General features: G+C 33.5%; 7 protein-coding genes and 1 long non-coding RNA gene across 11 annotated transcripts in view; 2 read left to right on the plus strand and 6 right to left on the minus strand.

The window, feature by feature from the left end:
* LOC107960988 (heparan-alpha-glucosaminide N-acetyltransferase) overlaps nt 1–3,550 on the plus strand; it is a 5,579-nt gene extending 2,029 nt beyond the window's left edge. Inside the window, exons 2-14 of the mRNA XM_041076218.1 lie at nt 1–61; nt 155–292; nt 412–493; nt 586–671; nt 1,725–1,840; nt 1,926–2,028; nt 2,108–2,225; nt 2,290–2,380; nt 2,476–2,542; nt 2,627–2,708; nt 2,813–2,904; nt 3,016–3,159; nt 3,239–3,550. The exon at nt 1–61 is cut by the window's left edge and continues 146 nt beyond it. Coding sequence (XP_040932152.1) covers nt 1–61; nt 155–292; nt 412–493; nt 586–671; nt 1,725–1,840; nt 1,926–2,028; nt 2,108–2,225; nt 2,290–2,380; nt 2,476–2,542; nt 2,627–2,708; nt 2,813–2,904; nt 3,016–3,159; nt 3,239–3,385 — 1,327 coding nt within the window. The 3' untranslated portion in view covers nt 3,386–3,550. The remainder of the gene's footprint in view (nt 62–154; nt 293–411; nt 494–585; nt 672–1,724; nt 1,841–1,925; nt 2,029–2,107; nt 2,226–2,289; nt 2,381–2,475; nt 2,543–2,626; nt 2,709–2,812; nt 2,905–3,015; nt 3,160–3,238) is intronic.
* A 750-nt stretch (nt 3,551–4,300) lies between these two features.
* LOC107959917 (ACT domain-containing protein ACR10) lies at nt 4,301–8,171 on the minus strand. Of its 2 annotated transcripts, XM_016896093.2 has the most exons (6): nt 7,710–8,171; nt 7,212–7,430; nt 6,816–6,921; nt 5,958–6,294; nt 5,199–5,483; nt 4,301–4,751 (listed from the first exon to the last, which is right to left on the minus strand). In XM_016896093.2, the coding sequence occupies exons 1-6, from the start codon at nt 8,137–8,139 to the stop codon at nt 4,614–4,616; spliced, it is 1,515 nt and encodes a 504-aa protein (XP_016751582.2). In that variant the 5' UTR covers nt 8,140–8,171; the 3' UTR covers nt 4,301–4,613. The 2 variants fall into 2 exon arrangements, with proteins under 2 accessions (XP_016751582.2, XP_016751583.2); XM_016896094.2 differs by lacking the exon at nt 7,212–7,430.
* Nucleotides 8,172–13,006: 4,835 nt separating this feature from the next.
* LOC107959916 (uncharacterized) lies at nt 13,007–16,020 on the minus strand. Of its 2 annotated transcripts, XR_001701002.2 has the most exons (4): nt 15,740–16,020; nt 14,491–15,600; nt 14,013–14,401; nt 13,007–13,902 (listed from the first exon to the last, which is right to left on the minus strand). It is a non-coding gene; the product is annotated as an uncharacterized lncRNA (long non-coding RNA). The 2 variants fall into 2 exon arrangements; XR_005901220.1 differs by lacking the exon at nt 15,740–16,020 and having other exon boundaries at nt 14,491–15,715.
* A 7,348-nt stretch (nt 16,021–23,368) lies between these two features.
* On the minus strand, nt 23,369–23,857 carry LOC121206046 (uncharacterized). Its single transcript, XM_041076219.1, has one exon. The coding sequence runs from the start codon at nt 23,855–23,857 to the stop codon at nt 23,369–23,371; it is 489 nt and encodes a 162-aa protein (XP_040932153.1).
* Nucleotides 23,858–38,018: 14,161 nt separating this feature from the next.
* On the minus strand, nt 38,019–40,325 carry LOC107959915 (uncharacterized). The gene is made up of 4 exons (XM_016896092.2): nt 40,117–40,325; nt 39,952–40,029; nt 39,753–39,854; nt 38,019–38,251 (listed from the first exon to the last, which is right to left on the minus strand). The coding sequence occupies exons 1-4, from the start codon at nt 40,117–40,119 to the stop codon at nt 38,174–38,176; spliced, it is 261 nt and encodes an 86-aa protein (XP_016751581.2). The 5' UTR covers nt 40,120–40,325; the 3' UTR covers nt 38,019–38,173.
* A 1,086-nt stretch (nt 40,326–41,411) lies between these two features.
* On the minus strand, nt 41,412–43,426 carry LOC107959914 (dual specificity phosphatase Cdc25). The gene is made up of 3 exons (XM_016896091.2): nt 43,165–43,426; nt 42,890–43,028; nt 41,412–41,842 (listed from the first exon to the last, which is right to left on the minus strand). The coding sequence occupies exons 1-3, from the start codon at nt 43,245–43,247 to the stop codon at nt 41,672–41,674; spliced, it is 393 nt and encodes a 130-aa protein (XP_016751580.1). The 5' UTR covers nt 43,248–43,426; the 3' UTR covers nt 41,412–41,671.
* A 1,905-nt stretch (nt 43,427–45,331) lies between these two features.
* LOC107959913 (E3 ubiquitin-protein ligase RFWD3) lies at nt 45,332–50,026 on the plus strand. Of its 2 annotated transcripts, none has more exons than XM_016896090.2 (13): nt 45,332–45,764; nt 46,055–46,130; nt 46,229–46,318; nt 46,407–46,451; nt 46,568–46,648; nt 47,231–47,321; nt 47,558–47,595; nt 48,061–48,171; nt 48,270–48,409; nt 48,493–48,532; nt 48,649–48,711; nt 48,786–48,976; nt 49,124–50,026. In XM_016896090.2, the coding sequence occupies exons 1-13, from the start codon at nt 45,460–45,462 to the stop codon at nt 49,233–49,235; spliced, it is 1,383 nt and encodes a 460-aa protein (XP_016751579.2). In that variant the 5' UTR covers nt 45,332–45,459; the 3' UTR covers nt 49,236–50,026. The 2 variants fall into 2 exon arrangements, with proteins under 2 accessions (XP_016751579.2, XP_016751578.2); XM_016896089.2 differs by having other exon boundaries at nt 49,159–50,026.
* Nucleotides 50,027–53,928: 3,902 nt separating this feature from the next.
* LOC107959912 (probable xyloglucan endotransglucosylase/hydrolase protein 32) lies at nt 53,929–55,866 on the minus strand. The gene is made up of 4 exons (XM_016896088.2): nt 55,450–55,866; nt 55,263–55,363; nt 54,946–55,163; nt 53,929–54,629 (listed from the first exon to the last, which is right to left on the minus strand). Exons 1-4 carry the CDS (start codon nt 55,643–55,645, stop codon nt 54,260–54,262), a joined length of 885 nt encoding a protein of 294 aa, XP_016751577.1. The 5' UTR covers nt 55,646–55,866; the 3' UTR covers nt 53,929–54,259.
* Nucleotides 55,867–70,988: the final 15,122 nt, after the last annotated feature.

The following is a 70,988-nucleotide window of genomic DNA, read 5'->3' on the forward strand; positions in this document are numbered from 1 at the left end:
AGAGAAGACAAAGAGCAAGAGAGTTGCTACCTTGGATGCTTTTAGAGGGCTAACCATTGTTGTAAGTCATGAAATGATTTTGAGCTAAGTAATAATCAACACTTTAAGCCTTAAAAACTAGAAAATGACTCATTGGTTCTCTTTGAGGTTATAGATGATGATATTGGTTGATCATGCTGGCATAGCATATCCAGCACTTGATCATGCAGCATGGGAGGGATGCATGTTAGCTGACTTTGTAATGCCTTTTTTCCTCTTCATTGTTGGTGTTGCAATAGCCTTGGCTCTCAAGGTATACATGCATACAATATTTTTTTCTTTAAAAACCATATATGTGTGTGTATATATATATATATATTTCAAGCATGCAATACAATTGTGATAAATATCATGATGGTGTCAATATTGCAGAAAGTTCGCAAGATCAAGGATGCGATTTATAAGATAACGTTGCGGACATTAAAGCTTCTATTTTGGGGAATTGTGTTGCAAGGTTTGCCATATTATAAATTGTGATTTTATATTAACAAAAATGTAGTTCTGTATGGTACATGAGCTACCACTGTCTCCATTGACACACTGCAGGAGGTTATTCTCATGCATTAGCTGATAATATCAATCTCGCTTATGGGGTTGACATGAAGCTTATTAGATGGTGTGGCATTCTCCAGGTCTTCTTTCTTATACCCCTATCATTTTTTTAATTAAGTTAGTAGTCACTTCTGTTTTTCTTTTTGGTCATCCAATTATTTTAAAGTTTTTGGTGTTTCCATTTTTAAGTTAACCAATTTGTAACAAAAAAAATAAAACTAAATAATTGGTCGATTATTTTATAACTTTTTATGCTTTGGTGAAAAAGAAAAAGGAAAAAAGAAAATCATAATTAGTAACCTCTATTATATTTTTTTCATATTCTCACACTGTGGAAACTCAACTGATAATATATTTGAAAGAATTTTTTTATAAAATAGAGTTGTTTTATGAATCAAGCTCATATTTTATCATTCAAAAATAAAAAAATCGGTGTCAATTTAGTCTTAACTCAACTAGCATAGGCATTGTTGTCAATAAAGAAGAGCACGAGTTCAAGTATACTGAAACGCATTATCTTTTTATATAAAATTTTACATATATATTAAATAAAAGTAATATAATTTTTTAAAGAATTAAAAAAAATTATATAGGTAAACATAAACGGATTCAAGTTAGTTATTTACAAATATGAATAGATGTAAGCATAATGTGAGTTTATATTTTAAGTTAAACATCGAATTTTGACAATTATATATGATATACATAAATTTAACTCGACCTATAAACCTTCTAATCTTAATATTAAATTAAAATTAAAAATTATAGTTAAAATATATAAAAATAATTATAAAATTAAAAAGAATGGTATTATGGTAAATTTATAGATTTTACCTAAACCAGATCCAGCCTAATTCCAAAAAATTTAATGAAACCCAGCATGACTCACCCCTAAGCTCAATTTCCAAAGAGAAAAAGTCAGAGGGGTCAAAAACCAACAGTTTCCATTCTTAATTATTCGAACTCTTCATTTTCCTGAACTTTCTGAGTTGGAAAATATCTGAAACTCGTTCCAAGTGTATGCAACATCTGTGTAAAAGCCATTGTCAGAAAAAAAAAAAGAGCATGTGATAAAGAAAGAAAAAATAGAATAGAGAGATAGCTAAAGCAATACTACATTTTACTGACCGCAGAGAATAGCGCTGGTCTACTTTGTTGTAGCTTTGATAGAAACTCTGACAACAAAAAGGAGACCTCTTGTTTTATCTCCTGGACATTTATCCATTTTCACTGCTTATCGATGGCAATGGTAAACTCCATCTTCACCTTAACTCTTACTTTCATCATTTGCTAACATAATTGAGAGATTGTAATTTGATCTACTTCCCATCCAGGATTGGAGGGTTCATCGCCTTTTCCTTTTACATGATCACAACCTATTCCTTATATGTACCAGATTGGAGTTTCATTAATCATAAGGAAGGGAAGGCATATACAGTATGTTCTGATATAAGAAGATCGTTGCAATTATTTTATGTACTTGAAGCTGCAAATTTCTGGAATTTGGTTATTGCAGGTGAAATGTGGGATGAGAGGCCACTTGGGGCCTGCTTGCAACGCTGTTGGGTATGTGGATAGGGAGATTTTGGGCATAAATCATCTGTATAAGAGCCCTGCCTGGCAACATCTTAAGGTTGGTTCAATCTATTTAATTTTCCCTTACAAGTTCCCCACAAATCTATTTATGAATCCCTTGAACTTGTACCCTCAGTTCTCCACGTTCCGGCCCTTTTCGAGAGGATGCTCCAGGGTGGTGCCATGCAAATTTTGAACCTGAAGGCTTGTTAAGGTTTGAAACCTGTCGATCAACTCTTAAACAAACTAAATGAAAGAATGATTCCTTTGGGCTGAACATTAGATTAATAATCGTTTCTCTTCTTATAGTTCAATCCCAGCTATTCTTTCGGGTACCATCGGCATCCATTACGGGCATGTTTTGATGCATTTCAAGGTTAGAAAGCACTCCATTATAGTTGTTGAAGTATCATAAATTTCCTGAAGAAAACAGTTAAAAAAACCCAGAAACTTTTTGCAGGGTCACTCCCAAAGACTCAAGCAATGGGTATCAATGGCAATTGGCTTACTTGTCCTAGCATTCCTTCTTCATTTTTCACATGGTTAGTGTCTTAGGCTGGTCATGGTCTGGGGAGCTTAAAATACTTAATGTGTCAAACTGATGAATCAAGTAATTAACCAAGGTTGTTTCTCCTCTTTTTTTCAGCTATTCCTATCAACAAACAACTCTACACCATTAGCTATGTCTGCCTCACGGCTGGTGCTGCAGGAGTTGTATTTTCTGGATTCTACATTCTGGTATTAAAAAAATGGATCCTGCCATTAATTCTTCACATTAGGATGCAAATTTATAGTTTATTGTCGATTTTTGTTTCCCTTTTTGCTTATTGTTTTCGGAAAAACAAACAGATTGATGTTTGGGGATTGAGGACTCCATTCTTGTTCTTGGAATGGATAGGGATGAACTCCATGCTGATCTTTGTATTGGGTGCACAAGGTATACTTGCAGCATTCATCAACGGCTGGTACTATAACAAACCTGATAAAACACTTGTAAGTCCTATGCTTTTCTGCAAGTTTTACCATATCAGTTTGGAAAGTTTTCAGTTCCTGAACGATAAAATATGCTCAGGTTACTTGGATACAAACACATATATTCATTGATGCATGGCACTCGAGGAACCTAGGCACTCTCTTGTACGTGATTTTTGCTGAGATCACATTCTATGGAGTTCTTGCTGGGATATTACACAAGTTGGGGATGTATTGGAAGCTGTAATGAAGCAATTTCGGTTCAATAAATTGCAGGTTCCACTACTTCAGACATTAAACTAATGTGCTTTTCTTTTTTGTATGTGCTAACTCTGGGGAATGCTTGTATTGCTAAATGTTGATGAACACTGGAAAAGACGTCGTTGAACCATGAAACTTTTTAATGTTGGAATCTGAGGAACCGTTGGTTATACCTTGATGAAATAAAACAAATCGTGCAACACGACAATATCTAAAATATGGAAGTGATGGAAATAGACATTTTAAAGATTAAACACAGCTATTTCGTATGTGACGTTATATTTTGTAGACAGTGACAGACACCAAAGAGACATCCATGATTTTTCAGAAAAGTTGCAAAACAAGAATAAACAAGTCCCTAAAAGAATATGTTGTTGAATGAAATATCCTTGAACATAATCTGAACAATATATATGCTTGGTTATAACTAGTTTTCGGCATCTCTTGATCTGGACATCAAGAGATAAAGAATAAGGGATATTAAATAGATAAAGTTCGAGGCCTCTTTTGGAAGAAAACCATAGTTTCCATTAGACAATACTTTATTCAGCAGAGAGACCTTCAATAAGCAAATTCAAGAAAAAAAATTCCAGTATCTTTGCTAGGAAGAACGTTCTTCTTGGAAGCAAATTCCGGGATCTGTTGATTCGGATCATGTGTCAGTGGCAACCTTTCTCAAACTGTAAAAACATGTTAACACTTTCAAGCAACCATATCAGACAGTTTTTTGTCCATCAATATCAGGTGAAGCTATTCAGTTTTAAAGACAAAAGAGGTACAAAGACTATCTCTGGCAACATCTTGGGGCAGAAATGACAATAAGCTGAAACTGGAAATCACTGTTCTTTTCAACATGTTTTGCATTTTTTAATGTACGGGAAAAGTAAAATAGATTTAGAAATTTCATCGAACTGCTTTCGAATTTACCCAATAGATCCTCTGAAGATTCTTTACATAATGAGATATACATGATATCTACCTCTATGACACAACTTCCAAACATATATACTGCTATAAGAGCGTTACTCTCTATCTCTTGTTGTGAACTCATCCCTATAGCACAAGCTTAGCCTCATAACAAGCTGAAACTAGTAAGATGTGAAATTTTAATCACATATGACCCGTAATATACCCGGACTGCACAGTGCGACGGGGCAAAGTATACTTTACAAGCTGGTCATGCCCATTGGTGATGAAGAATGCTGTGATCATAGCTATTCCCAACCCATCAACAGCTTCCAAACTCCTTCCTCGACCTTTTCTCTTGGAATAGATAAGCTAGCTCCTTCATCTAGTAGAACTCTATAAACTTCCCACTCTCGATCTCCAATCATATGTCTCCCAACCTCCGCCTGAAATACATGCATGCACAAAAGAGTTATACATGCAACTTGTAAAAGAAAAACAGAGGAACGTTAATTGACTCCACATAAGTTAGTTCTTATTCTGATCAAGCACTATATACATTTAATATGTTTGGAAAAGCAGGTAGCCTATCAGTAAAAATGTAGTATATCCACCACCATATAAGAAACAGCAATGATGAGTAGGAGAGAAGCAAATAAGCATACTATTGCATTCTCACAATCCCCTTATCAGAGTAGGAATTGAACCCATCATCAAATTTCAAATCAGTGCATACAATATACCGCAGACAAGATGGGAAAAACATGCAACCAGATGATATCGACTCTAAATCCCTATGCTGCAAGCTAGTTTTAAGTAACAAAAATATGCATTTATTGACATGGGCAAACAAAATGCAGGAAAGCATTGCCAAAACTGAGCTGAGGAGGTACCGAGAAGATGCAAGTGTTAAGCATCTTGAGAGCACGGGTAATGTCATAAAAAACAAGAGGCCGGCCCTTGCTTGATAACTCTACCGGATTTGCTACAAGAAGCTCTGTATCAGGACCCCGGCTCACTACAGCTACTCTGAGGGGTTGGAGCAGTTCCATCTTTAGATGCGAGGACAATGTACTTTGCTTGCTAGGATCAACTATCTTCTTCCCATCAGCTTGCATTATAAACAAATCAATCTCACACTTTCTTCCTTGTCTTATATAGACGCGTCCATATGAAATCTAGTTACATTGTGAAATTGACGCATTAAAATGGTGAAACTAGTGCCTACTTGCATGAGCAAAAGCATGCTTCTCTTTGCAACTGACAGTAAAACAAGTAAAAAGGAGCTTCCACAATTCAAAAGGAATAATGTCAATTGTGTTAAGCTATACACACCATGATCTTGAACATTTGTTTATAGGAGCATAGCAAGAGCAGTTTTATCAATTCATGGGGCACTTGGCAACACATATAACTAAAGCCACGTGAAAATGATGGAAGAATAAAACCCATTGAATATCAAAATGTTCAAACAAGTATAGATATATTCATACGAGCATGACACAAATATTGTAAATAATTCAAGCTTGAATGGTTCTAAAACCAACCCTTGCAGACATAAAAGTTCAGACAACTGTCCATGATCATTGGCAGCCTATAACTTAAAAGTTCAGTAGAACATCAATTTATTATATAGTAATTATTCTACATACCTGAATGCGGTAATCCTTAAGAGTTCTCATGATGTCATATAGAAGACCTTTATGGTCTTGGCAAACAATCTGAACAAGCGTGTGAGCAGGACTGAGCGAGTTGTCCATCACGACAGAAACATTGCTGGAAGTAAGTGATACACTTGGGAGTTCATTGGAGACCTCTAAGTGGAAAATATCTTCTGTTATTCCAGATGGGAGAAACGGCGATGCCTGAGAACATGCAGCAATTTCAGGTCCAACCTTTTCAATATTAAAGTTAATCACAATGCGCTGCATAATATCTTCCAATGCTTTATAAGTCTCCTCCTGCCTTATTTTCGTATGTAATAGCTCCCTAGATTAAAAAAAAAAAAAACCATATAGATAATCTGACAGAAGTGCATTACATTTCGAAAATTAAGACAAACTAAAAAAGGGTTGTCAAAACTCCAGGTGAAAATGCAATATGCCTCTGCTCATAAAGTTATAATTACTATAACCTATAATATCATTCTAAAATCATTTCCAATTTGCAAGTATTGTCCTATCAGAGAATATATTCTTGTCCATTTCATTAAGATCTGAATCCCTTAACCCTCTCTACAAAATGGATGTTAAGAATATTCTTATAGACGTAGACATATCACATATGTATGTAGTTTGAATCCAAGACAAGAAACGTCCTACCTAGATGTGCATATGATTATGATTCCAGATACATTTATAGTCATTTCAAAGAAGCGTAACTCATGCTGGCTATCAAACATATTACATAAACTGAATGGACTTTAAACTTCTATGACATGACGCACAAAAGTAGTTTTCACATAGTAGTCTGATTCGGAGAGATCATATCAATTATCAAAGAAACAAAACCTGGTATCAGTGACAAAGAAGAGGTCTATCACTGTGCCATCTGGAATGGTTGATACTTTCACTTTCTTAATATTGAGTTCCAGATTACACAGAACTTCTGTCACATCTGCCAAAAAAGAAGAAAAAACAATCTAAACTTCATTCACTGATTTTAGTTTCAGTCACATTTGACTGCTTAAGTTCTTCAGAAAAATGACCCTATTATGAAGAAACTATTTCTTCATGCCCTTTATGATAAATATTTAAGTTGGATTTTTATAATTCAATATTTAAGTTAATTTTCCATTAAAGGAGAACCCCAGAAAGAATCTAAGAAAAGGATAAATCTCTCAAGACAAAAAAGCCTTGGTAGGAATTGAAACTAGAGAAGATGTTGAGAAAAGAAAAAAGTTTTACCATGTAAAAGGCCTTTCCTATCATAACAACAAAGTTTAAGCAGAAAGACATCAGGAGGCTTAGGTGGCTGCAATTCAGAACGGTAATAAAAAATCTCAGAAGCTGAAGAACAACAAGGGCAAGCCTCAACTAGTCTTTTCTTCAACAATTCCCATCTTGTCGTGGGTTTACAAACCACCCAAAACACTATGTAGCACCATTTCCCATCCGTAGATACATCTTCACACCACAAAATATAAAATGAAATTTAATACTCATCCATTAAAACTCTAAAAAGGTAAATTTAATTTATTTTTTTATTTTTTTATTTTTTTTGCTCCAAACAACCCAAAAACCAAAACTTTAAAAATCAAAGTTCCCTAATAAGTTAAATCAATACCTCAAGTTCTTCATAGCTAGTTTCCCGCTAAAAGGGGTGAAAAAAAGTTGATACTTTCTAGGTAGCTATAAGTGAAGACATACAATCATTTGTAAAAAAGAAGGAAAGATTGCGATTACCTCCTCTAACAATGCTGAGACCAAAAAAGAGCAAGATGCGGCATAAATCACAGCCTAAACCAGTTTTATCAGGGCAGTTAACTGTAATAACACTTGGCTCTCCTTCTTTATCTGATTGACTTATCAAAACTACGTCGTCATGTAGAATACCCATATCTTTTATTACTTTCTTCTTCTTCTTCTTCTTCTTCTTCAAAGCTTGAAAAGAACAGTGAAAGATTTTTGCTTTTCTATAAGAAAAAAAAAACTCTAGTAGAGTAGAAATGTTGCAGAGAGTGGAGACAGATAAAAGACAAAGCGGGGAGTGGAAGGAGAGCGTGTGTATTTGGCTGCTTTGATGATGAAGGTTTTCTTCTTGTAAGCCAACCGAAGTTGATTTTGGCTTCTGAATTTCCATTGATGGATTGGGGACCTCTCCAATAACACCCATTGAACAAGTGGAAGCACCTATATGAAACTTAAGTAAGTTTACATTTCTTTTCTCTTAATATTTTAACAATTCATTAAATTTATTAAAATATTTATATTTTTTAATATAATATTTTTTTATTATTTTAAAATATTATATATATTTCGATTAAAAATTTATTTACATAAAATGAATATTTAAAATTTTTAATCTGTGTTAAAATATGAGAATCAAATTATTAAAATATTAAATGTACAATGGAGGAAGAAATGAAAGGAATTTGTGACCAAAGATTTGGTTGAAAACAATATGGATATCATCCACTTGCTTATAATGCACCTCTTCTTTACAATAAATCGAAAATGAAAGGAAAAGATAGATTTTGTTTGTTTGACTGAAAATGGTTTCTGAGAAATTATTTCTAAAAAAGAGCTTGTTTTTCTAAAAAATTTGATATTTTCTGATGTTTAGATGAATCTGTGTAAAATATTTTCTGTTGTTTAGCAAATTTTTTGAAAATGTTTTACAAAGTTGTTTAAAATTAAACAAACATACATTCGAGAATTTATTATTTTTTTATTATTTAATTGAGCTCATTTATATCTATTAAATTTATATTTTATATTATTTTTACATATATTGCAATGATTTATATAAATATTCATTTTCATATAACAATACTCAAAATCTTGGAATCACAGTATAATATTTGTAACATTTGGAGTAACTAAACTCTACAAATAAAAACTGATAATAACATATTCCTACTAACACAACAAGCTGATAATAACAAAGCTAATTCATAAAAGACTATATTATCCATTATTTTCCTTCATTCACTCTACAGTTTTCTTGCTTGGCAAAGGCACAATGAAAAGTTGCATTTTTATTTCAATTTTCATAGGCCAATCCATACAAAAACACAAAGAGTAGAACATAAATAAACATTAGTAGAGTGACAAAGGATTTGATATCGAGTCTTCAATTGTCATTAGTGTCAAGTTTGATCTCTGAATTAATCTCTTACCCCTTTCCCTTTATAAACCTTCAACAGTTAACTCTGTCACTTGAGTGACCCATTTAAAAGGAAAGGATAGATATGGCCAGAATTACATTTTGAGAATAATAGGAGATTTCTTAGTGGCCTTTGTTTTTGGAACCTATCAAAAGAAATAAAGACAGGATGGAAGAAAAATGTTTGAATAATGGAATCAAATCATAGCAATGATTAGCAAATTTGATCAAGTATCAGTATTATCATCATCCTTCGAGGAACAAATATAAGTGAGTGATAGGCAGTAGTTTTGGTAGTTAGATGCAATCCTTTAGAATTACATCTTTTCCCTCCTTACCAATCTATGCCCATGAGCTGAAATTAATTATCTTTTTGCAAAATTATGAGGCTCCATTCGATGTCCAAAATTCAGAGTAAGGCAAATGCTTTTGAAAATTAATAAAAATATATATAGCATAATAAGGAATACTGTGGAACTAAAATATGAACAGATAAGTTTTAAATAAGCAAATCCAACGTTCCAACACAAATCCTCTAAGTATCCGAGCGAATGCTTAGAAATATCATGACGGCAAGAAATGAAAGTGCATGAAGTAAAGTAGGATAGCAAATGCTAATAAAAATACAACCCTCACTCTCTATTTGTCTACTCAAAGATTTTAAGGACACTAATTATAAATGTCACTGCATTTTTAAGTGCATTGCCCATGAACTCACAATCAAATAAGCCTGATATGGCCATTAACTTTTTCATCTAAAAGGAGTAGTAGAATTGGCATTGACAATAAATAGACAACAAATATGAAAACAAAAATTTTTTTGGGGATAAAGGAGTTGCAGCTAAAAGCCTAAAAGATATCCTATAATCAATTTTTGAATATGAAAATTAGCAAAGATGATATGAATACACTCTAAGGGCTAGTTTGACAATACTTTTAAAAAGTGCTTTTGGAAAGTGTTGTGGAAAAGTGCTTTGGAAAAGTGCTTTTGAGAAATGCTTTTGAAAAGTTTAATTTAAAATTTGAGTGTTTGGTATTGCTGTCAAAAAGTGCTTTTGAGAAATAAAATATTCATTTTAGACATGATATTATAAAGTAACAAATATGCATTTAAATAATGTTCAAATTAGTTGATATTATGATATTTTAGTAGTAATATAAAAAAATAATTTATTATAACTTATTGTTAATATTTTAATATATAATATTAATTTTAAATAATTCTAAGTAATTAATATTAATTATTTATTAAATTTAATTAGAATATATAAACTATATTTAAATATTTAAATATAATCATTAATTATTTGTAATTAGATATTGACACAATTGTATTATTTTAAAAATGATTTTTTATTTTTAATTAATAATTTTAACACATTTGTATTATTTTATTTTAAAATGTAATTTGAATATACAACTCATATTAGATATTAACATGACATAGAAAACATAAACCTAACAATTTAAAATATTACATATATTTAGATTAAAGTTTCAAAAAGGGATAATATTTATATACCTAATATAAATACTAAAAATTTTACAATAGCATTTACAATTTAAAGTGAATTCATTAAACTAGAAGTTATAGCATCTCTTGTTAATTCCATTTCAAAACCACTTGAATTGTTTGATTCACCGTCATCATCACCATCATCGTCGTCGTCGTCATCATCATCACTTTCTCGACCATGCGCATTTTCTGAATCAACAATATTCTCATATGCCCTGTTAATATCTTCGTATTCCATAAAACCTGCATCATTTCAACCGACATGTTTTCGGATAAAATTGTGTATCGTCATTGTAGCAACAACGATCATCGTTTGCTTCTCAAAACTATAACTTGGCATATCCCTTAAAATAGCCCATTTTTTTTCAAAACACCAAAAGTTCGTTCAATCACACTACGTAATGATGAATGTGAATGATTGAATATCTCTTCTTTACCAGATACTGGTCTACCTCTACGAAAGTCAAGTAAATGATATCGTTGACCTCTATATGGTCCAAGATAACCTTTCATTTGAGGATATCCAGAATCAACAAGATAATATTTTCCTACATGTCATAATATAACAAACAATTAATTCAAGAATTTTTTTTATAAAAATTATCAATTAAAGAAATTATACTTTATTATTTAAAAAATAAATAAATAAATGAAATATCTAACCATTTGGTGGGTGCGAAAATTTGTATTTTGGATCTCGAATTGCATCAAGAAATATTCTAGTGTCATGTGCCGATCCTTCCCATCTAGCCATGACCAAAGTGAAACACATATTAAAATCACACACTGCTATAACATTTTGAGTCGGGATACCTTTTCTTCCAATATAGGGAATTTGTTTATTTGGTGGAAGAATAGCAGCAATATGAGTACCATCAATTGCACCTATGCAATCCTGAACAAATAATCATATTAGTCTCGTGCATATTTTTAGTCGAACAAAAATATTAAAATATAATAATATAAAATTAAATTTTAACTTTAAAATGCTGCATATATCTAGAATCATTACGTATTTTTTCGGGTATTGAACTAAAAAAAGGATCTTCGGGTGCAATTAGATCAATGGCCATCCTTGAAACTTTCTCAAGCACAATTGCAAAGTATTGACTTATTGTTGATCCAGACCTTTGAAATCTTTCTCGACATTGGGAAACTTTTGCGCCGGTGCCCAAGATGTATAAAAAAATTCCCAACATTTCACTAGCAGATATGCTTCTTGAAGTTTGCAAGTTGTATCTTGTCTCCAAAACTCTCAACAAACTTGTGAATACAATTTTAGACATCCTAAAATTAATTATATAACGTGATTCTTGACCGTCAAGAATCTCTCGAATCTATGTCTCACCTGACTGTTTTGAATCCATGCATGGTTGCTTCAATATATACTTCTCGTAATATAATTACACGTAAGAAGATGCAACAACAAATAATCGGTTAAAACATTTCATGCATTGTAAAATCTCTTTCTTTTCCTTTTCATCATCACTTTCATCACCGCTGAAATTCTCAACTATACTCATCACCTGTGAATAAATTTTATATCCAAAATCATATATAAACAACTATTGATAAAACTAATTTAGTATAAATAAGTAGAACATAAATTTAATATCCAAAAATCAAACATAAACAACTATTGATAAAACTAGATTACACATAAATAAGTAAAATATAAATTCAATATCCAAAAACCAAACATAAACAACCATTGATAAAACTAGATTACACATAAATAAGTAGAACATAAATTCAATATCCAAAAACCAAACATAAATAACTATTGATAAAACTAGTTTAGCATTGTTGTTTAGTCACATAGTAGATATCTTTGAACCCTAGAAGATCGGAAAATTTTCAACTATCCTTCATTTTCGTCTTAAACCACAAAGCTCTAATCTTGGGATTAATTGATAAAAACATAATTCACTTGTCCTTATTAAGAAATAAATTAAGTGAGAGAAAGTATAGCAAACTAGCTTCTAGAACTTCTTCTGCCATGCTATCAAGCACTTTGACTACTTGTGGAATACCATATGGATCCATAACAGGAGTCAAACTAGATGTGGCTTGACTCATATTGTCAGCTACTGATTGCGTGATTTTGTGATAGGTTTTAAATATTTATAATTAATCGTTCTTGAAACTAACTATTATCGCTATGTAGGCAAGTGTACCTATCGAACAATAGTATAGTTTTAGCAAGACCGAATTGTCGAACCCAAAGGAACTAAAAGTACTAGTAACGACTGTCTTTTTATTACCTAGCCTAAGAGTAAAGAGGTTTTTGTTTTATCTAAACTAATTATCTAAACTAAGAATTCACAGAGAATAGAATTGGGGAATTGCTTTTGGGAAAATCGATTGAATTAAGACAATACCTAAGGAAAAATCCACCTAGACTGTACTTGTTATTCTGGCTTCGAATCGGACAATTTATTTATTTAACTTGTTCCGTAGAGATCCCTAAGTTATGTTATTATCCCTATTCAAGACTAATAACATCTAATCCCTAGATTGAATAATTGAGACGTTTCTCTAATTAACACCCTAGGGTTGCATTAACTCGATCTATGGATCCCCTTATTAGGTTTCACCCTAATCCGGCAAAATCTTGCCACCCTATGTCTATGCGCGCAATCAACTTCGCTTAATTATGACAAATGTACTCTTAGACAGGATCTATTCCTCCTCTGAATAAGAGCTTATCTTCAATCAGTATCCTGGATATCAAAACAAGAATTAAGAATACATAATTAAGAACAAGTTAAATATTCATCATACAATTTAGAAAATAATAACAAGATTCGTCTTAGGTTTCATTCCCCTTAGGTATTTAAAGGTTTTAGTTCATAACTAAATAAGAAAACATCTCAGAATAATAAAGAATACAAAACATAAAGAAAACCCAAAACTCCTAAAGGGGAATTGAGGAGAGATCTTCAGTATTGATGATGAATTCAGCTTCTGAGATGAATCAATCGGCTTCCTTGGAGTAATTCCTTACTCCCTATTTTGTGTGTCCTCTTTTCTTCCTCCTCTAGGGTGTATTTATAAGCTTTGGAATGCCTAAGAGCCCTTAAAATTAGCCTTTTTCAAATTGGACTCAACTTGGGCTCAGCAGGGACACGCCCGTGCGACACGGCCATGTGGACTACCCGTGTAAAGAAGTCCAGGCCGTGTTAATTTCGTATTTTGGCCCATTTTCTTCGTTTTTGGCCCGTTTCTCGTTCTTTTCGCTCTTCTATGCTCTCCTAAGTATAAAAAATGAATTTATAGCATTAGGAGCATCGAATTCACCAATCGTAATAGGAAATCATCCATAAAATGCGTTAAACATTAGGTAAAAATATGTATAAATTACGGTTTATCTGCTGCATTGCATAATTTTTCTATTTGAGTGGACAATCTTGCAGCCCCTCCAATTTGCTTTGAGGATTTCTTTCTTCTGGTTTTAAAATGTGAACTTGATATCTCAGGTGTTTTTCTTTTTTGACTGTTTCCATCAATGTGAACATCATTTGAAACCTGAACATCATTTAAAATGTGAACATCATTTCTCACATTTTCTTCCTCGTTCTCTTCAGGTATTTCATTGTTAACATCCTCAAAAAGATCACTACGGAGTGTACTAGAAAAAGGGGCCTATGCTTTATCATCTTTTGCAACTATCCCCATGAACATTTGGTCTAACTTCCCTTCGAATTCAGGATCAATGCCCGATGTTCTAAATTTTTGAGCTTCAGGCACAACCTACATATAAAATAATAGTTTAATAATAGTAATTATCAATAACCTCATAAATAAGAAAAAAACAAAAATATTCAAAATTATTAATGTACCTTTAGCCTACTCTCCTACCAATCATCCGATGCATCAACGGTTCTTTTTATAGGATTCCACCCTAGACCAGTATATTCGCCTTTAAGTTTCTTTCAAGCCTTCCATTCTTTTTTTAGGGCATCCCACCTATTTTTAAGTTGTCTTTGTGAATAAGGCTTACCCGTTTCTTTCTCAAAGTTGGTCATTATTTTCAACCATCCATCTTTTGTGAAATGAGTACTAGGCCTATTGCCTTTCAATATCTCTTTAATACAAATATCACAAAATATTTCTGTCAATCTCTTATCCCATATTGCTTTGACTTTTTCACCACTAACTTCAACTGCCGAAGTACTTATCTATTGTGCTTACGAATATATTCGTTTCAGCCAGTAAAGCAATCAAGAAAATCAAATGTCACATAAGTATATTTTTTTACATGTGTATCAAAATCAATATAGGATCCTAAGATTTTTTTTCTCAATCAAAATCAACTTTCCAAAACCGGAATAATAACCAAGAAAGAGAACACAACTAATAATAGCATTAAACACAATTAAAAAGTCACTATGAACAATATTTTATCAATTGTTATTTTTAAAAAATAATATAAGGTAAAGAAATTTGAGAGATGATATGCATACTCTTTAGTACCTCAGCTTTTAAGGTATAAAATTATGCAGAAAATGATGACTGTTTAATAAATCAAAATGATGACTAAGTATACAACACCATCTTTCTAGGTATTCCTCTCATGTGCTTCTCCCTGCCTGCCCATTCCATTTTCCTTCCCATTTATTTCCTTTTCGAGCAAACAGCAAGCAGAGGGAAGTCTATTTATTTCCCATTTATTTCCCATTTATTTTAAATTTCACGAAATTGCTACATTAATTATCAAGTCACTATTATTAAACATTTGATCAAGTATACAACACCAATTTACTCAAAAAAGCTTGAAAAAAGAAAAAGTAAGAACAAATTATGCAGAAAGTGGACAGGCTTGCAATAACACTTAAAAGGAAGTCTATCAAACGTGAAAGAATGAAATGAAGAGAACCGTAATAAGCTCACAAACCTGGGATTTTTACTTTGTCAAGTCCAAGAACCAAAGGTCAAGCAAAAGAGAAAAGCTGAAAATAATGTGAAAGAACTTTTTTTTATTTCATAATTATTTCCTAAAATTAAACAATCAGAAAATAACTAAAGAGAAGAAGAAGTATTTCACAAAAAAAAAAAGAAAAAAGAGAAGAAGAAGAAAAAGAGACTCACCTGTCCGAAGAGAAACAACTAGAGGAAAAGTAAACAAAAGAGAAATAGAGAAGAAAAAGAGGTCTGTCGTCTGTTGGAAAGAAGAAAAAAGAAGGCTAAAAAAGTAATATAATGCCAAAAGTACTTTTGGCTTAGAAAAGGTGGCAGATTTGCTACTTTTTCATCTGTGAAAAAGTGATTTTTTTAAGTTGAAAAATGGGGGTTGTTCTTTAGTGCTTTTAACAAAAAAGTGTTTTTTGGGCAAAAGCCCATCACACAAGCAGAGCCGAACGGGGCCTAAATTGCAATGCAATACCACAGTTGGTTGCCTTGTCTTTCAGGGAATTTAACTTTGTTTCAGAATTCGTAGCACGATTTAAAGATTGCATTGAATGGTATCATTATTAGATAAATTCACCATTAGGAGTTGTAAAAGGCAAACGTTTGAAATTAACAGTAATGTCGTACAATTAGAGACTCGTTCAAATCATCGCCATTACAAACAGAGAAGACAATAAAAATAATTGGCATTATATTCTATCGAAAAACAATTAACATAATTTTAGCAAAAATATAAAATAAAGGTTTGACATTTTGCCTTGTACTTGAGAATAGCATGAAAATTTTCATTTCCACAATCCTAATCCCAGAAAACAGAATTGAATACAAATCAGAAATATCCTAAATAGAATTAAAAAAAAAAAACCCAAATGTTACTTCTTTGGTGGCCAATTCAGAAGCATAAGGAAGGACGAAATTGACAGTGAGTTTGGAAGGAATGGAGGAAGGAGTGGGAGGATGAGGTTGCATGAAAGAGAGAGAAGTTTTAGGAGGGTCCATATTGAGGATCATTTAGTCCACACCTCCGTGAACGTGACATCCGTAGAGGGAGCCGCTGGCAGATCAGTGAAGGGTTGAGCCCTTGCTACCAAAATGGGTTGACGGGCCAATAGCATTTATGCTCGACGCAACATTCTGGGAGAGGGTTGGTGGTGATCGCTCGGCTATCGTAAGGTCAGAGACAACGTCTGAGAAGAGGGGTCGTTCAGTCTCTTTATTCACTCTGTTTTTTTGTTTTGGTACTTTGTATTTGTGAAACCGTTGTTGGCTGACGACAAGCAGTAGATCAGGGTGGCAAGGATGAAGGAGAAGGAAGAGGCTTCAGGTTAAGTTACTGGTGAAGGGAAAAACTTTGGAAAACATCTTACCAAAATAAAATCTGTAAGGCATTTTACTAAAATAAACGCTTCTTTTCCCATGTTTTGTAAAAGGTTTTACAGTGGGAAATTATTTTCAGCCAAACAAACATTGGAAAAGGCTAAAAAAGCTTTTCTGTAAAGCTTTTACAAGTAAACAAACACATCCATTGTTTGTGTTATACAATATGACATATCTTCGAAACATATTTACAATAATTAATTATGTTATATGAATTATGACGCATTCCATTAATTTTATTACCATTTTTTTTCTTTTACAAAATAGATAATGCTGAGAGGCATGGCATATTAACTGAATGAGTTAGTATAATTTGTTAATGAATTTTTAATTTAATTGAAAAATAACTAAAAAAATTATTTTTTACAAAATAAGTTGTATTATTATAAAAATATTTTTATGTTTAATATAAAATCAAGGTGACTTTCTACCACATCTTGTATGTGCTTTGCTTTTACTAGCTTTCCTTATTAATATGTATTAGCTTTTATGATGACCTATAATTACCACTTTTTTACGAGACTGGTGTTATATTTTGAGTCTAAACTTGGATATAATTACCATAACTCTCTCAAAAGAAAACTCTCTCCTAGGAATAAGAAGTGAAACTGCATAGGAGTGTTAGGAAAATTGGTGATTTAATGGGTGGTGATGAGTGTAATCAGGTTGAGAACTCGAAAAAAATCTTACAGGGACTCCCTTCTAGGTAGTAACATGGAAAATCTACGCCAAGTGATCTTGTAATAGGAGGTTAACTCCATGGAAATTAAAGTTCTTAGTGATGATGGTGAGGATTCTTTGGAGGAAACACTAGCGACTCAAGTGGCTCATATCTCGCTTACACAAGGTGAAAAAGGAAGAACCAGGTAGAAACGGGAAAAAGCGTTAATTGTGAAGGTCTTTGGGAAACCTCTAGGTTATCATTTTCTTAATCAAAAGCTGGCTTAGTTATGGAATCCTTTAGGGATTATAAAAATGATTGATCTTGGGTGCAACTTCTTCTTAATAAATTCCAGCAACAGAAGTGGATTATGATAATGAGTTCTGAGGAGGCCTTTGGTTTATTGGAGGAAAGTTTGTTACTGTTAGAAAATGGACTCCTAAGTTTAGAGCTTCTGAAGCTAAGGTTGACAAATTGCTATTTGGGTTCAATTGATTGAACTTCCAATCGAGTACTATGATAGTGGTATTCTCTATAAAATTGGTACAAGTATAGGTAAGTTGGTGAAAGTTGATAATTATACTCTGGTAATGGAGAAGGGTAAATTTGCACGCATTTGTGTGGAGATTAATTTAGATAAACCACTGGTGAAAGAAATATTTATGGAAGCAAGAAAACAGAGATTATGCTATGAAGGAGTGAAGAAATTATGGGTTTTTTACTAAAAAAGTATAAAAAAAATTAAAAAATTCGAAAATAATACAGCAAAAAAAGTAATTATGAAAATGGTATGTCAGGGTGGTCACGCCAATCTAACAGGCGGCACCACCCTGACAAACAGTAACCGCACAGTAAAAAAAATTGAAAAAGAAAAAAAAAGGGGACATGTTGGTGCCAGAGGCGGCACCAGTGTTGCCACTGGCAGAGGCGGCACCGGTGTCAGCTCCTTTTGGTGCCGATTTGACCCCTCATGCAGAGGGGTTTTGGTTTTTTGTTTGGGGGACCATAATATATGGTCCCCAAGCTTCATTTTCGGCAAAGAAGAAGAAGAAAAAGAGAGAAGAAGGAAAGAAGAGAAGAAAGAAAGAAGAGAAGAAGAAGAAAGAAAAAGAAGGAGAGGCGGAGAAGGAGGCCGGCGGCTGAGAGAAGAAAAAAGAAAAAGAAAAAGAGAAGGAGAAGAAGAAGAGGGAAGGAAAAAGAAGGAAAGAAAAAGGTAATTTTTTTTTATAAATTTGAGTAATTAATGTTAGTTTAATAACGTTTTAGATTTAAATCAGATATAATTTTTATTTTTATTTCTTTGTAAGGTGTTATTTGGTTAAGAAGAGATATTAAGGTATGTTCGTATTTATTTTATATTTTCATTGAAGTATTAAGCATTTATGTGTAAAGAATATTTTTTGTTATTATTTTATGTAATTTATTTGTTAAGTGTGTGTTTTAGGTTGTTTAAAAAGATTTTTAAATTTATTTGACTTATTATAGAATTATTTTTATTTTTTATTTTTTATGTGATCGGGGTTTTAAACTTTTTACAAAAAATAGTAAAAAAATTAAAAATTAAAAATATATTAATGAAAAAATAAAATACGAGAAGAAATAAAATACGAAAAAAACTTTATTGGGGAAAGTGGTGGTGACGAGTTTTTTGTTAAAATAATATAAAAAATAAAATATGAAAATAGTATAATTAAAAAATTAAAATCCGAAAAAAAAAATACGAACAAGGTGCCAAAGTCAGGTTACTTATTAAATTAATATAAAAAAACTTAAATAATACATTTGAAAGATTTTATGCTAAAATAAAATACCAAAATAATATATTTTAAAAAATAATATACGAAAAAAATATGAATAAAGTGCTAAAATCAGGGTTATTTATTAAAAAATATAAAAAACACTTAAATAATACATTTGAAGCATTATGTACTAAAATAATATAAAGAAATAAAATACGAAAATAATATATTTTAAAAAATAATATACGAAAATAAAAAAATTACGAAGAAAGTATCAAAATCAGGGTTATTTAGTAAAAAACCCCTTAATATATAGAAACAATTAATTAATACATTTGAATTTTTTTTTGCTAAAATAATATAAAAAATAAAATAAGAAAATAATATATTTTAAAAAATAGTATACGAAAAAAATACGAATAAAGTGCTAAAATCAGGGATATTTATTGAAAAAATATAAAAAATACTTAAATAATACATTTGAAACATTATTTACTAAAATAATATGAAGAAATAAAATAGGAAAATAATATATTTTAAAAAATAAGATACGAAAAAATACGAAGAAAGTGTCAAAATCAGGGTTATTTATTAAATTAGTATAAAAAAAACACTTACATAATATACCTAATACATTTGAAACATTTTTTGCTAAAATAATATAAAAAAATAAAATAGGAAAATAATATATTTTAAAAAATAATATACGAAAAAATACGAATAAAGTGCTAAAATCATGGTTATTTATTAAAAAAATATAAAAAACACTTAAATAATACATTTGAAAACATAATGTACTAAAATAATATAAAGAAATAAAATACGAAAATAATATATTTAAAAAAAGATACGAAAAATACAAATAAAGTGCTAAAATCAAGTTATTTATTAAAAAAATATAAAAAACACTTAAATAATACATTTGAAAACATTATGTACTAAAATAAGGGTTTTAAAATAAAATAATACGAAAGTAATATATTTTAAAAAATAAGATACGAAAATAAAAAATACGAAAAAGTGTCAAAATCAGTGTTATTTATTAAATTAATATAAAAAAATACTTACATAATACATTTAAAACATTTTTGCTAAAATATTTAAAAAATAATATACGAAAATATTTTACTTATTATCATTTTAAAATAATAATAATATTTGTATTTAAATTGGATATATTTAATTTTTTAATGTAGTATAGCAAAAGAAAATGTTGTCGAAAAAATTGTTTGCTATTTTTTTATAAGTTATTCTAATAAATATTTAAAATCTATCAAACAATAAAATTAATAACCGAAATTTATTTTGAAATTGCAGGCGTCGCAATGGCTTCATTAATCAATAAGGAACTTTCTCACATATGTGACACAGCTAATAATACAGTAATATATTGTTATTTGTTACGCAAGGGTTCCATTAAAAAAAGATCTACGTAATTTAAGAAAATAAATTATGTTATTATAACTATTTTTTTGTAATTTAACACTGTCAGGACTCGTACCGCATATTAAGGGGCAGGGTGAATGGTGTAGGATATTCCCCGGATGCACGACTGATGTCGTACTTAGAGCTAGCTGGATTCGGATCAGCAGCATTGACCCGGACGTTCGATTTGCGGTACGATTTAATATCCGCATTGGTCGAGCGTTGGCGACCGGAGACCCACACTTTTCATTTACCGTGTGGGGAGTGCACAGTTACTCTGGAGGATGTTGCATTGCAGTTTGGGCTCCCAATCGACGGGGATGCCGTCACGGGCGTAAGTGCGATAGCTGAGCCGGCTGCACTTTGTTACGCCTACTAGGAGCCTCGCCCGGCGATGCTGAGTCTGCTTTTTCGGAGTTGAAATTTACATGGCTAAAAGCCAATTTTCAACATTTATCAGATAATGCCACCGAAGAAGAGTTGGTGTGCGCAGCTCGAGCGTACATTATGCATATCATAGGGGGTGTATTGATGCCCAATTCGAACAACAACAAGGTTCATATCCAGTATTTACCTCTGTTAACTGATCTGCGTAGTGTTCGCTCCTATAGTTGGGGTTTCGCAGTTCTGGCAATGTTGTATCGTAAGCTTTGTCGGACGACAAAGCCTAATGCTGTAAACATGGGCGGATGCCTTATATTGTTGCAATCATGGGCTCTTTATCGGATGCCATTCTTGGCATCGGTTAGTCACCAACCATACGTATATCCGCTAGTTAACAGGTGATAAAATTTAACTTGTTAGTAATTGGCAATTTCTTTATAATGATACTATTCTAATGAAACTATATTTACTTGAAAATTGTTTTTGTAGATGGAGTATTTATCCGGGTATCGGGAGGTCGTACACTGTCCCGATATATCGTCTGATGATTGAACAACATGCCGGGGAAGGGGTAAGCTATTCAAATATTCGTGACATGTAATTGCTTTGTATATCTTACTCCAACCGTGTTAAATTTTAATCATGGTATTAATCGTGCAGTTTATATGGATGCCATACCGTAGACCAGAAATTGCGGCTATTATACCCCCGTCTGCCTACGTTGATTCTCTGTTGTGGTGCACAAACGCACCAATTATCAGTTTCAATGTAGTCGAGTGGTACCACGGAGATCGAGTACTACGACAGTTTGGTTGCATCCAGTACATCCCAGATCCGCCAATACAGGTGGGGGAGGAGGTTCACGGTAAGAACAAGAGAGGGAGACATGGACAGCATTGGGGGGTTACGCACCGGAGATATATTGCGGTGTGGGAGAGTCGGATGGCTCGAAGACCTCAGATGGATATGTCTTCCGATTTGCGCCCATCGTTAGAGTACATACAATGGTACTTTAGTATGGGGAAGCCATATTTACTTGGTGGGCAGTCGACTATAGTCCCCCCGCACGTGCAACGATCTGGGGCATACGAGCCAGTGGCCGATATAGAGCCCGATCCACAGCCAGATGCCAAGCATGACCCAGAGCCGGAGCCCGAGGTACAGCCGGAGGCCGAGTCTGAGCGATCGTATTCACATTTGACTGATACTTCTTATCATCCGGATTTGGCAGGCAATGACTATTTCTCGGGCTTGTCATCGCATTCACATTCGGCTGATACTTCTTATCATCCGGATTTTGTGGGCAATGACAATTTCCTGGGCTCATCGGGGGGCGGATACCATTACAGATTTGATATGTTTGGGTCGTACACACCTCAGAATAGCACCTCTCCCGGCACATATCCACCGCATTATAGCACTGCCCTGACCCGTATCCACTGCAGTACTCCACTCCTACTGGGTTGTATCCACCGCAGCATGGCACTCCTCCCGGCTCAAGTTCATCGATGCCATTCGAGCCATATGATTTTTCTTCTATGTATCAGACACCCTCACCTGCGACTGAAGAGGATGTTGGTCGTCGCGATCACCCACAACGTGAACGTCGACCTCCTCAGAAATATACCCCTAGGACCACACCATCGAACCATCAATTTTAGGGGTTTCTTCGGTTTTGATATTGAAAAGTTTGTATTTTTTGTATATATTTAATTAGAATAATTGAAACTTTTAAACGTGGAACAAAATTTGACCATAACGTAAATTAGATTAATTTGGACATTTTTGAACATTAAAACACTAAAACTTGTATCAAACTTAGTCTTGTAATATAAATTGGAACAAACTTTAAATACATTACAACAGTAATCTAATTTGAACATTAATTAAATTGGAACATACTATTATCGGTATATATAGAGATTTCATGGGCGTATGAAATAGATGATACATATGTAGTTATATATGCAAGTTGAGTAAATGTAAACTAATTGGCTAAATAAAAAATTCTAAAAATTTTATGGTAAAAATATATGTGAGCTTAGTTTCTATAAAAATTAACGGATCTTAATTTGGAGTTCCGTAGCTCCAGATATAAATAAATTCGTAACTACAACTCCAAAAAACAGCTTGATAGATTTTTAACAAATAGAGGAATATTTGCAATATAATTTTTTTCATATAAAATAAATACATTACAACATAAGTTCAATTCCTACCTGATCATGACGATTGTCCGACATGATAGTTTCGCTGCGGGCATTTACTCCGATTATGACCAGCTAACCTGCATAATCCACAACGCGTACCGTCGGATTTCTCCCTAATGTCCATTTCATTACGGATTCTAGTTGATTGCGGACGACCTCTTGGATTCCTGCGTAGCCCTCTGTCTGGGACAAGTTCGAAAGTTATCAGAGACACTTTCCATGTAGACAGGTCGGGCAGGACAGGGAATTCGTTTTCCCATACACGTAACATGCGATTGAGTGTGTACACATCTTCGACAAATTGTTCAACATTAAGGTTCACTTTAGCACACGCTGCAACGACATGCGCACACGGGTAATGAAGTGTTTGGAATCTCCTGCAATCGCATTGTCTATTCCGGAGATCAACTCCGTAGGACCTAGGTGGTAGACCGGGTCGACGACCAATGGTCTCCGTAACTCGAAACGTTTCAAGGCGTCGTGAATATATTTCTACATCCATCGACCTCGCCATCCAACGGTTTGCAACCATTGCATCCCTAATATCTTCGACAAATATGTGTCCCGCCTCAATCTGGTTAACTTGTTGCTGACCCATTCTTGGCATCAAGGTAACCAACTTATAGAATGTAGCCGAGAAGACTGTTGAAATCGGAAGGTGTCGTGTTTTCAACAATACAGCGTTGACCCCCTCAACTAAGTTTGTGGTCATTTGACCATAACGAAAGCCCTCGTCAAAACTTTGAGCCCATTGCCACGGCTCCATACTACCCAACCACTGTCGGAAAGATGTATTTGTTTGACCCTCCATGTCACTCTCAAGTCGATTCATTCTTTGGCGAAAAATGTGTGGCTCTAGCTCGTACGCTGTATATGTATTAAGAATAGATAAGTTACAGTATTGCCCTAAAAACTTATATTGAAAGGATAAGGCAATCATTTACCTATTTTCACAAATTGTCTTTTCCAGTCTGCATTTTTATAATCTCTAATGAAGTTAGCTACGATGTGACGGATGCAGTAAACGGATCTCCATGGTACACCGAAACGTCTAATGGCGGCAATTAATCCTTTCCCTCTATCAGAGATAATACAAAAATTATCGTTGCTAATAACATACCTCCGCAGGTTGGTAAGGAAGAATTTCCAAGATTCCATGTTCTCCTTATCTACAATGGCAAATGCTATCGGGAGCACGTTCCTATTGCCGTCTTGAGCAACCGCAATAAGTAAGATCTGTGTATATTTTCCATATAGCCAGGTCCCATCCACTTGCACAAATGGCTTGCACTGGGGAAATGCGCGCACACATAGATCAAACGTCCAGAACATCCGATGGAAAATTTGTTTTCCCAACTGTAGTTGGTCATCCGGGCCGTAATAAGGTCGCGTCTGTAACTCAATGACGGTCCCTGGTACGTACTCCCGCATAGCGGCTATCCATCCCTGTAGCTCGTTATACGACGCATCGAAATCCCCATACAATTGCTCCATTGCCATCTGTTTTGCTATCCATGCTTTCGATATGACACTCGATACTGAAATCGTGCTTGTAATTCGGCAATCAGTACCGAAACTTTAATGGTCGGCATGTCCTTCACCATTGGCATGATACACGTACAGATAGTTTTAGAATCAAGTTTTCGATGATCTTCTGTCATACGTGTTGATGTGCATGTGTGAGGCCCAACAAATTTGCGTATCTCCCACATCTGCGATTTTTGAATAAATGCAGCTCGTACCCGCCAATTGCAGCCTTCCCCCGACTTCCAACACTCTCCAATATATAATGTCGGTTTAGACACTGCAACTTTATAATCTACTGATATATTCATGCTATACCGCTTAATAGCAAATACGCACTCTTCTTTACTTTCGAATCTTTGGCCAATGAATAACTCCTCAGGATTAGAATTTACGGCCAGTCGGTGAGCAGGACGTATTTCAGGGTACTCTGGAAACTCGGCTACATGCGCCGCGTCGGGGTCTATGAGCGACATGTGTGGCCCAGGATTATTGTAAATCACAACACGTCGCATCTGGTTCCCGACCGAAGACGCGTTAATGTTTCCATCGTCATTCACGTCTTCATCATCAATATCATCGGGGACATCATCCACATCGGGATCACTATCACTATCGACTTCTTGATAACAAGGATCACTACTATCGTAACCATCATCACCAACCACATCCATATCGGGTGTAACATTAAGATCGATATCGGTCCCACCTATAGTCGATTCACTATCAACGTACGATATTGGAGCCACCATGCACGGTTATTGAGCTCTATGTTCTTCACCATATGCAGTGAGATTTTCATTTTCCTCCATATCGGCTAACTCAGCAAATAAGTGAATCGGTGCATTTTTGTCACTCCCATTCCCACAGTAAAGAGCGATCATTGTCTCCACGTCTTCGTCGTCTACAAGTTCCATTTCAATGAATTTGATTGGATCTGTCGAAACTGGAAACTTGTAGAAAAGTTTCGAGATTCTTCTCCCACAACGTCTAACAATTTTTACGTTAATTCTTCCCTTCATATCATCCAACGAGACATTTCTATTAAATCTCATTGCTATTTGTTGCCGACATTCAAATATACATCCAACGGTTGTTGTCAAGATAATTCCATCGAAATAAAAGCATACGAAAAACTGATTATCCATCTTCAATGCTCAATCTGTTAAAAAATAAATAAACTTTCTCAAAATAATTTCGAACACCAAATAAACTACTTAAATAAAAAAATTAATTACTCAATATGCAATTTTTGTCATTCATAAGCTCATAGTTTTTCAGTTCTCATTTTATACATAAACAACATTTATCTTTACATTTAACTATTTAAAATCAACCTAAAACGAGTTTTTTACCCTAATAATATAAAAAATAAAATAAAATACCAAAATAGGTTGTTTGAAAGATTAAGTGCCAAAAGTGCCAAAAATGATACTTAATCTTTCAAACAACTTATTTCGCTATTTTATTTTATTTTTAAATAATATGGGTAAAAAATCTACCTAAAACACATATAAGAAAATAATATATTCTTTACATAACATAAATAGGCTTTTTTAGGTTTTTTTTTTACAATAATAATAACTAACAATAATTATAGTTTTTTACTAACAATAATAACAATAATAACAATATTTTTTTACTAACAATATTAATAACTGACAACAAAAAATAATAAAAATTAACAATAATAATAACAACAAAAACACATTAACAATATAAAAATTCATTATTTAAAAAAAATTATACCTTCTTTTTTCCTTCTCCTTCTTTTTCTTCCTTCTCTTCTCCTTTCTTTCCTTTTATTTTCTTCTCCTTGCTGCTGAATCTTGCTCCCGGGGTTGCTGGTTCTGGTTAGTTTTATAGCGCTTAGGTGCCGCCTGTGGGACCCACACAATTGGTGCCGCCTATGCCAGAGGCAACACTGGTGCCGCCTCTGGCACCCACATGTCTAATATTTTTTTTTCGTTTTCAGCTTTTTTTTCATTTTCAGAGTTTTTTTACTGTGCGGTTACTGTTTGTCAGGGTGGTGCCGCCTGTCAGATTGGCGTGACCACCCTGACATACCATTTTCGTAATTACTTTTTTTGCTGTATTATTTCGAATTTTTTATTTTTTATTATACTTTTTTAGTAAAAAACCCGACAAAATAGAAAAGTTAACGACACTAACCAAGTACATAGAAAGTGGAAAGTTGGCCAATCAAGTAATAGTAAAAGGTTGGCCTTAATTATGACAAGACTAAACAATCCATAGGTTTACCAAATGCTGGAAAGAAAGTGGAGAAAGTCCAAAAGGAGGACACCCAGAATATGGGTACTGTAATAGGAAAATTTCCCAATGGAAATAAAAGAAAAATGTCAAATAGGAATAGGGGCTTTACTTTTAAGGAAACAAAAGGAATGAAGGGGATCGTAATTAACAAAAACCCTAAAAGCAGGCCACCTATGTAAAAGTCAAATATGAGCCGGCCTAGGCCATGTGATGGGAGTAAGTTCTTTAATATTGATAAGACATATTTTCTTCTGTTCATAGTACGAAGACTAAGGAAAAAGGAAAAAGAAAGGAGAGTACTAATATGCTAGACAACAAAACTGTTTGTCTAATTGGAGGAGGCTTTCATAGATTGGACGTTGCATGGGAAGGTAACCCTATTTCGACTAAAGCTGATATTTCTATTAGGAAAAAATTAACCCTCAAACCCATACTGGAAAATGGCTCGGAGGGGGGACCAAAGGAGGTGGCAACGGGTAAGTTTTTGGAGAAGAGCCTTCGGTTAGGGGATAAGGTTGAGACTTGCAAACGAATGATGATAGAATAGATGGATGAGAACAATCTAATACAGGACCGACTATCCTCCACCACGAAGGAAACACTGTCAAGAGGGATAAGGAGGACTCCGAGTTGGGAACAAATAAGGCCACAACGGTAAGCGTTCTCTCAAGAGCGATTTCTTCAAAGGGAAATTCAAACAGAAACACCAAATAAAAGGAGTCACAAGCAGTGGAAGAGAGGCGCTTAGTGCTGATCTCATCTTATCGCCACCTATGTAGCCATCTCCTCCATCACCCTTCGATCCATATGAACATATGAACCAGAGAGCCTAAAGCAACGAAAGGAAGGAACAATAGATTATGGAGATTCCACAGTACCGTCTAGAGGAGAAACCTTTGGAGTTTCACCTTATAACCAAAATTTCTCTACGTTCGAGTTGAGAGTGAACCTACTAATCCAACAGTTTCGAATCTGAGTATGGCCTATAAGGTTCAAGAGCAGATCAAGCTTCATGAACAAAGTGGAGATAAAGTTGTGGTTCAATCCCAACCTGATAAAAGGCTTTGAAAGGGACCCGACACATCCTTCTAACCAACCATTCTATAATCATATGACTATCATTAGCTAGAACTGTAGGGGTACATCGCATGCGGGCTTTGGAGAAACTGTTAGGGATATGGCTAGTGTTTATAACCCTCATTTGATGGTTATCATTGAAACTAAGGCTAGGGGTATAGATGTACCTAGGATTTTGGCGAGTTTACCTTTTGACAGATGGATAGATACTCGTACATATGGTTCAAAAGGGGTATTTGGATACTTTGGAGGTTCAAGACGATCGACGTGGAGGAACTTTGCCCTACAGAGCAGGAGATCCATATGTTGGTTAAGTTACGTAAACTTTACTTGGATTTTGTTTGCAATTTATGCCAGTCCGATATTTAGTGAACCTAAACTTTTGTGACAGAACTTAACTTTAATTGCTAGTAAATATTAGCTTCCTTGAGCTATAATAGGGGACTTTAATGAGGTCCTATCTAGTAGTAGTAAGAAAGGAGGATTACCTGTAAATTCAAATAGGTTAAATACCTTCTATAAGTGTCCCAACTCTAATAACATGATGGATTTAGGCTTTTGGGTCCACGCTTTAGATGGAAAAACGGTAGGTAAATTTCTTCATTAATCCAAGAAAGGATTGATTATATCTTTGCGAACCCTGAGTGGAATGTGATCTGCCCAAATGCCTTGATTTCTCATCTTCCTAAAGTTAGACTAGATCATTCACCATTTTTGTTAAGGTTGATTAATTGCTCAATGCCAAGTGGAAACAAACTGCTTAGGTCTTAGAAAATATAGTTCAGGCATCTTGAATTTCAAAGTACGATAAACCCTTTTTAGAGTTGCATTGAACAATCCATTAATTTTATGATTAAATCCTAAACTAGTTACTTAAAGATTTGGAATCAGTCAACCTTTGGAAATGTGTTCATTAATAAGAAGTTGATGGTTCGGCTTGTGGGCATTAAAAGAGCTCTTGAAAATAATTCTAATAATCATCTCCTAGAACTTCAACGTGTTAGTATAAATCTCCGATAAGGAAAATCTCAAACACACAAACGAAACTGGAACAAAAAAAAAGAAATAAGACAAAGCTCTAAGGCGTGTATCAAGCCACTATCTTTAAGGTTATATTGGTTTTTTTTATAAAAATAACCTTAAAAAAATTAAATAATTACTTAAATAACCTATTTTTTGATAAAATACGAAAATAATCTAAAATCTATAGTAAAAGTTGGTGAAGCCAAAGTATTTGGCGCCACCAACATGCCACGTCAGCAATCTACATTAAAAAATTAATTTTTGGGTGGAGCCATATAGAATGATGCCACTTGTATAAATACTAGGAAAATACTATGATTTTTAAAAATATAAGGGATACTTAAGCAATTTCACCTTTTTCTAGTGGAGCCAAATAAATTAGCGCCACCAAATTTCAAGACAATAGCCATTGTCACCCTATTTCCCTATTAAAATAGGTAAAGGCAAATTTTTTTATTTTTTTTCCTTCACTTCACTTTTTATGATTTGTCTTTTTTCTTTTTTCTTTCTTTTTAAGTTTTTATTTATTTACTTTTTTAAGTTTATTTTTATTTGTCCTTATTTATTTTATTTATTTGTTTATCATTGATTTTAAAAAATTTGAAATGTACATTTGAAATGTTTCATAATATTATTTTTAAAAATTTTAAATATATATATTTAATAATATAAAACATTTAAATATTTTAAAGATATGATCTTTCAAATTTATTATTAGTTTTATAATATTTTAAATGTATATTTTAAATATTTTTTAAATTTTAAATATAATTTTTATAAATTATTAATTTTTAAATTTCAAACGTTTTTTAAATTAAATTTAAAATTTTAAAAATTAATATTTTATTAGATGAAGCCATTTAGAACCGCTCCATCACTTTATTACAAGTGTAATTTTTTTATATTTTTTAATATAAAAATTTAATATTTAATTTTTTATTTTGGTTGAGCCATTCTTTATGGCTCCAGCTCTTGGTTCTCTAGCATAGATAGAATGGTGAAATTGTTGTATTGAGTAGGAAAATTCAAAAATTCTGTTGAAGATGAATAATGAGGTGTTTTGGTGTATGTTCTTTTTTTATGGTGAAATTGTAGAAGGTGATGCTAGTTGTGTATTTCAAGGTTGGCAAAAAGTAGGTTTGCAATTCAAAAAAATGTGAAGCTGACAGAAATGAAAAGGAAGATCAGTGCAAAAATAGTTATCCGTTGTGGAAGGGCGATGTCCAGATTATTTTACAAGTTTCCAATCTCTACAGATGCATTCAAATTTTGTGAGATGCAGCTGTTAGATGATGATGACTTAGGTACTATGATGGAAATATGATGGTCAACTGGAAGTGAGAACCCTCAACCAGTTGAGTTATTTGCTGAGTTAGCAGACTTAGAGCCTGTTGAGAATGTTAGTCCAATAAGTCAACATTACGAATTTGACTTTGATTTTAATGTCGGATGGATAGACCAATTAGAATGTGAAGGGATATCGCGAATATCCAAAAATCCTATTTATGGTGGGAGTTCGTATAACAACGCTACCCCCGGTCCCCGTCTACAAATACATCCGGAGGTAATAATAAGCACAAAGGCATATGTCAAAGAAATTACCAATAGTGGTGAAGATTCTGATCAAGACGTTGAAGATTTTAGTGACCCCGATGTTGATGAGGTTCTAGACGTTATCGATGATGAAGGCCCGGAGGAGGTTGAAGATGTTCACAACCATTCGTTCAGTAACCCGAGTCGTGGCATTATTTTACGAAATAAACCTGGAGGCGACATGTTAAACGTAGATCCAGATGCAACACATGCATCTGAGTTCTCTGAGTACACCGATATAGTACTTGCTCATAGATTGGCGTCAAATTTGCAATTCGAGGAATTGTTCGTCAGGAAACAGTTCGAGAACAAGGCAAACTGTGTGTTTGCCATTAAGCAATACAGCATGAAGTTGTCGATTGATTACAAAGTTTCCAAATCTACACTGACATTATATATTGGGGAATGTTGGAGAACCGGCGATGGGTGTGGTTGGCAAGTTCGGGCTGCATTTATATAGAGGACTCAACAGTGGAAAATAAGAAAATTAGAAGGGCGTCATACATATACTGCTGCGCGTATGTCTCAAGACCACTGGAAATTGGATGTCAAAAGTATTTGCAGCTGTATCACGCCACTAGTGAAAGATAGCCCAATCATTTTTGTGTCGACATTGATTGCGAACATGCAAGTTTAATTTTAGTACAGAGTGTCGTATAAGAAAGCGTGGTGGGCAAAACAAATGGCCATGCAACAATTGTTCGGCGACTGGGATGAGTAATACATCAGGGTTGGATTTCAGCAATAGTGGAGTACATCCTAGGAACTGTCGTGGACTTGTAAATGTTGCCTTATAGAGGCCCGAATGGATAATTGGAATTGGGGAGAAAAGTTTTCCGTCAATTTTTCTCGGCTTTCGATCTTTGTGTTAGGGCATTTTCCCACTGCAAATCGCTAGTGCAAGTTGATAGAACATGGGTTTATGGAAAATACACACAGATGCTTTTGATTGCGGTTGCACAAGACGGAAGCGAAAATGTACTATTGATCGCTTTTGCTATCGTGGAGTTGGAGAACTCCGAATCGTGGGCATATTTCATTCGGAACTTGTGGAGGCATGTTGTCAGGAAAGACAACATTTGTATTATATTTGATAGATCGAAGGGTCTTGTTGCTACAATTCGGCAATCTGAGGTTCCATTGAGGTCCGTCTATTATATTCGTCACATCGCTGCCAACTTCCACAATGAGTACAAGAACAAAGACTGGTGCAAATGAATTGTGAACATGGGTAAAAATATTGTATTTAAATTAATATTTGTAAATATTTCGAGTCCATTTCCTAATTGGGATGGTAACGCATTTTATCGAAATACATATGTAGGATACAAGCTGGAAGCACACCAATTCAGACATAAGTTGGCAAGGTTAAAGATTGATATAGCGGGGTTTAAACCTTCTCTCAGACAGTGGCGGGTAGCATGGAGCCATGGCAATAGGCTCAATGTTTTGACGAGAGGTACCGGTATAGTCATATGACAACTAACCTAGTTGAGGTCTTAAATTCCGTCTTGAGGCGTACGTATCATTTGCCAATTTCAGCGGTTTTTTCATCACATTTTACAGGATCGCAACCTTAATGCCAAAAATAGGGTTGAAATAAGCAAAACAGTTAGAGGTAGAACACGTGCATGTTGAAAAAATCAAGGATGCCATTAAAGAGAACGCTCAAAGGGCTAGGTCGATGAACGCAGAACTATATTCCCAAAATTTGGAAAATTTTCGAGTGACAGAGTACATTGGTCGTCTGTCGGGGATCCCGCCACGGTCTTACAGAGTCGATATTTGAAACAAGTGGTGTAAGTACAGGATGTTCCAAAAACTACGATACCCATATGCGCATGTGGTTGCAGCATGTGCTATCTAGAGTTTGAATGTCGAACAGTATATCGATGATGTGTACACACTTGAACGTATGTTGCGTATTTGGGGTAACGAGTTCCTCGTATTAAGGGATGTATCGATATGGGAAGTGCAACCGCTTGCATTTGAGATATTGCCAGATCGGTCACTAAGTAAGAGAGTCAAAGGTTGATCGACAACAATAAGGATTCAGAACGACATGGATATAAGAGCACAATTTGATCCAAAGCGTTGCGCCATATGTAAAACAGTTGGCCACAATCGAATAAATGTCCCCATGGAAACGTCTACACTGGTAAATCTTCACGGTCTAAAAGAAATTAAATGTTGAACATGATGTTTGCATTTTATGATTAGAAATAAAGTTTTCATTATTTAATGTTAAGCTTTTATTTAAAATTAATAGTTGTAACTTTTAATACTTTAAAAGATATTATACATTATGCAAAAAAAAAACTAATATATAAGTTGTGGAACCCTAAACCAATACAACAAATATTACATAACACTTGAAATTTGCATAACTCAAAATTGGAAAGAACTGGGAGTGGTATCTTCGTTCGGGGTATAGCGATTTACGGGTCTTCATTGACGGAGTGGACGTTGGGGTGTACTGTACACATCAGGAGGATCGGCAGCTAGATCGAACGTAGCCTGAGGCGGGGTGGAGTACATGTTATTACCTAACATATCAAATGATATCGGTAGATGTTTTGGGTGAAATAAACTCGAACCACCTATGTCCGGGTGATATAAATTCAAACTGTCCATGTTCGAGTGATATGAACTGAAACACCCTAAAAATTTCTACAGCAAGATATTATCCTTAATATAGAAAAATAAAGAAATAAAGTGACAAGAAGAGGAAAATTGAATTATGTCACTGGGAAGTATATTATGATATATTGATTCAAGAAAGGACTAAATTGTAAAAGTGAGAAAAGTTTTGTGGCCCAAGAGTAAATACTCAAAATTTAAGGGATTAAAGTGTAAATATAAAAAATTTAAGGACGAATAGTGCAAATATTTTAAGGGTGGAATGATCTAGAAACTAAGAAAAATGGATGAATTAGGACCAAATTGAATAGGTGAAGAATTATGACGGACTAAATAGTAATTTTACCAAATTAAGTGATGACTCAAGGATGGAATTTTAAAAGATCACAAAGGGCAAAATGGTCAATTGGAAGAGAGAGAAATCTAGAAAATAATGATGATATTGATGATATTTTATAATTATTTAATTAGAAAAATATTATTTTATTAATATTTAATAAGATATTTATTATTATTTTATTATTTTATTTAGTATATATATGTGTGTGCGTGAGGGAACAACACCATCCATTTCCATGCATCTCACGTTAGAAAGAAAAGAGATGAAGAAACTTTTCTTTCTTTACAATTTAGTCCTTGTACCAAAAATTCATCATTTTCACCTGGAAATCAAAAGAGTTTCCATAGCTACCAAGAGAGAAAAATGTTAAGGAGACTAAGGGGAGCTAGAATATCAAGTTAGATTCAAGAACTAGAAGCTGGAGGAGAGAGAAAATCAAGTTAAATATTGGAAACAATAAGACAATGTAAGAACATCAAGATTTTCATGTATTTTTAAGTTTGATATTATTGAAAAAGCATGGAAATGAAGCTAAAGTAGAGTTTTCTTATATATGATTCTTTAAAATAAACACATAATTATTCATTTACTATTATAACTATTTAAATAATATTATTTAAATAGTTTTAATTCTTTTTCAAAAAATTAAATGATATAACTTTTAATTAATTATGTCCATTTATTTATAATTATTGGAAGACTATAAATATTTAAAAATTTTCCAACACAATGAAAGCTAACTTGTGATTACCAAGAAATTTTAGCCTAAGAAAAGGATTTATGAGTTATAAAGTCCAGAGTGAATTAGATTATTGAAGGTGAACGAAACACTCGCTTTTTTTCACCTCAGTACAACCAAAAGGAGAAGTTTTAATCGAGAAGTTTTAATCGTATTTGGCACTGAAAAATTATAGAGGAATTGGATTTATGAGAAGAGTGGCATTACTTATATCATACAACAGTACTTTGAAGGGCTCTCCACCTTTGGTCAAGATTCAAGAATGGGATTTGCGTAAGACCGAGACCTCGCCCTTAGACTAGCCGATTCTCAACGTGGAGGATCAGAATGCCCTCTTTGACCCGATTAGCGAGATCGAGGTGGCAAGGGTTGTTTGGTCTTTTAAACCCTTGAAGGCCCCCGGACTTAATGGCCTTCATCCAATCTCTTTTCAAGTGTTAGCAGCAGGTTAAATAAAGAATCTTTTCTATGGTCAAGGAAACCTTCGACTTGGGCAAGCTATTAGAAGGGATTAACAATACCCTCAGTGTTCCATTAGCCTTTGTAACACCACTTACAAATTTATTACGAAACTGATGGTGCAAAAGCTAAGACCTATGTTTGGTAAGCTCATTTCTCCCTTACAAGGAAGCTTTGTCCTAGGTAGACAAATTACGGACAATGTCATTTTTGCTCAAGAAATTATACATATTATGAGATAGGAAAGAAAAATGTGGATACATGATCATTAAAATTGATATGGAGAAAACTTACCATAAATTGGAATGGGACTTTATTAGGAAAGTCCTTATCTATTTCCATTTTCCGGAAGAGTGGATTGGAGTGTGTATCCAAATCTTCTATGTCGGTAATTGTTAATGGTGAGAAACCCGTTTATCTCCTTATTTATTTATCATGCGAATGGAATTCATAAAGCTTACATGGAGAAAAAATGGAGGCCTTTAAAGGCGTCTAGGGGAGGACCAGAAATATCACATTTGTTCTTTGTCGATAATGTTTTACTATTTGCTAAAGTTGATAAAGGCTCAGTCCAATTAATCAAAGATATCTTGAAGAATTTTTCAAAAGAATCGGGCAAAAAATCAGCTTGGAGAAATCAAGAAATTTTTCTCTCCAAATACAAACACTCGACTAAGGGAAGAAGATTGTAATGAACTCCAAATCAGGGCTACGGATGAACTGGGCCGTTATTTGGGTTTCCCTCTACTCAATTCTAGGGTGAAATTTTTTTATTATGAGTTTGTTGCGGACAAAGTCAGACAAAAGCTTTGTGGTTGGAAAGCTAATTTGTTGTCACCAGCGGGGCGTTTGGTTTTGATTCAATGGACTATGGCATCTGTCCCAAACTTTTATATGCAAGGCTCCTTGCTCCCCTTAAGCATTAGCAGTGACCTTGATAGAATTAACCGTAACTTCCTATGGGGCGGATAGAAGGAAATTACATAAGATTAAATGGGAAACTGTCACCAAATACAAGGACCAAGGGGGATTGGGTCTCAAGACTGCTGCTTGCAAGAACAAATCCTTTCTTGGATGGAGAATGATTCATGGGAAGGATGAATTATGGGTTAAACTCTTGCTTGCAAAATACGTCCAAGGGAGATTGGAGACTAGAAATGTTCAAAATATGTCGAACATATGGAGCTCTCTTAGAAAGGTGAGGGGATTACTGCAAGAAGGCATTCGAAGGGTGGCTCGCAAGGAGAGGTTGACAGGTTTTGCGAAGACAACTGGTCAGGCATAGGAGCTCCTAGGTCCCTAGTGCAAGGGAGAAGCTGATCTATCATTTAAACAAGTGAAGTTGCGTTGGGATGAACAGGGACTGGAAGCTCTATCACTAACTGTTTCGGAAAATATTATGGAGGCTTTTATAAGCACCCATATTTCCTCTTGGTCTAATGCTAATGATGGGATTTACTGGAATTATGAGGGTAAAGTTTTATTTACTCTATCGAGTGCTTAAGAGCTTGTAAGAAGTAAGTTTGTCCCTCCAGGGATTGGTTCTGCAAGAGCTGCAACTGGATGGAAAGAAATATGGAAGTTGAAAATACCACCTAAAATCAGGTTCTTTCTCTGAAAGTGTTTACATGATGCGATTCCTACAGAGAGTTTCCTAGCTTGTAGACAAATCCTACTTGATAGTACTTGCTCGTTTTGCTTAAGGCATCAAGAAACTACAGAACCTATCCTCATGAATTGTGAGAAGTCGAAACATTGGTGGTAGTCAATCAGACCTCCTTCGGTTTCTTCAGGATCTGTTAATCAAAGTCTGAATGACTGGATCATCAACAATATTACTTCAAAGAAATGGCATCCTGTTCATAGTATACCTTGGAAGGTGTTGTTTGCTTTTAATATATGGCAAATTTGGTTGACCCGTAACAACAAGATTTTCGCAGGAAAGGAATTGTATAGCGACGTCACGAATAAAGCCATGGAGTATTTTGTTATCTCAGCCCCTATTAAGTCCTTTCCAATCCTTAGTGATGGCTCTGCACTTTCTAACTCAGGGAAGGCGGGAGCAGGAGTGTTGATTAGGGACAGTAAGGGAGATTGGATCGTGGGAAGCTATCGACACAGTCCCCCAGACACGAGTGTGTGTGCGGAACTGTAGGCGTTTAGGGATGGGTTGCATCTTGTTAAAGATCTTAATATCAGAAATATTGTTATTGAATTTGATGCTATTTCTGTCATTGCTTTCATCGAGAATGACACTATCACTAACCCCCTTTTATTTTCACTTGTTCACGAGTGCAGGACCATTATCTCCTAGTTTGAACGTTACAAAGTAAAACACGCATTTAGGAAGGCAACCGCTATGCAAACATGGTGGCCAGACTTGGAAGCTCTGTTATTGTTCCTTCCACTGAAAGTATTTTGCTATGTTTGTATTCCTTTCGTCGACAGCTTCCGGACTATTTAACTCCCCTTCTGCGTGACTGGGGTGATGTTGTTTCGGGATACCGTTTTGTGTTACTCAGTTTTACTATTCTTATTTTAATTTTTACATAAAATTTTAATAAATATACATTTTTTAGGTAAATTTTTTCACCTACGTCATCATGATGATTAATGATTTATACTATAATATTAATATATTAGTAGTATTTTTTTTCAGATCAAAAGGAATATTATTTTCTATCATTATATTTTAATTTTTTTTTATCGTGCATAAAATAACTCGGAAGTGGAAGTATAAGGCTAAGATGCAGGATAAATGAGCTTTTGGGCTAATGGACCAGGCAACAGATTGATTTTCTTCAATTGGACTGTCCTTAGGAAGGGGGATTACAAGGAAATATTTTCTTTCTTTTCCACATTTTCTCACCAAGACTTTAATGCACGCTTAACATGGATAACTGATTCCATAACATCCAAAGCTTAGCATTAGATTATAAAAACATTTCCTACTGATCAGTCATCAACTTCCCATGCTTTACTATGTTTATGATATATGAAAAGACCGTAATTTTTTTCCTCTGGAAATCAACAAAATTCTTTTTTCTTTGTTCAGATACAAATCAACAAACTTAAGAAGTTAATCTTCAAAAAGATAATACATTTTTGCCTGGATTTTATTCCATGGAACCCACTTGCAAACTTCAGTATCAGTCCTGCTTGTTATCTGTTACTCCCATTGGTTTCGAACTAGACTCTGGTACAGCAGGTTCAGTTTCTGGCCCAACCTGTCAAAATACCGGAAAATCATTACCAAATTGAAGATTATATAACCACATCTAAACACTTTAAAATGTACAACTTGGAGAGGCCAGAGCCAGGACAGCAGCAACAAACGCCAGCCAAAAATCAGACATGATTATTTTCAGATTTTGAGCAATAACTTATATAGTAGTATAAAGCATTTTGAAGTTGGCAGTTGCTGGATCTTTTGCACACAACATAAGCTTGCAGAGAAGCCCTGCCTACTAAGAATGCCACAAATAAAGATATTCTATTCGAGAATGATACAAAACCAACTCATGGAACTAAGACCAGTCCACACTGGCATGTCTCTTTTGCATAAAACACAAATAACACGAAGAGAACTAGATGTTACATTCTCCATTTCTTTTTTTATTAAAAAGGAAAAAGAAAAAAGACATTTCTCCTGCAATTGGACCTGAAACCCTTTCCCAAGTTTAACTAGCTTATGAAATCTTACATTCCTGATACCTACCTACCAGTAAATTTGGCCACTCATGCTAAGTTATTATGTAGTGATTCAAATAGTAATAAAAAATTGGAACAAAAGTAGACGAAGGAGAACAATAACTCAAGTAATAATAACCATTCAAAAAGGATATAGAGCTTGTTGAGTCAAAATAATATCACCAATCAATAAAACTCCCAACAACTCTACATGATCATCAAGAATCACCATCAGGGTCTCTCAAGTAGGGATATTTGGGGTTCGGGGAAAATAAGTTTTAGACCATTTTCAAAATTGGATCGTATCCTCAACACTTTTTAATCTATTGATAAGTGCTTATATCAAATAAAGCAAAAGAGATTCTTTCCACTAAAAACTAGAAATTCTTTCCACTCTCATCTCCTTTCCACACTAACCAAATAAGGGGAGAAATAAATTGTTCAAAGCATAAAACCTCCTTATTCAACTCAATCAAACTATAATAGATTGATGAACAGACGACCACTTAGGCAGCTCCTGTTCAGATTAAAATAACACTGAAGGACATTGCTCAAGTCATGGCCAGATTTGGCACTGAACGTTCTACATCTTTTAGTTTCCTTGTTGGAAATATTTGAAATCCCTTATGCTTCTTTCATACAACAGAAAAAAAAAAGTGTTTATAGTTATACTAATGCACATCATTAACATATATCTTTTAATTGTAACATACTTGGGGTGACATGTTGGATATGGGTATGCTTAATTTTTTTTTTCCAAGTTATTCCAATCATGCCCTTATATCGATGTCTGAAAATGTGTTGGGATCTAAATGAATAGTCGGCTAACATAGTATGTTATAATATAATTGGAATCTTCCAATTGCACATAAGAAAAACCCCTTACTAACCCTAACTACCAGTATTTCAACAAGTAATTACAATAAACCAGCATAGATATTAAACCAGAATTAACTTTAGAGCAGCTTAGGATTAATTATTCAATTTTTTTTTCAAAAAGCACAAATTAATTTAAGCTGGCAATTAGTAATAACTCACTTTGCTAGAGTTTTCCGTTTTTGCAGGCGGCTTATACGGACACGCCGCAGGTGCCCTCTCCGGTTTCCGGTATTCCCATCCAAGAAGCCAGTAAATTTTACCCTAAACCCCACAAAAAAAATAAAGGAATTGATCGAAACAGAGGTTAAGTCAAGTATATACTCAAAAAGAAGATAGTTTAAAGAATAAATAAATTTACCATGATGAAATAGAAGAGGAGAGGCAAAATATTGACGATCGGTACGAGGAAGAGTGGCAATAGGCAAGCTATACAAACCTGAAATTAATAATAAAAGGATTTACAACTTTGGTCGAAGAATTATAGAAAATTAATTGAATTTGAAATGAAATTCTTAAAATTCACCATCTTTTAAATTTTCTCTTTTGGAAGATTTTGATTTTTTTTCGTGCTTCTTGAAATTGAGATGTAGTTTTCTAGTTTCGACGTTTATTCTATAATTTGGTTATACATAGGATTTCCACTGAACTACAACGGGTTTTAGTCGGTAGTTAGATCCGAATAGAGGTTGCAATTGACGGGTCTAATCAGTCTACCGGATCCAATATTCAGACAAACCAAAACTAAAGGTTAAAATTTGTTATAGGTTCTTGTACTTTTCCCAAATTTAGAATTTAGTCTTTATATTTTCATTTTCATAAATTTAATCTTTCTATTTTTTAAATTTCAAAACTCAGGTCCAAATATTAATGCCGTTAAATTTTTTTGATGTGACATTTAAAAAAAAACTTCAATAGCAATGTAACTAAAAAAAATAATGTTGCAATGAACTTAAATTTAATAAAATATTATTAACAATGTTAACAATTGGATCTAAATTCTGAAATATAAAAAATATAGGGATTAAATTTTTAAATATAAAAGCTTTAGGACTAAATTATAAATTTAAAAAGGTACATATTTTAACCAAAACTAAACTGGTTTAACAATGTATTTTAAAATATTTTTGAAAGGATAAAGAAAATGTGGTTTTATAAAGTATGATTTAAATTCTTAAGTAAGGAATTTTAGTTCATAAATTGTAAATTAAGGATGATTAAAATCTAAAACTGTTTAGCATAGTACCCTTCTTACTTTATTTTATTTTATTTGGGTAGAAGCTAAGACTCGTTATTTTAGATGAAATATTTTTTTGTTAAATTAACAAAATTTAAGATTACTTAAAATCATATTTTATTAAATTATAATTTGTTAATATATTTAATTATTATTTAAGCCTTTAATTAGATTGGCATCATAAATTAATAAAAAATTCACTTAATTGAAAAATAACTAAAATATTTTTATAAAAAAAATACTATAGTGAGATTTAAGCCTAAAGTATCATGATTTGGTTTAGCTTGAAACGGGGGAGGAACTTATAAATTCGCTATTTTACTCAAACAAATTTTTAAAAGGTCAAAAGCTATTTTACTTTGAAAAACTTTTGTTTAAGATTGTTTGTGTGTAAAAAAATTTGATTTCACCAAACCATTTTTAAATAACTTCTATTCAAGATTCAACCCTTATAGAGTCTTTCAAGTGAATACGTAACTCAGATCATTGATGATGTCTAATTATAGGGAGAGTATTTTTTCTTTTTCATAGTTCACTTTGTTCATGCAATCACCTTTTAACTTCAGTAAATCGAATTCGAATCATAGTATTAATAACTTTTGGTTTTTATTCATTGTAATTATATAATGCATATTGTCCTAAATAGAAAGGGACAGTAACCAACCATGCACCAAGTGTTAAAAGTGAAAACACGTTTGGTAGAAACCAAACCCAGTAATATAGTATATCTCCATTAAACATTATCAATCAGAAGAGAGAATAACGGGAAAAATGGTTGGCACCAAGTAGATGATATATGTTTTTGCTTCCTTATCAGCCCGAATTAATTCTAATGGATGGTTGGTCATGCACTCTCGCCCTTGCAAGGGATGTCAGTGCAGCGACAAACAGGTCGTCCGGAAGCTTCCCAGCCATTGAAACCGCGCTCCAAAACCAAAATGTTCTTGATCCCAGTATCTTCCTTCAACTCCTCTAGATGATACGCTAACCTCCGTGCACAAGTTGGGCCACGAACCTGCAAAAGCATCATCACCTGGATATTCAGCATTTGTACAGATCTTCTTCCATGGAAAGGAACCATTATTATTTGAGAACAAAATATTTGAATGCATCATGTGGACTGGTTATGCATGTAAGCTTGCGATCTTATGCGGCCATATGATGAATCACACTGATAAGATCAAAAGCATGGACCTAAGAATACATTATCTATTCAAAAGCAATTACAAATTGACTTCTATGAATGCTCAACTGTATGCAAGCAGGAGGAAGAGTACAAAAAGAACACTGTCAAAGAACTGTGACGAAACTTATTACAAACAATGAAAAGAAACAGCTTAAGTTCGAGTATAGGCAATGCACCGAACCAAATATACTTCAGCCCCAAATAGGTATTTCAATTCTACCTTGATTCACACATCACTTTTATAGTCCATGCTGATGAACCTCCTGTTCACTCTACGTGGCTTCACCCAGCACAAGACATACCTTCCAGAAGGAATAATGGTTATTCCAAGACTAAAACATCAATCTAAAAATGACACCATCATCCAGAGGGAGGTAAGCACCACAGTAAACAATCTTAAATGTGGACTTGTAACTTTTAATAGAGACCTAAGTCCAAGCTTCGGAATCAGAACAGGCAATTTTCAGTTGCAATAAACAGACTAACTGAATACACCTATATGAATTTCCCAATCTACCAAGGCATGCTGAAATACTGTTTGCCAGAAAAGCATAGCATAGGCCATTCAGTCATCCTTGCAATCTTCCCAAAGCACATGTTTTTGCTAGAGAAAGCTGATTTGTTGGGTAGATCCAGATGCTGCAATAGCTCTGTCTTGTATTATCTCGTGATATCTATGTTAACTAAGCTAGCTTTCAAATCTTAATCCACAAATACTTGAAACATCAACCCTAATTAACAATGAAAAAAACCAAATATTGACTCTCAAAGCCAAAACTATCAATCTTGATCCATCAGAAAACAAAATAGAAATCAATAAAATAAGAGGGGTCAAACGGTGAAAACCCAGCAGAAGATGAAGAAGAAAGTAAGTACCTGGCTTAGAGCACAATGAAAAACAAGAGTATCTTTGCCTTTGACATCTTGGATAAGATTGGAGATCTTATCGGTGAAAGTGCCACTGGCATAGTGCAAAGACCCAGCTATATGCCCATCACAACTCCTTTCATCATCCCTTAAATTAGTAAATTCCCATAGCAACAAACAAACCCAGATTGAATATCTTCCCAAATAATCAACCGAAACAAAAAAAATCTACATAAAAACGTGGAAATTAACCCAAATGAAAAAAGATAGGTAATGAACTGAACCTGACATCTATGATGGCGATGTTCGGAAGGCGTTTAAGGGGAAGGAGTTGAGAGCCGGTAATGTAGGAGATGGTTTGAGCCATTCGCTTTGCCAGAATCTTTGCTCGGTTTCTTTGCTCTCCTTTTTCCTGTCCGGACCGGCACAGAACCAAAGATTGGATTTTTCTTTTCTTTTTCTTTTTTTCTTTTTATTTCCTTTGAAGTGAAGAATCCGATCCTCTTCTTTAACCGTGATTTGGTCGTTGGATTTACTGGGCTGTGTTTGGCAGACTTTTTTTCATTAATTTATTCTATTTTATTTTTTATTTTCATATTTTTTGGTAATAGAAAATTAATATACAAAAAATTTGAAAAACATTTCATCCAATATTTTTTTTACTGGTTATTTAGTTGAAAATAATATTTTGTCCTTGTGTAAGAATTTTATATATTCAATTATAAATTATAAATATTAAAAGCAAAAAAGTTAAATATGTTATTTACCAACAAAAAAGTTAAATATTTTTTAGATAAACTATCAAAATAGTCACTTTTATTTACCTTAGTTATATTTTAGTTACTTATATTTGAAATGTAACATTTTAGTCACTTATGTTAACGTGTTGTAACATTTTAGTCACTGAATCATTAATTGTCGTTAATGATGTAACGTTAAGATGATGTGGAGCGTTAAATTACCATTTCAAACAAAAATTTTAGGTTAAATTATACAATTGGTCCTCATATTTTTTCGTTTTAAGCAATTTAATTTTTTTCTTTTTATGTTCTTTTAATTTTCTTTTTTTTTTCTTTATTTTTCATTTTCTTTTGCTTCTCCCTCTGTTTCTCTCTATTCTTCGTCTCTTTTAGCGTAGTTTTTCTATATTTTCCATTTGTTAAAACTTTTTTTATGTTTATAAAAAAAAGAAAAAGTGAAAGCTGAAACCAAAATAAAACTTGCTTCACATATTCTTGTCCCACAGTTATAAACCCTCATCGTCCATCATCGCTTTAATGAACCAATTTAGATCTCTCAACGACCTAGTCCACAAGCTCGCCTCACTCAAAGATCTCACCAATTGTGACCTGTGACAGTCCACCCTCAACAAAGTTTTCCGAGCTTGTTCCCTTAACCTCCTAACCAACTCCACGACCACCTTATCTATCTTACCTACAACATTCTCGCCCTTTCAGAACTATGTTTTTTCACAAATTTTTCAAACAAGCTCTAAACTTTCAATGACTAAAACAACCACCATATGAAACTTACCCTCAACTGTACCCAAAACAATTTGATTCCATGCTCCTTTTCTCTCTTTGGTTCATCCATACTCAACTTCCAATCAAGCTTGCTTGGGAATATCCAATAAGGTTTGATCAATTTTATCGTATGCTTAATTTTATTCGTCAAAAATAAAGGTAAATGAAAGGAATAATCTACACAATTCTGTAAAAATTTAGAAGAAAAAATTTGTTTGATATAAAGAATTCAATTTATGGTTAGATTTGATTAAGGGTATGATTTTTTATATTGATTAGTTAAATACAATTTTAGTTTCAAAATTAGGTTATATTCAAATCAAGGTTTGATTAAGAATGATTGATATTTAGTTTTCAGTGAAATTTAATTTAGAAATCATGTGAAAGGAACAAGGACTTGATTTATTTGGTGAGTAAATATTATGTTTTTGTAGTGAAAAATATGAGAAGAGATAAAAGTAAAGGGGAAGAATAAAAGGAAACTAAAAAAAAAGAAAAATTAAATTGTTCAAAAAAATAAAAGTATAGGGACTAATTTTAACAAATAAAAAATATAAAAAAAATACATTAAAAGAAATTGAGAAGGAGGAGAACAGAAGGGGAAGGAGGAGAGAATGAAAAAGAAAAGAAGTTCAAAGAATATAAAAGAAAAATATTAAATTGCTCAAAATAAAAAAAATATAAGAACTAATTGTATAATTTAACCTAAAATTTTTATTTGAAATGATAATTTAACGTGCTAAGTAAGCGTATTGTTATACCATTAACAACAATTAACACCCAGTGTTACAATAAGATAAGTAAATGACTAAAACCTAATATTTCAAACATAAATGACTAAAATATAATATTAGGAAAAAAAAGTGACTATTTTGGAAAATTATCCAATATTTTTCCCATTAAATAAATACCGAAAATTGCACTCACCGACTGGCTAATATAATTCATTTTTTTTCCTTCTAACATCTGCCTCCAAGAAAAACCTCTCCAATAAACGGGAAAAAAGGGGGAAAATCCAATCTTTGTTTAGTCCTTCAACAGAATCCTAAATCTCAAATGCCAAACCCTAGTGACTACATTGCACTCGGTTCAGAATCTGAAGAAGAAACTGAACCAGAATTAGAAGAAGATTCCGAAGAAACCGAAGAAGAACAAGAACAAGAAGGGTTTATTCCGTTGATGGAGTCTCCCGGGGTTTTGGCCGAAAAAGAAAGCAAAAATGGAGAAGCTACGGTGTGTTCCAATGCGGGAGAGAGTGGGGAAAATTCTCAAGGGAACGAATGGAATCGTGGGGACATCGATGGGTTGTTTTGCCCTATCTGTATGGAAGCTTGGACTACAACCGGTGACCATCACGTCTGGTCCGTGCATTTTACAATTCGTCTTGGAATTCTAGGGATTTTAATTGAAATTAGTTTTGGTTATCCCTTGTTCGCGCCAAATTATGAGTTCCTTGGTTTATTATTAATATTTTATATAATTAAACATAAAAAAAAACGAACTTTTTTGGATAGGAAGTGATAACTGAAGATTTTATTGTTGTATGTGTTCTACTTTCTACTAATGTTAATGATGGGTTATTTATTTATTTTTAATGTGAAATTTTGGCTCACTAGATATGCTTATCAATCGTCCAACTGCTTGGCTGTAGTTGTCTTCCTTGTGGGCATATATTTGGTTTTTCATGCATCCGGAAATGGCTACAACAACGTGGAACTACAAAAAAGGTTGATTTCATCATCAAACCATGTTATAGTTTCCAATTCTCTATGGCTGGTCGTATATGTATCTGACATTCTTGTTTATGTCATCTTGCTTTCTTAAGTGTCCTCAATGTAACAGGAAAAGTACATTAAAAGATGTAAGAAAATTGTTTGCTTCACGGGTTGTTGCTATTGATGGAGAATCACAAAAGGTCATGCTAAAATTCCAGAGAATTGATAAAGTTTATGAGGAAATATTGAAGAAGTGTAATGTTAACGATGTATCCTTATTTTATGCAGAGAATTCAATCTCTTGAAGCTAAGTGCATCTCTCTTGACAAGAAGGTAAGACTTCTTAGTGGAAAAAGAAGAAAGAAAAATGCCTTCAACTTGGTATTGTTTTGTAATAATCAGCTCTGTGAATCTTTCTGATATTCTGAAAATGAAAAAAAAAATCCTAGAATGCTGTTCTAATTAAAAAAGAAGCTGAATGGAAAAAAAGAGAAGCTTTGTTGCAACGAGAACTTCACCAGCTTAAAGAGGTATGCTGATCGTAAATGTTTTTGTTTTTGTTGTTTCTCTCTATGGTTTCTTAAAACTACCATGTCCTATTGAATTTGTTTATTAAGTACAATTTCACTGTGAACAACGAATCTTAGTTGTCCCTGTTAAATATTTGATGAGCGTCTTAGTTGTTGCAGTTTTATTACTTAATTTGTTGCTTGTTGAGTTTTCCACTTCTCCGGTACTTTCTTTTGTGCCCTGTTTTATGCAGTAGTGTTAGATGCTTAAGTTTGAGCTTGCCTCATTTGTCTTGAAAGCAATGCAATCTCACATTTGCAGCATCTAGTGCAGTCAGTTATATGCATGTTTGTTATGGCAACCAATGTTGTGTGTGGTTCAGAGTTTGAGGAAATAATATTTGGTGTAGTATAGATTTTGAGATCTCTAACCTTATTAAGTAATTGATTTTCAGTTCTTGTTCTCCAATTAGAGATAAAAGTTTGGAAGGCCTGAACTATATTTGGGTGCTTGATACATATAAATTACACTCTCTGCAGGTTGTCCTGTTTCTTAAAATAATAATAACAGTATTTTATTATTTTAATTTTTTGACTTTGCAGAAAACAATTTATTTGGAGCACTTGTTAGATGTGAAGCCTAGGACATTGGGACATCCACCTTCAATGGGAGGCTATTGTGTTCCATCTCTTGGTAATCCTTTTTCTGCCATTCCTTTGAGGAAGAGATGTATTCTCATAGGGTTAATGATCTTTATCTTCTAGTCCTTAACAATGAGATTATTAAATCATCTTCAGTAGAAACTTCTATGCATGAAATATGAGGATTGGTGCTTTTTCCATTTTCTTAAAGGCTAGCATCTTTGGTTTTTTCTTTTCATTATTTCTGGTACAGTGTTCACTTACTCATCTTGTTGTGCCAAAACCTAGGCTCAGAGTTCAATGGGCAAGGACCTTTAATATTGCAGGTATTACTCTTTCCCTTTTTTGCATTCCTGTTTCTCTTGACAACTCACTTACATGTGTGTGGCATTAGCTTATGTATGAAATGCCAATTGAAGTTCTCTTGAAGTTACAAACACTTTATTTTCATGGTTATGTGTGAACTTCATTGCATTTAGCATTACTTGGATGTTGCCCTTTCTGAATTTTCTGTGCTGTCCTCAAAAGTTCTCAAAATAAATTTATTTCATTTAACTTGTTTCTATCTATAATTTGCAACATCTATTTCACACTCACTTTTTTAAGGACTTAAATATTAGAAACATTTATCTGAATAAGATGGTGTTGGAAATAAAAATTTAAAGTCTGCTTTGTCTCTTAAAATGTTTCATTGTAATCTTGTTTGTTGTGTGGTTATAACATGGACTAACTTACCGAAGCAATTTCTTTCTTCTCATGTTAAATATACCTTCATTGTTTTGATCTTGCAGAAGGAGCTTGGGGTGGATGGTGCACGGCTATTTGATATAGATGCTTCAAGCAAAATTATATTAATGACACGGAGGTTGCAAGGGTTGGGCGGGGTGCATGTCCTTACCAAAGTAAAGTTTCTGAGCTTCAACATGAAATGTGACTATTATCATGACCTGCAGTTTCTGCAAAGAATACTCTTATAGAATTTCTAAACATGGGTTTGCAGATAAGCTTGGTAGCTCCATATACGAGACAAGACATTTCATTGCCGACTGGCTCTAAAGCTGTAAGGGATCTGCACATTTGCCCCTCTGATGGTAGCTTGTCACTTTTTGCTTCCTTAGGAAAGAAATTATCAGTTCTCAGGTAGCACCATTCTCAGATTGAATATTCATCTGACTTGTTCCTTGTATTTCTCTTAATTGATTTGATCTTTCATGTTGTTGCAGTACAAAGATAAACAATTTTATCCTTGCCTATGATCTACCGGTAAAATTTCCTGTCAGCTATAACTTCATTTACTTATTAGGTTGAGAATTCTTGTAATTCTTTTATATCCTTCCCACTAATGGAGATTCTTTGTGGTACTGATATTCGACTTTCAGGCTCCTGCTTGGTCATGTTCGTGGGATCTCAACGGTTCCCATCAAATATATGCTGGACTTCAGGTTTCAACAATGAGCTTGATTTCTTCTCCAGATAAATCTGGGTCATTGAACTAATCTTTAAAAGTTTTATGCAGAATGGTTCGCTTGTGGTGTTTGACATGCGCCAAACTGCTAGGCCTTTGGAATTTGTTAATGGGCTGACAAGCAACCCAGTTCATACCATATATTCTTTACATAATTCAACCCTTCCTTCAGGTGTTACAGCCGTTTTGTCAGCATCATCCGCCGGCATTTTTCAGTGGAACTTTGTTGGATCTGAGGAAAGGTAAGTTTTTATCATTTCATAAGAAATGTAGCTTATGCTTCTTGTGTGAATTATCAGAACCTTACCGAAGTGTTAGTTCCTTGTGGTTAACAATGTTTAGGGCCCAAGCATAGATGACTTCTGTTAATTGATTACTCTAATTTATAGGTTGTCTAAGAAACTTTTGTTCAACTCTTTTGAAGGCGACCTGTTGTTTTGGAGACTGGCAATCAAGGAGCGTGTATATCTCTTGCTTATTGTCCTAGTAGTGATGACATAATTGCTTCATTTCGCCCAAGAATTGACAATTCTAATGAAATGGCATATTCTCAACACTTACTGACTCCTGCAATTGGGCAAGGGGTTCAGGGTTCCCATGTTCATTTGAAGAGATTCGGAAGCAACTGCTATCAGAAGTTGGCTGTTACATGCGCCAATGTCAATGATGTTCGGTTACCAAGATCTGCAGTTATGAACATAGAGAGTCATGGGTGTTTGTTTGCATCAGGGGATGAACTTACGGGTGAACTGGTCTTGCAAGAGTTGCCATCTTTTACTGTTATTCAGCATCTTAAATTGCGAAAGCAGCCTATTTATGATGTAAAGTATGTGCATGATGTGGATGGAGGTTTGCTAGGTTGTTTATGTGATGATATATTGCAACTTTACGGTAATCATGCTCTAAAATAGATTTGGATGGCAACTAGGAATCTGTCGGAAAGAATTCCATTTTCAAGGATGAAGATCGTGAAATATATATATCTACCTAAGTTTAAGGCCATCTGATGGTTAAGAGTTATTGCAATGATTTTTGTTGATATTATACACCTGCCTTGAACATGATTGCAGGTTTCTGATTGTTCCCAGAGGCGATCGTCCCACATAGTAATAGGGTTTTAATCTCAGTTTTTTAGTAGCTTTTCTACTTTATTATTAATAATTCTGTTTCCCATTTAGCAAGGGGGAGCATTCTTTTTTGTCAGCTCCACTTGCTACTTATATTGTATCATAGTTACTGGTTTGCAAACTACTTAGATGATTTAGTTAATTGTATCCCATTTGAGAGTTGCATAATCTTGTTATATATGTACACGTGTGTGTCTTTGAATATTGACAGTGGAAAGGGTTGGTGTCATCTATAGATGTTATATACTTGGGAGTAGAATCAGAAAACTTAATACGGAGTGAATGGGGTAATTTTGAAATTCCGGCATATGATCCTCCTGAGTCTGATGCAAAATGATACACTACTGTTGAACGATTCTTGGGAGGCCATCATCATTGATCCTTACAAGCTAGAGCTTGAAAAGAAAAGGAAAAAAAAGGAATCATAATGAAATAAAATTATTACGAAATGCCAAAAGAAGAAAGGCCCAGACCAAAAGTAGATTTGGACTTTTGCTTGATTGCATATTTTTGGATTTTGAAAAAGAAACATTGTAGCCATTTTCATTCCCAACAGTAGTATGTTGTAAAGCTCCTCCCCAACGACCCCATTCTTTATCATTCTTCCATTTAGCAATTGTTTGAATGATTGTTGCCCAAAGCATCTCTAATTTTATTCACTATGTCGGCATTATTGTCATAATCTACGTACTGAATTCATATATCTTTTTTTCAATAATAATCGTTCTATCAGCTGCTGCCATTATTCAAGTGTTAGTATCACGCCTGTTTAAGATTCTTTGCTAGGTTGTTAGTCACCTTTCTTGATTAGAAAGTGAGTTGAAAATTTTATTGAACCAAATGCTCAAAACCCACCATTACAACCCTTGAAACAAAGATTTACTAGATTTAAAATTCGACTATCCTTTAACTGCAAGTTTCAGAAAGAAGAAACAAAGAATGATAACAGTTATCCACAGCCATAATCCTTACTGGTATTAAAGCTGCTCCAATAATAACAAGGCAAGCAATGCGACAAGTGCTTTTGGGAGTTGCAGTTAAGCAGGAACAAACTCTGGAGCGCACACTACTTTCCCAATCCAATGCAATGAATAAGTAGAGAAAACAAATACTCAGGTTAAAGAACTAAAATCTTGGGGTTGGGTATCACTTGTCACTCTTTTAACTTTTTATCATGTGCACCTGCATTATTACTACTAGTAGGTTTTCTGCTGGGAAATTTTTTTTTTCCTGTAATAAACTTCTTGGATACCACATGGCTCATTGAGTGATTCTTGGAGTGGGCGCCTTATGAATGATCCTCATCCATTTTCCCTCAATTATATAAATGATCACCTACTTATTATTAGCGTGTTCATGTTTTAGTCATTTAGGATTAAAATATCTATTTTAATCACTAATCCTACCAAAATTTAATATTTTATCACTCACGCCTTTTTTTCCTTTTGACATAATAATAAATTTAGTCCTTTAATGTTTATAGGTTCTATCAATTTGGTCCTAATTATAAATAGTTCAACAAATTTAACTCTCAACTTTACACATTATATCAATTTAGCCTTGATTCTTAAAAATTCAAAATTCAAAATTCAAAAAATCTGTAAAATATAAAATAAATTAAAAGCTCATTTTTCGATAAAAATACATTCAAAATTATAAAAAATATATATATTTTTCTCATTTTATAACATGACTTTTATTTATTAAAATAATAGTTTTATAAATAAAACAATTTAAGGGAAAAAATCATGAAAAAGGCTTAAGTAGATTCAACTATTCTCTTTTTTCAACATTAATGACTACAAACTACAGCCTAAAGTCAAAAAGTGTAAGAATTTATGTTTTTAGGGTGTTGCCTAGAACAAGTTTATTGCATTTGAGGTTGTGCTAGAAGGTGGGCATGATTGGGGTTGTATAGGTGAGGTTGAGGTCTTGGAACTTAATAGATGGAAGGTCATGACGGTAGCTCCACAATTGATTCTTAGTTTGATGGCATGACAACAGAGGATATGGAAATCGAGGAATTCGGTGTAAGAGTTATTGGTGCAATTGATTATGGAGAAGGTAGTGCCCAACACTTGACAAGTTGACGAAAATTAAGGAGCAAGACCATACTTATAATAAATAAATTATTAATTATAAAATAAAACTAAAAAAAGTAAAGTAAAAGTTTGAATCCAATTTAAGTTTTGTTTGTGAGTTTTGAAAGAAATTATATTATTAATAAAATTATTATTTTAATAAATAAATTCCATGTAAGAAAAAGAGAAAAAAAAGTATTAATTTATTCATAATTTATAATTTTGTATGAGCTTTTACAACTTTGTATGTATTTTTATAAAATCTTATGTATTTTTATAGAAAATGACCATTAAAATTATTTTTTAAATTTTTTTTTAATTTTAGGTTTTTAAGAAGTAAGACTAAATTGACATAATGTGTAAAGTTGAGAGTTACATTTGTTGTTTTTTTAGAATTAGGACCAAATCGATAGAATCTGTAAACATTGGAGGGATAAATTTGTTATTATGCCAATAAAAAATGGCTACATTAGCACTCCTTTAGTGATTTAACGAAAAAGTGACCAAAATATTAATTTTCATTTATATTAGTGACTAAAATAGAAAATTGTAAATTTAGGAGACCAAAATAGAAACGCACTAATAGTTAGATGACTATGTATATAGTTTACCCAAGTTCTTTTTAACCCACTTCAGTTGGTAAACATTCAATTTCTAACGTTATCATATGTTCTCGTTTAATCCTTTGGATGTTAAAAAGAATTGATTGACATATCTAACCAATCATCATTTGTCATGTGTTATACGCAAATGTTGCAATGGCATTATCATTCCAAAAAAACTTAAAAATCATTTAAAACTATTTTAAAAAAATACAAAATATAAAAGTTGTATAAATTTACAATTTTAAAAATATGTTAGAATTTTTTAAAAAAATTGTAAAGAAATAATATAAACTATAAAAAAAATACAGAAATTGTAAAAAAGGGTAAAATTTCTTGAAATTTTTAAAAAATAATAGAAGTTATTGTATATTGGAATGAAGTATACCTTCTCTAATCATAATATTAAAGATTTTATATAAATTTGTATTTAATTAAAAATACAACCAACTTTTATAAAAATTATATTTTAAAAATATTTTAATAAAAAATAATCATTTTTATATAAAAATTTTAATATTTTAAAGTACATCAATTTTTAGTACATGTTATAGCAACATATTAATTTGACTCGATTCCCTATTTAATGTCTAAAATAAGCTTCATTAATTTATTATCGTACACATACTCTCTTTGTTTTGTACCAAAGTTTTAATCAAATACTAGACAATAGAGGTGGACATAGGGAGAATGATGACAAATTTAAATATTTGATTTGTAATTGTGATAATAAATATTAAGGATTAAAAAAATGGATTAAAATATTTTGAGGCAACGGATGAGTATGTTAATATTTAGATATTCACTTCCCATTAAAAAAATTATTTGCAAATTTAAAATATGGGTCAAGAGACAAATCAAAACAGTAAAAATTATTATTTAAATTGAATAGTATTATTTTTTATTATTTAAATAACTTGAAAATTTTTTTATCGAAATTTATCGACTAGAGAGATCTATCAATTAGAAAACAATTATCGTAGCTTATATAATTTCAAAAGACAACAATTTCAAGTTCAAGTTTTAGTGAATATGATTTATAAAATTTTAAAAATATTAAATTTTTTAATTTTTTAGTAAATTTATATATTTTGTAATTTTCTATATTTTCTGTTTTTTAATATTTTATCAATTTTAAGTTTTTTTTTTCAAATAGCATGGTGGCATTGTATGATAGGTGATAATATATGATTGGGTTGAATATTGCAGCCATTAGACTTTAATGTTGAAAATACTGAACTGTAAATGTATAATATCACTAGGGTTTGAAGTGAGGAAAAAAAAATAGAGCTAAAGCCAGAAAAAGGATATACTTTAGAAATAGATGTCTATATTAAGCCAATTTTTTATATTAAAAGAATGAAAATGACAAAAAAAGGAAAAATAAAATAAAATAGATAACTTGGGCTTTTATTAAGAAATGATTAATGAAACAACACACTGAAACTCCCATGACCCCATTCTCCCATTTCGTTGATTCTTCCCCCTCCCTTTGTATTATTTTTCCAATCTGATATACACCAAGAGAGCAACCACAAAAAAAAAAAAAAAATCCAGTAAATTTACGTCTTTTCCTTTTCCGGAGACTTCCATCGGTATTGGTGGAAAGTGGGATCCATCTCAAAGACACCCAGAAAACAAAGTGGACAGATAGTAAATTTTTTTCACATGGAGAAGTAAAAATAAATTTTCGATTGAACCGTTATTAAGTTCATTCACTTGCTCCAACACTCTGGGGTCAAGGCATGGTTCCTTTTGGGGTCCTTGCAATAGTTATACACCATATGGTATCTTTGAACCCATCTCATTGCTCTACGTTGCTGCCTTGTTAGCCCGCCGGACCGGAAAGGCGAGGCAGAGACTGGGCGGCACCAAGCTGGCGCATAGGCAGTGCAACCTCCTGCTTTGAAGTTGGTGTACTTTGCAACAAATGGTTGGTATCTGTAATCAGCCTTGTATTTCCCATCTTCAGTAGCCCATGATGAGGCATCCCATATTGAACCATACACCCACATTGGCCTTAGAGGAAATGTTGCAGCACTCTTCCTTGGATACCTCCTTATAGGCACATCATCTACTAAGAATCTGTATAAATTATCAGATAAATCAATAAATGGAATAAATTCGAATGGTCATTTTGAGAAAAGCAAATCACCAAAATGTTCACTTTTCAAGTTCTAAATTATTAAATCTGAAAAAGGCAACAATACTTTACAACAAATGGGGACAATCCACATCCTCCCCACCATCAATTCTCACGATATTTATTATAGTTATCCTATTATTAGACATTATAATATGGCTGACAATCCTTATTTTTAATATTAATTCAATGAGTTTCTAAGGTCTACTTTCCAAAACCAATAAGATCAGCATTGATTGATTTTCTGTATGTACTTACATGATCTCCCTGGGGCTCCAAAGAATGGCATAGTGGTGAAAGTTTTTAGTTGGATCAAACCAAAGATGGAACTTCATTTCCCTTCCAATGATTTTGCCATCCCCACTCCCTCTGATATACACATTGGTTTGTAAAGTGTAAGGCTTCCCAAATGTAGTTCCAAGGAACTCTATATCCACTTCATCATGGAATCCTGGATGAGCTTCATTGTTTGATAGCTGCCATTTTTAATGATCATTTCTTTGATTTCCAATTTAGAAAACAGTGCATTAAGAAAGAATTGAAGTTAGAAATTATGGTTTCGTTCAATTTCTCACATAGAAAGCTGTTATGACTCCAGCAGTGTACCCAGGTTGGACTTTAATAGAGGCTCCAAAGTAACCAGAACGAAATGGCTTCACTGACTTGAATCCACTTCCTGAAAACCAAATTCAAAGCAATCACATAAGGAGCAAAAATAAAGATGAGATTGATTAATATAAGGTAATATAACAAAGTAAAGACCTGAAGTTCTATCAAGCCAGATTGTTAATGCATGTTGATCTAGACTTTGATGACCAGGACCCCAAAGATTTCTAAACCCACTGTAAAAGCTCATAGGCCTAAATTTAGAGCTAGGCCAGTAACCAGGAGAAGGTGGCCACCCAGCATTGGCTGAAGGAAACAAGAGAATGAGAAGAAAGGAGAGGAAGATAGCCATAGTGAAGTGAAGTGAAGAGGGAAAGCCAAGATGAAAACAATAAGTTGCTGGGGAAAAGTGGAATGATTGGGAGTGTATAAACGCTGGCGGGGGGCGGGGGGCGGGGGGGTGTTGATTTGTGACTTGTGAGAGAGAGAAAGCAACGGGACAAGGTGTAAATGAAGGAAGAGTATGGCATCGGCAGTACAGTTTGATTAATTATTAACCCTCCCCCCACCACCCCCCAAACACCAAAAAAAAAAAAAACAAAAAAAGAAGCAAGAAGATAGCGGTCCCCATTGGGACAGGAAGGAAGGTAATGAAAGGGTTAACTTAACAGTAAAATAGGCTTAAAGCTAAACAGATTTCTCATACGCAGTATGGATAAAATTAATCTAATCTTATATGGACAAGCACTGAAACCAACATAAGAATTCCTGATTGGGATAAAATAAAGGTGTAGTTGAAGAAATTAAAGTCCCTTCGTAACAATTACAAAGTACATACAAACTAATTTCCAATCCCATTCTTTGTTTGCTTGGCTTTACATGGGTGGAAAAAAGCTAAGAAAAGAAGATGAGATGAAGAACGGGGTAGATGGGGGTATCTCTTAAATGTGCTTTTTTCCCCCTGTTTCCAACAGGATCTCACTTGTACTATTAGTCCCTCTCTGCTTCTTTTTTTTCTCATTGAAAGCTACATGTATCTCTGTCTCCTCATTGTTATATAAACTCAAATGGCTTGTGTGTGTCTGTTTTAACCATTCCTTAGCTGAAGAAGGTTTTCAGTGTGGGTCACCTTCTGATTTGGAGTAAAATATGTGAGCCAAAATGTGTGAGTGAATGGTGCTTCTGTTTAAGCATCTGAGAACTGATTAAATTAAGTGGGTCATCAGCTATCTTATCTGGGGCCCTGTGTTAGATTTTGATTAAACATATTACTGATTGATCATTCAGATGCTATTATTTCGGAAAATTTCTGGTTGGTTTCTTCAAATAAGCATATACTTATGGACATGTCTTTTACCTGCAATTCCTCGTGTTATTATATATTTATGGCATTGAAAAATACAGCAACCGACTATACTGATTCATAATGGCGCTGTTTTCTGATACTCCTATTTTTTTCCTTATCATTTTTTTGTGTTATTCAATATTTGATGAAGAAAGACCGAAAGAATCTTGAACTTTTTCTTTTTCCATTTTTATGACAATTAGTAACTAAATTGGATGGGTAAAATCAGGATCTCAAGTACATTGTTGTACCCATACACCATAAACATGCACACTTGTCATTTTGTATGTAGGTAAATACAGGGAAATGCAACTTATTCTAGCTATCTACTTGGTACAAGATGCTAAGAAAGTAGACAATTTTGGAGTTTGGGTTGAGTTTAGGTTAATTAGGTGTTCTTTTCGGGATTTTATTAAAGATATAACTAAGGTTAATAAAAGAAATGGTTTAATAATAAATTTGGCTATTAACGTTTGCATGTTTTGTCAAAATGGCCATAATTGTATTTTTGAATTTTTTTTGCCATCAACCTTTGTTGTTTTTTTTCAATCTACTTTTCCTAATAGACTTAATGAAAGTACAATTAAATTTTGGGATGATGCGGAATCTCATATGTAGAATATTTTTAATGAGATGTAATTTATTACTTAGATAATCCAATAAAATAATTACATGTGAAAAATAATAAAATAAATAATACATTAAATTAAAAAATAACTCTTAATTTAAATAAAATAAACATAATTATCTAAAAAAATTAACTCAGTAGAAAAACTTCTCAATAGACAAATATATGAAAAATTGAAACCTTAAATTTATTCAATAAATTTGTTAGAGAAAGTAAATTTAAAAAAAAAAAAAGTTGATAGCTAAAAAATGCTCAAAAATACAATTAAGATCATTTTGATAAAACATACAAATGTTAGTAGTTGAATTTATCATTAAACCTAAAAAAATTTGAATTTTGGTTTCTTTGAATAATTCATGTTTAAGATTTTTGAAATTAGATCATTTTAGATCAATTTCTTTTATTAAATAAAAGGAGAACCCTTGACTGTTTGTAATTTGTAAAAAATAAAAAATAAACAAATTACCCCAGTAAATTTTAAATTGTATCTAGATTAATTTTTATGGATTTTACTTACAGGATAATATGTAAGTTTTATTAAAAAACATTATTATAACCACACATTTATATTTATTTATTTGCAAATCCGTGCTATACATGTTCTAATTTAATGTTATAAATAAATAAATATTATATATAATTTATTTTTGAATAAATTACACAAATAATTTTTCTACTATAAAAATAATTTTATTTTAAGCAACTAGAATAAAAGGTTTGCAATTTAAACACTCACGTTATATAGTTTGGTCATTTTGGTTATTCTCGTACAAATTACAAATAGCAAACTGTCGTGACAATTAAAAATTGATATAATAATAATTTTAGACCTCAACTTTTAGTATTATATTGATTTAATTATAATTTACAAAATTAATCCTCAAAATTTATAAATATGGACAATTTTATCCTAATTTTAAAATCTCCACCCATCCGGCCTCTCCCTCCCCCTCCCCTTTTTCCCCTTTTCACGAAAATACTCAAGGCTGAGGGGCACCCTCCGAAATTTACAAAAGCAATTTAATAAGGCATTATAACATTAGGCTTACATGCTATGTTCTATATCCAATAATCGTACCTTTTCATATCCATCAATTAAGGACAATATATTATAAAATAAAGGTGAGTTCCTTGAGGATACTACTAAAATTAAAGTGCACTCTATTATAAAATAAAATAATGCATAAATATACAATAAAATTTATTTGTGTGTCAAAATCCTTTCTGGGTTTTTGCCCATTTGAAGAATTCTAATGCTAATTGAATAACTTGTATGAAACAAAGTTACAATGCTCTAATCATTCTATTGGTTTTGTCGAATGATGTTAATGTTGTTTTACTATTAGATTTGGTCCCAAATGGGAACCTTATCACGTAAAGCGTAAAAAAAGAAAAAGGAAAAAGGAGAGATCAAAAATTAAAGTGCAAGCAATAAGAGGGTTATAGGACGGTGAAAAAAAAGTGAGGGTACGAGGAATTGAAAGAAGAGAAAAGGGTAGAATTTTTTTAAAAAGAAGAATATGGTAGTATACAAAAGAAGCAAATACTTGAAATTGCAATAATTTTCGTCTCCAAAAGAAGCAGGGGTAGAGAGGGAGAGAGAGGGACACGGGGGTTGAGGGGTTTTAAAATTAGGATTTAATTGAAAATATTTATAAAAATTGAGGGTTAATTTTTTAAATTTATGATTTAATTGATATAATATGTAAAAGTTGATGGTTAAATTTATTATTTTACCAATTTTTTTAATTGTTAGCTTTTCCGTTTCTGACTTTTAAAATTTGTTATTATACTGATTTTGAAAATTAATGTCTTTAATAAAAAAATATATTGTTTTCAATTTTTTTATTAATCTTTCTAATTAATAACTCTTTTATTTATAAAATCAAATAATTATTGTCAAATATCATTATTTTTAGTGAATACAATTTTTATATGCGTAATATTTATTTTTCAATCCATATCATGAGTGTAGTAAATCTTAATATTATATATTTTTGTGTGAATGTTTGAAATATTTTACATATAAACATAATGATATTTAAAATAATTAATTAAAATATTTCACATATAAAAATATTTAAAATATCATGCCTACAGTGTAGATGAAAAAACAATGATATTTGAAATATTTTTCATATAAAAATAAAATAATATTTGAAATAATTATTTGATTTTATAATATTAGAAATCACCATACCCACAATATAGGTGGAAAAAATAAATATTTGACATATAAATATTATATATAAATAAAAATATATCAAAAAATTAATTGATGTTTTTAAAAATAAAATATATTTTACATAACTATAAATATCAATTTTATCATAAAATGTTTTTATTATATAATTTGTAATAATTATTTAATTTTATAAGTAAAAGAGTTATTAATTAAAAAGATGAATTAAAAATAAAAACTTGAAAATAATATATTTATTAATGAAAAATAAAAAATTAAAACAATATGAAATAAGAAAATACAAATGTGCTTAGAAGAGGAATTGAACTTAAGACTCAAGAATAAAATCACTATTATTTAACCATCTAATAAAAAAACTAATATATTATAAATAGTAATTAAAAATAAAAGCAAAACTAGAAACAATATGAAATAAAAATACAAATGTGAGTAAAAGAGTAATCAAACCTGAAACTGAAAGACAAACCCGTAATATTTAACCATATAACCAAATGAGCTAATGTGTCAAAAAAGTCAGAAAACGCATCTTGTACAAGGTGTGTTTTTACTTTCTCTCTCCAAAATTAACTTATTTCCATAAATATCTTAGAAAGTAGCCCATTTCCCTAATTTTTTTAGCAATTTTAGCCATAATATTGTTCATATTAAATAAATTTAAGTAATTGTAAGATTTGGAGGCATGAGTACTCACTAAACTATATTACAACTTAATGTGTTGTTGTTTAATGCGTAGGCGAAATATTAGACTGAAGTCTTTGAAAAAATATCGTCATCAATATATCATATCACATCACATCATATCATCAAGGTTTGCGAGAAATAATTTGAAATTTAAGTCATAATATAGAGTATGACATGTACATAAAACCTAATTCAAGTATTTATGTCTAGGAATGTGATTGAAAGTACTTACAGAAGTTTAAATGTTTTGATGGCTTAGTGAAAACGTTAAATTATGCTATGGGCATGTTCTTCTTGCATTGATGTATCATTACTTGTTGAATTCGTATTGGTACAAGTACTTCAAAGAGCAAAAATGAATAGTTTCAAGGAAGATGTATCAATATTTAGGATAATGAGTATCCATACAAGTGTCATATTTTATTGTGTTTTTGTTCAATTTGACTTGAAAGATGCCTAAACGACTTCCAATTGCATCCAAACCATAGAGAATGCTTAAAAATGACCCAAGATATCTCAAAAGAGTTTAAAATGATAATAATAATAATAATATGTATAAATAAAATGTAAATTAAATTGAGTTGGAACCCAAATATAATATCGTTTGCTTGAATTATCGAATTAACTTAGGTAAATAATATACAAAAATTTATGAATATATTTTAGAAAAATTTACTATTGAAGCCTGCAAATTAAAAATGTCAATTGTATAAACGAATGTCCATATATTTAATTATATGTAACTTGTTTAAATGTGGGTTTAAATATAATTGGACATAACAGAAGGGAAAATGTAAGTGTTATTATAAATATATTAACATTTTGAAATTAATTGTTATATAACAATTATATCATTACTCTCAATGCAAATATAGTTAAATATGAACATTTATATATTAATAAAAGAGTCATTCATATAATTAATGTATTGAAATTAAAGAGTCGTTCAATAAAATCATTACATATAAAACTGTAGAATAAGTATTTTAAATTACAATTTATATTATTCGTCTAGACACTCAATTTTGCCCGGGCCCAGAAATAAGTCCAAAAACAAAAATAATAAACCCCCCAAAAAAATTATATATATATATAATTTGGCCCGATCGAAATGGCTCATTACTTGAAAAGATTTAAGGTCCATCTACAAGCTTGACTCATATGGAAATATAATCTTCAATGATATGCAATCTTAGATATGATACAATCTTAGATATAATTGCAATCTTAGATATGATATGCAATCTTAGAAGATATGATTTTGTAATATTAGAGATTTAATTTGTAGATAACTTTTGATCTTAACTGTTGATGTAATTGATCTGTACCGTTAGATTTGAGGAGGTTCAACTATAAATAGAGTCCTCTCCCTTCATTGTAAACACACTGGAGTTTTGGGAAACAATAAAAATTTTTGAGAGCTTTCACTCAAAATTTTCTTCCTCTTACGTTCTTATTTTCTACAGTTTGTTCTTATTTTATTCTTTGTTCATCTTCGTTTTTCAACCCTTTTTATTTTGATTTAATCTATGTTTTCCTGATTTTTTTTATATATTTTAATTTTTTAATAATTTTAATATCATATCAAACTCTTTCATTTTTTAATAATTTTTTTAGTATTACTCTTAGTAAATTATTTTTTAAATTTTACTCAAATCATTATTTTAAAAAATATATATTTCATTTAATTGTCATATTTTATCCAAAAGTTTTTCTAAAATGAGACAATGCTTTTCGTATTTAGGAATTCGAGAAATAATGCCCTAACATGCTGGGTTGCGATTTCCCGTTTGTCTAAATGCCTAAAGTATCCTTCTAAATAGATTTTGTAAATCACGAGATGATTTCAGTTACGAGAGTTTAAGAATATCGTGTCCTATCATGCTGGATGTGATGTTTGTATTCTTTCGGAGCTAAGGAATCTCGATTTTTCAATTTAAATAATTCCGGTTTTAAAAAAAGGGATCCTATTTTTAAATTCTTTCAAATTTTTTAAATTAAGACAGAAAACTAATTCAATTTGGTACCAATTTTGGGTGTTGCGAGGGTGATAATCCTTCCTCGTACGTAACCGACTCCCGAACCTGTTTTCTTAATTTTCGTAGACCAAAACGTTTTATAAGGTGAACCAATCACACCTAAAAAGGTTGGTGGCGACTCCCGTTTTCGTTTTTGAAAAGTCGATCCCTATTTTTTAAACATCCTTTTAAAAAATGGTTTCGACAGCTTGGCGACTCCACTGAGGACTTAAGAAAGTCAAGCCAAGAAATTGAGTATTTTCTGTCTTAATGTCGGAAGTTTGAAAAATTTAAAATTGGATCCTTTTTACATGTGTTTGTTGCATATGTTTGTTACCTTATTGCTGTACATTGCATTTGCATGACCGTTGTGGTCACACCCTTAAGTGGGAGTGAGAAGCTACGCTTTCGTAAGGTTTTCACCTTCGTATGAGCTAGTGGATTGCTTCTGGGATACTGTACCTATGTCTTCGTGAGATTTTCATCTCCGTGTGGCCATAGGAAAATGTGTCCCCCTGAACTGAACTTGGTTTATATGAGCCTATAATGGGTGAAGACCAAGGAATCTGCTAGTTCAGGTACCCTGGCTTTAGAGCTAAAACTCATACAGTGAACTTTAAAGAGTTTAGGAAAGATGGTGATAGCCTTTAGTAAGCTACCCTTGTAAGTACTTGTTTATCATTTTTTTATGATACTGCCCTATTTTTATTTTGCTGTCATTACATGTCATTTGGCATTTAAAGGTGTCGATTCACGACTCGATTTCTAGATTAGAAAGTTTTGTAATGAGGAATGAATACCTTGATAGAGTGGAGGACAATGCTTCTGTCTGTACCTGGTCAGAGAAAACCCAATTAGAGAAATGAGATAGTGTCACCGAGGGATATACGTCAAAGTTATGGGACTTCACTCGTATTAATTCGACGCAGAATGAGTTTCAAGAGCTGAGAAACATGTGGGCCCAATGGGATGACGAGGCTAAGCAGCTTTTCTATCAGAATTATGGAGACCTTCCCTATTTGCTAGACGTTAAAGTAGATAGACACTTGTTTCGAGCTATGGTACAGTTCTGGAACCCTGCTTATAGTTGCTTTACATTTGGTGATGTTGATCTTGCACCTACTTTGGAGGAGTATACGACTTTACTGCGTTGCCCGAGGATTCAGAGTCACAAGGCATATGTTAGGCCTGCTAGTCTTCCAACTTTTGCAAAGAAGTTGGTGATGATTACTGGGATGAGTGAGCAGTGGGCTGTAGCTCATATACGGCAAAAGGGTGATAGTAAGTGTGTTCCATGGGCCATTTTGAGGGATTTGATATTGACACATCCAGACGTAAAGAAAAGGGTCGACGTCCTGGTTTTGAGTATTTGCGGCATGGTGATTTTCTCAAAGGCGTTAGGGTACATAGATGAGGCAGTTGCGGATTTTTTCGATCACGTTGGTAAGCAGAATACACCGGTACCAGTAATCCTAGCTGAGACATTTAGATCTTTGAGTGCATGTCGGAGAGTCGGCGAAGGTAGATTCATTGGATGTGCACAGTTGCTTTTGGTTTGGTTCCACAGTCATTTTTGGAAGCTTGATAAGGTTCATTGCCGAGTATTCTTTGAGGGTTATTCTCCCTTAAAAGAAGCAGTAGACATACCGAGGAGAGATGACATTTCAGAGGAGAGGTGGATAGACATTCTTAAGAATCTTCGAGAGGAAGATGTTATGTGGAAGGCTCCTTGGTTGGTTCCTAGTGAAGTTCTTTACCGCTGTGGCAGTTTTGATTGGGTCCCTTTTCCAGGAATTTGGGGAGTTGTTGGATATGCACCATTGCTTATTCTAAGGCAATATAGAGCGAGGCAGTTCATACTGGTTACACAAGGTCTAGCTCAAAGTGATTTCTCTTATAAAGGAGATCACTATAAGAAGAAGATGCGAGAGATTTCTGAGGCTTGGAAGAAGCCTTTCTGTATGAAGATCTTGACCGAAGGCTCGACGTCAATCCTTGAGTATAAAGGGTAGTTTAGTAGGAGAGTCAACGATAATGTCCCTAGGCCAATTTTGGGAGTGGCTCGATCATTAGAGGAGAGCTTACGAGTGATTCCATCAGAGTTGGAGGTTATGAATCAAGAGTTCGAGAGAAAGAATTCGGAGATTGAAAAGAGGATTGAGAAGCTCGAAGAGGAAAAATGTGCTTAAGTCTCGACGTCGATGTTCAAAAGATGGAAGTCGAGAAGGTGAAAAAGGAAAAGATAAAAATCGAGGAAGATCGAGATGATTTAAAGACGCACTACAAAAGGCCCAGGTAACGTTGAAAAGGGTCAGATTAGGAAGATCTCCAAAGCAGTGGCAGCAAGAGATTCAGGAAAAAAGAGCCAAAACCGAGTATTAGGAAAAGAAGTTCTAAGAGATGCAGTCGCGTAATAAGGCCCTAGAGAAGGAAAATCAAGGATTAAAAACTAAGGTGGCTGAACTTGGACGATCTCTTCATCATCACCGAAGTCGTAACCTTGCAATCGAGTTAAAGGTAAGCTTGAATAAGATCGAGGAAATGAAGCACGATATTGGAAGGTTGGAAGCAGCATTACAGGGCTGTGAGCTACGGATTGAGCAGCTCGAGGCAAGAGAAGAATAGTGGAAGGGAGAACTTCACCATCTTTAGGATCAAGTTGGAAATAGGGATTATCTCATGGGAGAAGCCTTAGTTCAGATTCGAGAGGTTGCTGAACACTTGCAGGATTTGACAGTACAAGCTAGAACGCTGAGTATAATGTATGAGTCATCGTCAGACAGAGGATGAGAGTTAACATTGTTATTAGATAGGGTTAAGACTCTAGGCCTACGGGCGAAAGCGTGTTTGTAATCCGTTTTATGAAAAGATTTTTGTTCCTTAAATAACGTTTTCTAAAATGAAATTGAATCAGAATCGACATCTTTTTGCATTCATGCATTTTCATTTCATAGCATCTCATTGTATCATATGCATTCAAGTTTATAGAAAGACCCTAATTAGTTAAAATTAATAGGGAGAAAGAGAGCAATACACAACAAAGGATCGGAGCAAGAAAACCTTGAGGGCATTCGCCCTTACGAACCGGGAAGCTCTCTGAACAATTGGACTGTAGAGGAGCTTCCTGTAGTCTTTAGGAATTTTTTTAGAGTAATTCTCGAAACATTCTTGTTACTTTAGAGCCTAGGAGTAATAGGATTTCATTTGTGAAATGGGCTTACAATCATCTATTATTTTTTAATAAAACATAACTTTTATCAATTTGAACGAGTATTGTTTCATTTTTATCAACCAATATTCTGTTAAATTTTGGCAATTCTTATTCTTTCATTCATAGCACATAAATAATCATTCTTAAATTCATTCATTCTTTGTATATTCTTTATACTTCACAGAGCCCTAGATATCAATGACATGAGCATTGATATTACAAATCCTGATTTCTCTCATGAGCAAGACATGTGTTTAGAGGAATCACAGGATTTTAAAGATGTTCAGGATTGTGATGTGTCTCTAGATCTTTTGAAGATGGTGAAACAGGAGGAGAAACAAATCATGCCACATGAGAAAGAGGTAGTAGAGAATGTAGCCCTAGAGGAAGAGAAAGAGGTGAAAATTGTCACGCATATTGCTGATGATATAAGGCAAGGACTGATTGAGTTGTTACGTGAGTTCAAGGATATCTTCGCATGGTCCTATCAAGATATGCCAGGGTTAAATACTGATATTGTGGTGCATCATCTTCTAATAAGACAGGATTGTAAATCAGTTCAACAGAAGTTGCAAAGAATGAGACCAGATATCGTATTAAAAATAAAGGATGAAGTCAAGAAACAATTCGATGAAGGATTCTTACAAGAGGTGAAGTATTCTGAATGGGTAGCTAACATTTTACCAGTTCCTAAGAAGGATGGGAAAGTACGAATGTGTGTTGATTACAGGGATCTAAACAAAGCCAGCCCAAAAGATAATTTTCCTCTGCCTCACATAGACACTTTGGTAGACAACACAGCGGGATATTCGTTGTTCTCCTTCATGGATGGTTTTTCAGGGTACAATCAGATAAAGATGCATCTTGAAGACATGGACAAAACCACCTTCATAACCTTGTGGGGGACTTTCTGTTACAAGGTAATGCCCTTTGGGCTAAAGAAAGCAGAGACAACATATCAAAGGGCTATGGTGACCTTATTTCATGATATGATGCATAAGGAAATTGAGGTGTATGTTGATGATATGATTGTCAAATCTCAAACAGAGGAGGAACATATTGAGGTTTTAAAGAAACTATTCTTGAGATTAAGGAAGTTTCAGTTAAAACTTAATCCGGTAAAATGTACTTTCGGAGCCAGGTCAGGAAAGTTACTAGGTTTTGTGGTCAGTGAAAAAAGAATAGAAGTTGATTCAGACAAAGTTAGAGCCATACAAGATTTGCCTTCACCGCATACTCAGAAAAAAAGTTCAGGGTTTTCTTGGAATGTTGAATTATATTGTTCGGTTTATTTCATAATTAACTGAGAAATGTGACCCTATATTTCGTCTTCTTAGAAAACACAACCAAGGTACTTGGGATAAGGAATGCCAGAGTGCTTTCGATAAGGTTAAGCAATACTTGTTAAATGCTCCTGTGTTATCTCCACCTAATCCAGGTAGACCATTAATTCTGTACTTATCAATGTTTAGCAATTCTATGGGATGTGTGCTTGGCCAACATGACGAGTCGGGGAGAAAGGAGAAGGCGATATACTACTTCAGTAAGAAATTCACAGAGTGTGAGATGATATATTCACCAATTGAGAAATTGTGCTGTGCTTTAATCTGGATGACTCGAAGGTTGAGGCAATATATGTTGTATCATACTACTTGGCTTATTTCAAAACTTGATCTTCTGAAGTACATGATGGAGTCAACAGCTTTGAATGGAAGAATGGCGAGGTGGAAAATTCTTCTTTCAGAGTTTGACATAGTTTATGTGAGCCAGAAAGCTATAAAAGGAAGTGCGATAGCGGAATTTCTGGCTAGTAGAGCTCTAGAAGACTATGAGCCGTTGAATTTTGATTTCCCAAATAAGGAGTTGATGTGTGTAGCAGCTACAGAGGATTATCCTTGGAAGTTGAGCTTTGATGGGGCATCCAATGCAGTGGGAAATGGAATTGGGGTAGTCTTAGTATTCCCAAATGGTGATTATTATCCATTCACGTGCAAGTTGGATTTTAATTGCACAAACAATATGGCCGAGTATGAAGCGTGCATCATGAGACTCCGAGCGGCTATAGAGCGAAGAATAAGAACCTTGGAAGTTTATTGAGACTCCGCGTTGGTAATTTACCAGCTTAAAGGTGAATAGGAGACGAGGGATCCTAAATTGATCAATTATCGAAAGGTAGTTTTGGAGTTACTTGAGGAGTTTGATGACATCACTTTCAATTATATCCCACGAGACGAAAACTAGATGGCAGATGCTCTAGCAACCTTGGCTTCAATGATTAAAGTGAATAAAGAGGAGGAGATGAGACCCATTCAGATGAGTATCTTCGAGGCTCCAGCTCACTGTTGTAACATTAAGGAAGAAGAAAAGGATGATAACCCTTAGTATCAGGATATATTGTGATATGTGAGAGATCGTAAATACCCAAAACAGGCAACTGAAAATGATACGCGAACTTTAAGGAGATTAGCCTACGACTACGTTTTGGATGGGGATATCTTGTACAAAAGAAGAAATGACCAAGTACTGTTAAGATGTGTTGACGCCGTGGAAGCTAAGTTAATCTTAGAAGAAGTTCATGAGGGTGTTTGTGGGACACACACTAATGGTTTCACGATGGCTACATGAGGTTTGGATATTATTGGTCTACTTTGGAAGGGGATTGTATCAACTATGCCAAAAAACCCCATAAATATTAGATTTATAGAGACAAGATTCATGTACCACCTTCACCTCTACACGTTATAACTTCTCCATGGCCTTTTTTTATATGGGGCATGGATGTCATTGGGCCAATATCACCAAAAGCTTCAAATGGGCATCGCTTTATTTTTGTGGTCATTGATTACTTCACGAAGTGGGTAGAGGTTGCTTCTTATGCGAATGTTACTAAATCGGCTGTAAGTCGTTTCTTGAAGAAAGAGATTATTTGTCGGTATGGGATGCCTGAAAGGATCATATCAGATAATGCATTGAACTTGAACAACAAAACGATAGCAAAAGTTTGCAGTCAGTTCAGGATTAAGCATCATAACTTTTCGCAGTATCGCCCAAAGATGAATGGGGCAGTGGAAGTTGCTAACAAAAATATCAAGAAGATAGTGGGGAAAATGACTGAAACCTACAGAGACTGGTATGAGAAGTTACCATTTGCACTCTTAGCTTACCGAACGTCTGTCAGAACCTCTACCGGGGCAACTCCTTTCTTGTTGGTTTATGGGATGGAAGCAGTGTTACCCATTGAAGTGGAAATACCATCTCTTCGAGTCTTGTCAGAGATAAAGTTGAATGAAGTTGAATGGATACAATCACGATATAATCAGTTGAACTTGATTGAGGAAAAGAGGCTAAAGGCCATTCGTCATGGTCAGATGTATCAGAAGCGAGTGATGCGAGCTTACGACAAGAAAGTGCGACCAAGAGAATTCCACGAAGGGGATCTTGTGCTGAAAAAGATCCTCCCTATTCAGAAAGACTTTAGAGGAAAATGGATGCCAAATTGGGAAGGGCCGTATGTCGTGAAGAAGGCCTTCTCTGGGGGTGTATTGATCTTAACGGAAATGGATGGAAAGAGTTTGCCCAATCTAGTGAATTCAGACTCAGTCAAAAAGTACTTTGTCTAAAGGAAAGAAGAATTCAGGGTGAAAACCCGCAAAGGGCTCATTGAGTTTTCGAAAAAAAAAATGGAGAGGCCAAGGTGAAAACCTGCAAAGGGCACCTTGTGACCAAAGGGGTTTTGAGTTGAAAACCCGAAAGGGTAGCTCAAATTTTGAAGAGCACACAGTAATCTTGTTGTATCTGATTCAACGAAGAGTAAAGCGCGTTGTATATCGGGGCATCAACAAAGTATTTTGGATCTTTTAAACACATGTTGAATTCAAGAAAGTCTTCATGGAGCTGGCATATAAATGCTCAAGCGGCGATATCTCGGGCATCTAACTTTTGTCTTGTTTGCTATCTTTAGATTCTTTTTCTTCTCAAAGATAGGCTTTCAGATTAAAAAAATTTCCTTTGTATTTGTGAAAAATTTATTCAAATCTAATTATTCTCAAGATTAAATTCATCTTCCATTATTCTTAAAGTATGTTGCATTAAAATAATGATAGATGACCTAAATAATTTTCACAAATGAAGTTTTGCTCATTACTCTGGAAATTTCTAGATAATACAAGAAACTAAAACAGAGTAATTGTTCGAAGAATTCACGTAAGTGAGGTTTGAAAGAAGTCGAGGAAATTTTTTCTTTAGTCCAAAATGATGATTGGACAGATCAAACGATTCGATCCTAAGAGAGGATCATCTTACATACATTTTTGGTGGGTCATAGCATTTGAAGAATGGTACAAACCCACAGGCTGAGTAGGAATGATACTTCAAGAGAAATAAGGATAAACTTCGATGAAAGAATGAGTGGTGACGTATGGAATAGGGGTCATATTCATAAACATTTTGCATTATAACAGGTTTAATTAGGAGCATTTGACTCACTTCGATCATAGCATCCTAATCATTAGACATGAACTTATACACATTATACAGGTTATGTCCTTCAAGGGACAATGAAGATTGATGTGCCTTAACCCTTTAAGCAGTAGGGTAACAGGCTAAAGCATAGCAGATTTGACTTTCAGGTGTTTACGCTGAAGCGAATCCAAGATGATTTAACATCTCTGTATTGTCAAAGAACAAATCGAAGAAACAGATTTGGCATCTCCATATTCGACGGAGAGTAGATCGAAGACACAGCAGATCTGACCTTCATTGAAGCAGATCCAAGATGATTTGGTATCTCTGTATTAGAAGGGGAGCAGATCGAAGACATAACAGATTGAACCTTCATTGAAGCAGATCCAAGATGATTTGTCATCCTTGCATTGACAATGAGCAGATCGAAGACATACCAGATTTGGCTTTCACGTGTTTACGCTGAAGCAGATCTAAGATGATTTGGCATCTCTGTACTGTTAGAGAACAAATTGAAGAAACAGATTTTGCATCTCCATATTCGACAGAGAGCAGATCGAAGACATAGCAGATATGACCTTCATTGAAGCAGATCCAAGATGATTTGGCATCTCTGTATTAGACAGGGAGCAGATCAAAGACACAGCAGATCTAACCTTCATTGAAACAGATCCAAGATAATTTGGCATCTCTGTATTAGACGGGAAGCAGATCGAAGACATAACAGATTAGACCTTCATTGAAGCAGATCCAAGATGATTTGGCATCTCTGTATTAGACGGGGAGTAGATCGAAGACATAGCAGATCTAACTTTCATGTGTTTACATCGAAGCAGATCCAAGATGACAGATTTGGCATCTCTGTATTAGATGGGGAGCAAATCAGAGATAACAGATTTGGCATATCTGTATTAGACGGAGAGCAGATTGAAGAAGCAGATTTGGCGTCTCTGTATTAGACGGGGAGCAAATCGAAGATAACAGATTTGGCGTCTCTGTATTAGACGGGGAGCAGATCAAAGATAGCAGATATCGCATTCCTAAGTTGCAGTGAAGCAGATTGAAGCCGTCAAGAGGCCATTTGAAGAAGATCAAAGATCAAAAACTCAAGACTCGGCGAGCCCGAGCAAAATTGGTCCTTTTATAGT

This window comes from Gossypium hirsutum, chromosome A09, assembly GCF_007990345.1.
Source record: "Gossypium hirsutum isolate 1008001.06 chromosome A09, Gossypium_hirsutum_v2.1, whole genome shotgun sequence".
In the NCBI taxonomy this organism is placed as follows: domain Eukaryota; kingdom Viridiplantae; phylum Streptophyta; class Magnoliopsida; order Malvales; family Malvaceae; genus Gossypium; species Gossypium hirsutum.

Coding starts and splice junctions, on each gene's coding strand:
- LOC107959917 (XM_016896093.2), bottom strand. CDS start 8,139: ATGGGTGTTATTGGAGAGGTCCCCAATCCATCAATGGAAATTCAGAAG. Junction 7,431..7,709: donor TCTCAGCATTGTTAGAGGAG/GTAATCGCAATC, acceptor TGTGGTGTGAAG/ATGTATCTACGGATGGGAAA. Junction 4,752..5,198: donor TTAACACTTGCATCTTCTCG/GTACCTCCTCAG, acceptor CATGTATTTCAG/GCGGAGGTTGGGAGACATAT.
- LOC121206046 (XM_041076219.1), bottom strand. CDS start 23,857: ATGGATGTAGAAATATATTCACGACGCCTTGAAACGTTTCGAGTTACG.
- LOC107959915 (XM_016896092.2), bottom strand. Junction 39,855..39,951: donor TCCTCTTCTATTTCATCATG/GTAAATTTATTT, acceptor TGTGGGGTTTAG/GGTAAAATTTACTGGCTTCT. Junction 38,252..39,752: donor AAACGGAAAACTCTAGCAAA/GTGAGTTATTAC, acceptor GTATTTTGACAG/GTTGGGCCAGAAACTGAACC.
- LOC107959914 (XM_016896091.2), bottom strand. CDS start 43,247: ATGGCTCAAACCATCTCCTACATTACCGGCTCTCAACTCCTTCCCCTT. Junction 43,029..43,164: donor ATCGCCATCATAGATGTCAG/GTTCAGTTCATT, acceptor TACTAATTTAAG/GGATGATGAAAGGAGTTGTG. Junction 41,843..42,889: donor TTCATTGTGCTCTAAGCCAG/GTACTTACTTTC, acceptor ATGCTTTTGCAG/GTTCGTGGCCCAACTTGTGC.
- LOC107959913 (XM_016896089.2), top strand. CDS start 45,460: ATGCCAAACCCTAGTGACTACATTGCACTCGGTTCAGAATCTGAAGAA. Junction 48,712..48,785: donor AAATATATGCTGGACTTCAG/GTTTCAACAATG, acceptor AGTTTTATGCAG/AATGGTTCGCTTGTGGTGTT. Junction 48,977..49,158: donor TTTGTTGGATCTGAGGAAAG/GTAAGTTTTTAT, acceptor ACTCTTTTGAAG/GCGACCTGTTGTTTTGGAGA.
- LOC107959912 (XM_016896088.2), bottom strand. CDS start 55,645: ATGGCTATCTTCCTCTCCTTTCTTCTCATTCTCTTGTTTCCTTCAGCC. Junction 55,364..55,449: donor CTGGCTTGATAGAACTTCAG/GTCTTTACTTTG, acceptor TTTGGTTTTCAG/GAAGTGGATTCAAGTCAGTG. Junction 55,164..55,262: donor GAGTCATAACAGCTTTCTAT/GTGAGAAATTGA, acceptor TAAAAATGGCAG/CTATCAAACAATGAAGCTCA.